Source organism: Grampus griseus, assembly GCF_964374135.1.
Source record: "Grampus griseus genome assembly, chromosome: 10".
NCBI classification, from domain to species: Eukaryota; Metazoa; Chordata; class Mammalia; order Artiodactyla; family Delphinidae; genus Grampus; species Grampus griseus.
In genome coordinates this window covers 30,789,702-30,859,406 of record NC_139004.1, presented here as the reverse complement: position 1 = coordinate 30,859,406, position 69,705 = coordinate 30,789,702, and the positions used below count along the sequence as shown (strand labels likewise).

Genomic DNA, 69,705 nt, shown 5'->3' with positions numbered 1-69,705 from the left:
ACATCCCAGTCATTGGCTAAGGGTCACCTTGGGGGGATGAGCTTCCAGGCACTTCTGCTGCTCCAGAAGCTGAGGGCAGTCTTCAGAGAGCTCGCAAAGAAGGGAAAACTCACGGAGGGCAGGGGGTGCTCGGAAATGGAAAAGGGGTCCCATACACTACAAAAGGGGTCCCATGCTACACTCCATAACTGTCTTCTGGGTTGAATGGAAATGAGCCCCGACCCAGCCTCGAAGGGTCACGGTTCCCTGTAGAGTCCTGGGTGGTCGAGGCAGAGGGGAGCAGCTCTAACTTATTCCAGAGTCCCAGCTGGTCAGAGCCAGGAGGGCCCCCCGAGCAGCCAGCGACTCCCCTCACAGAGCAAGGGCGGGCCTGGGGCTGCCTGAGGTGGTCTAGGAGCCCCTACTATATGCCTGACATGGATGCTAAGTTCTTTGCCTGGTTCACTCATTTCAACCTCACATCCTCCTTAGGTGTATCCTGATTTGGACATGAGAAAACAGGCATGGAGAGAGTGAGGGACCCCCAAGGAGTTAACAGCAAAGGTGATTAATGTCATTAGTCATTAGGAAAATGCAAACAAAACCCACAATGAGATACCATTTCACACCCACTAGGACAGCTATAAAAAGGAAAATGACAAGTGTTGGCAAGGAGGTGGAGAAATTGGAACCCTCATACGCTGCTGGTAAGAATGTATAATGTGGCAGCTGCTGTGGAAAACACTTTGGCTGCTCCTCAGGAAGTTAAACATAGAATTACCATATGACCCAACAATTCCACTCCTAGTAGGGACCAAAAAATATTGAGAACAGGTGTTCAGACAAAAACTTGGACACGAATATTCATAGCAGCCCTATTCACAATAGCTAAAAGGTAGGAACAACCTAAGTGTCCATCAGCTGATAAACAGATAAACAAAATGTGGTCTATCCATGCAGTGGAATATTATTCAGCCATAAAAAGGAATGACGTTCTGATTCCTGCTACAACGTGGATGAACCTTGAAAACATCATGCTGAGTCACCTGCTATGCCAGTCACAAAAGGCCACGTATTGGGGACTTCCCTGGTGGCTCAGTGGTTAAGAATCTGCCGGCCAATGCAGGGGACATGGGTTCAAGCCCTGGTCCAGGAAGATCCCACATGCCATGGAGCAACTAAGCCCGTGCACCACAACTACTGAGCCTGCGCTCTAGAGCCCGTGAGCCGCAACTACTGAGCCCTCGTGCTACAACTACTGAAGCCTGTGCGCCTAGAGCCCGTGCTCCGCAACAAGAGAAGCCACAGCAATGAGAAGCCCACGCACTGCAATGAAGACCCAATGCAGCCAAAAATAAATAGGTTAAATAAATAATTTTTTTAAAAAGGCCACATACTGTGTGATTCTGTTTATATGAAATGTCCAGAACAGGCAAATTCATAGAGACAGAAAGAAGATCAGTGGTTGCCAGGGGCTGGGGGAAGAACAATAGGGGGTGACCACCCAGTGGGTGCAGAACTACATAGTGGGGAGGGTTGCACAACCCTGGAACGTACTAAATGCTACTGAATTCAGTACATTTCAGTGAATCAAGCTGTACACTTTTAGGTGGTTAAAATGGTAAATTTTATGTTATATGCATTTTACCACAGTTTTTTTTAAGTTAAAAAAGAAGTGACTGAAAGACAGAACCTGGACCAGACCAGTTCTTGTCCCTTCCCTTCATAGGCCTCGGAGCGGCCAACACGCTCAGCCGTGGTGTTTCGGTATGGACAGAACAAATAAAAGTCTGCTGGACACTGTGCTGACACAGATATGGGACCCAAGTGTTTTTGTTTTTTTGTTTTTTGTTTGTTTGGCCACGCCGCGCAGCATGCGGGATCTTAGTTCCCCAACCACAGATCAAATGCGTGCCCCCAGCAGTGGAAGCGCAGAGTCCTAACCACTGGACCACCAGGGAATTCCCCTCAAGTGGCTTTTAAACATTTCTGGGCCTTGGCCTGCTAGAAAAATGACAGCTCCAGGCTTGAGTTCAGATAGACGTGGACATAAACGCTGGCTCCAGCACAGTCTGTGTGACCTTGGACACACCCTGTGTCCTTTCTGGGCTTCAGTTTTCTCATCCAGAAAATGGACAGAAGAAGAAGACGCTCTCCATGTTGTTAGGAGAATTCAGTGAGTTGACACACGTGGAAAAGCCCAGGGGATAGTGCCTGACACACAGTGAGGGCTCAGCAAACCTGCCCCTTTCCTCCGTCTCCTGTCCCTACATGTGCCCATGACATTTATCCCAACCAGATGTCACCTGGACAAACACAGTCCTGGAGGTCGTCCACACACCCAGCACTTGTCCAGCTACCCCGAGGGACCCTGCCCATGGGATATTTGCACTTTCAAAGAGAAAACTAGTTAATCCACAGAAATTCTAAGTGATATAGAGAAGTGGAGACTTTCTGGATTCATCCAACAAATATTTGGGTTGCGGGAGGCACTCCCTTTTCCCTCTAATCACACCACTTAGGTAGCTACCTGCTTTCATACCTCTATCCTACACACACACACACACACACACACACACACACACACACACACACACACACGCTTACACACATACACACACACACACATACCCCCAAATCCCTAAGCCGAGAATTCATTTTTTTTAATTAATTAATTTATTTTTATTTATTTACTTTTGGCCACGTTGGGTCTTCGCTGCTGTGCATGGGCACGGGCTTTCTCTAGTTGCGGCGAGTGGGGGCTACTCTTCGTTGCGGTGCGTGGGCTTCTCACTGTGGTGGATTTTCTTGTTGCAGAGCATAGGCTCTAGGCGCACGGGCTTCAGTAGTTGTGGAGCGTGGGCTCAGTAGCTGTGGCTCGCAGGCTCTAAAGTGCAGGCTCAGTAGTTGCGGTGCACGGGCTTAGTTGCTCCGTGGCATGTGGGATCTTCCCGGACCAGGGCTCGAACCCGTGTCCCCTGCACTGGCAGGCGGAGTCTTAACCACTGTGCCACCAGGGAAGTCCCCTAAGCCAACAATTCTTAAGAGCTGATCCCTGACCAGGTTCTTACCTGTCCACAGCTCAAAATGTCAGCATAAGAATGCCTATCGATCTTTCTGGGGAAAGACTATTCTTATCTCTCTTTTTTGGTATTAAAATGTTCATTTTTTTTAGGCTGTAATAATAAGAAAATAATTTTTTAAATTATTCTTATGTCTTTACTTAACAAAATAAGATGCCAGCAGCCCTTACATCAGTTCCCAAAATGACTTTTTGAAATTTTATTGTAAATCCTCAAATCCAAGGAGCATGGCTTCCTCTACCCACCCACACTCCCCCGCAAGTCTCCCTCATCCAGCAGGGGGTGAATTCCACCTCACTAGCTCAGTGGGTGGGTAGAGGGCAGGGCCCTGAGGTCTGTCCCTGCCTGGGTGGCTCTCTCCAGCCCCTCCCCCGCATCCCCACAGCAGCACACTGATTTCAGGCTGGGTGCCACAGCCCCGAGGGCCAGCCTCTGGATACCAACAGACTGGTTCCTGCTTCCTGGTGCCAGAGGCCATCCTCCAGCAGTGTAGTGGGTGACACAGAGCCATGGCACTGTACCCTTTACCAGGCCTCTGGTTCAGCTTAATAAAGGACAAGCCATGTTCAGGGACCAATTTGCCTGTGAGCCAAATGAGGCTTCATTAGACTGCGTGGACTCCACTCAGCCTGGGCAACTCACAACCCAAGCTCCCCGACCCGTGAGGGGCTGGTGGGCATCACTGGGACCTCCTGCCCTCTCCAAGTCCCTCAGGTTAGACCAGACCATTCTAGGTCACTGTCCTACCACCCAAGGCCTCTAAAACTCCAGTCAGAAATGAGACCCAAACTCCCCATTTAAAATCCTGTGTTTGGGGGGCTTCCCTGGTGGCGCAGTGGTTGAGAGTCCGCCTGCCGATGCAGAGGACACGGGTTCGTGCCCCGGTCCGGGAGGATCCCACATGCTGTGGAGCGGCTGGGCCCGTGAGCCATGGCCGCTGAGCCTGCGCGTCCGGAGCCTGTGCTCCGCAACGGGAGAGGCCACAGCAGTGAGAGGCCCGCGTACGGCTTAAAAAAAAAAACAACAAATACTGTAAAATCCTGTGTTTGGGGACTTCCCTGGTGGCACAGTGGTTAAGAATCCGCCTGCCAATGCAGGGGACACAGGTTTGAGCCCTGGTCCAGGAAGATCCCACATGCCGCGGAGCAACTAAACCCGTGCACCACAACTACTGAGCCTGCGCTCTAGAGCCCGTGAGCCGCAACTACTGAAGCCCATGTGCCAGATCTACTGAAGCCCGCGTGCCTAGAGCCCATGCTCTGCAACGAGAGAAGCTACCACAAAGAGAAGCCCGAGCACCGCAACCAAGAGTAGCCCCCGCTCGCCGCAATTAGAGAAAGCCACAACAAAGACCCAATGCAGCCAAAAATAAATAAATAAATTTATAAAAATAAAAAATAGGGGGCTTCCCTGGTGGCGCAGTGGTTGAGAGTCCGCCTGCCGATGCAGGGAACACGGGTTCGTGCCCCGGTCCGGGAAGATCCCACATGCCGCCGCGGAGCAGCTGGGCCCATGAGCCATGGCCGCTGAGCCTGCGCGTCCGGAGCCTGTGCTCCGCAAAGGGAGAGGCCACAACAGTGAGAGGCCCGCGTACCACAAAAAATAAATAAATAAATAAAATAAAAAATAAAATCCTATGTTTGACTTGGAAGCAAAGTAAATGGCAGAGACCTGGGGCCTGCCCGGGACATTCTCATTCTGGGAGATGCCCGGCTCAACCTGACACACATTAGAAACCATCAGGGGCCATGAGGAGCTGTGAAGGGAAAACAGGGGCCAAAAACAAGGATGGGCAGGCAGCAAACACAGACTAAGTGTCCGCTCTGGGCCGGGCACTGTGCTGGGTGCTAAGAAGGCAAACATGAGTGAGACACACACCTGCCCTGAGGGGCTCCCCGTGAGCAACCGGGGGAAGAGGCGAGGCCGGTATATTTGCACTTTCAAAGAGAAAACTAGTTAAGTGACACTTAGCAAGTCTGTTCATTTCCCATAATCCCAGAGACAAGAGCCCCAGCCTAACAAAGCTGACAACCAAGTCAGAAAGCCGGAAAATTACAGATTGTGGTAAACCCTAGAAGAAAATAAACAGCGTGAGACAAAGCAGAACGGGGGGGCGGCGATTTCAAGGGTGGTTGCACAGGGCTTCTCTGAGGAGGTGACACTGGAGATGAAGTGGAGGAGGATGAGAAGGGAGAATGTTCTAGGTAGAGAGCAGCAGGTGCAAAGGCCGGGGGGCAGGAAAGGACTTGGTGAGTTCAAGGAAGAGCAGGGGGGCCGGTGTGGTTGGAGCGTGGGAAGCCACGGGGAGAGAGGAAGGAGACAGGACAGGCAAGGCCTTCCAGGCTGTGGTGAGGAATTTGGGTTGTGTGATAAGAGCTTTATCCCCGTTTAGCAGATACAAAACCCAAGACTCAGAGAGGTTAACTCCCTTGCCCAAAGTCACACAGCTGGTGAGTGGCCAAGCTGAGATTCCCAACCTGACATCAAAGCCCCTATGTTTTCTTTCCTCTACCCACTAGCAGCACTAGGCTGGCTGCTCCATGACGGGTATATGATTAATGACAACAGATTTAAGGAGTGGCCGGTTCGCCAGGGATGTCTTTGTGGAGGAACTGACCACTGAACCAGGCCTTTGAGAGTGAGGAGGACTTTGGGGAGTTCCCTGGTGGTCTAGCGGTTGCGATTCGGTGCTTTAACTGCTGCGGCCCCAGGTTCAATCCCTGGCTGGGGAACTGAGATCCTGCAAGCCACGCAGTGCCGCCGAAATAAAATTTTTTTTAAAAAGTGAAGAGGACTGTACCAGGTGGAGAAGTAGGAGGAAGAGTGTTCAAAGAAAAGAGCACACGGCATGTTTGAGGGCAATTGGGTTGGGGAGCGTAGCAGTTGCGGTGTGAGAAGGCGTTGGGAGCTGGATGATAAGGGACCACAAAAGCCACCGAGGATGCCCGAATTGACTCACAGGCAATGAGAGGCCAAGGAAGGATCTTGAACAGGCTAAGCTGTTCTGTCTTTAGGAAGATGATTCTGGTACAGGAGCCAGGAGAGGGATGGGGGGAAGGGACAGCTGAAATTAATGAGGGGACAGAGGCTGGTAGACAGGAGAGAGGGAAAAAGGAGGGAAGTGTGAACTGCAGAGGGAGGTGGGGGGCAGGGCAGGGCCCCTCTCACCCCAGAGACAACAGCACTGCTGGTCCCCGCTCCCCCGCCACGGGGGCATATTGACGCTGACCACACATAACCTCCACAACCTGACTGGGGGGTATGTGGAGAAAGGGGAGCTCAGGCAGTACACAGAGAGGCATTTCTGCAGACCTCAAGAATGGGGTAGCACAGCCTGGGTGCCCACCCTGCTTCACTCCAGGCCTGGCCTAGGTCCATGGTCCATTCCTAGCCAAGAGCCCCAGGCCCTGCTGTCAGTGACCCCCATCGGCCCAGGGCTTTCTGTTCTTTTTTTTTTTTTTTTTGGCCATGCGGCTTGCAGGATCCCAATTCCCTGACCAAGATTCGAACCCGGGCCCCAGCACTGAAAATGCCAAGTCCTAGCCACTGGACCGCCAGGGAATTCCCCAGGGCTTTCTGTTCATGCCCCTATGGCCCCCAGGCCCATCACCTTCCCTCAGAGCCCCCAGCATGAAGGATGGGGGGCCAGCTTCACAGGGTTGGGTGACCCTCAGATACAGATAAAAGCTCAACACTTAACAGCCCTCACTCTGAGAGGGGCCTGTTGTTTAATTTTTACTCATTTCATCCACACAACATCCCTACAAGGTAGATACAACTGTGCTCCAAAGAAGGGAAACTGAGGCACAAGGGGCCTACCCAAGGAATTCTCTGTGCTTATCGATTCTCCCCTGCGCTGGGTCTTCAGCCCGGCTACACTCTCTCTCCTCTCTCCTCGTTGCTTTCATGATGATCCTGCCAGATGCTCCCATTCCTGCCAGGAGCAAGGGCTGTGTGTGGCGAGGTGGCATGGGCCTTAGGAACCATCTGCCTGTAGCTCACCTGATGTGGGAAGGCCCCCCTGGGAGCAGGGCAAGCCTGTCTGAACCCTCCCCACCCTGGACCTGGGAGCCAGGCCCACAACCAACCCCAGCCAGCCTTCCCTGTCCCCTCTGCTCCAGTGCCCAGCCAGGCAGCACCCACACCCCAAACCCCCCAGGATGTCCTGTGTCCAGGGTGCTGGCAGCCCTGTGCCCACTAGGTGGCGCGATGCACACAGAAATGCGGGTTTGGCTGCTGGGCCGCTCTTCTCACCTGCAGAGGGGCTGTATTTTTCACTACGCACACCCTCTGTATTTCTCTCACTTTTATCCCCATTCCCCACCCCCAACCCACAGCCAACCATTTGTGTGTGTGTGTTCTTGTGAAAACCTGAGCCTGTATTTTCTAGTTTCATACTTAATACATTGTATATATTCTCACTTTGTTCACTCAGCACCGTAGTTTTTAAACCCATCCATATTGCAATGGCGGGTGTCCTCCACATCTATTTACCCACTCTGAGGGTGACGGGCACCCACGTCCCCTCCAACACCCCTCAACAATCCTGCATGAGCGTCCTTGTGCATGACACTCCCTGTGGCCCTGCATAGGGAGCAGAATTGTCAGGTCACAGGGTATGTGTTGACTTAATTTAATGCAGCACCGCCAGCCAGCTTTCAACTCGCCCAGTTCTTGGAAGGTTCCTGGGAAAAGTCTCTTGGCCTCCCAGGACCACGCAGCCTGGCATCCTCCCTGTGGGTTGCCCCAAATCCTTTCTGCTTGGGCCTTAGGGCAGTTGGAAGGCTGCTGGTGGGTGGCCTCTGTCAAGAGCACCTTGTGGAATTCCCTGGCAGTCCAGTGGTTAGGACTCTGTGCTTTCACTGCTGAGGGCCCGGGTTCGATTCCTGGTCAGGGAACTAAGATCCCACAAGCCTCGTGGCATGGCCACACACACACACAAAAAAACGAAAAACAAAAATAAAAGAGTGCCTTGTGATTGTAAGACCTGAGGTCCCACTGTCCCCCTAGGCCTGCTCTGCCTGCCTCTACCGAGCCCTCACCAAGATCATGCTAGCACATGACACGGCCCCATCCCTGTCTTCAGGAGTCTTTCTTGTGCCGAGGCCCATTCTTTCCCACTTTCCTGTCCCACAGAACTACCCCAGTTTTCTGCATTTTCCTGAGTTCTCTGCATCAGCCCATCCCTTCCGTGTGATCAGTTCTACACTTCCTAGCTATGTGTCTATAGGCAACTTATTGAGACTCTCCAAGTATCCTTGTCTATAATATGGATATAGTAATATCATTACTGATAACGGGCACACAGATATGATCCTTCCTGGCCGCTGCACACAGCCCTCTCTCTGACTCACTGATGCCCTGCTTCCCACACACTCAAGTAGCTGTAACTCCTCCTCCTCCAGGAAGTCACCTCTGATTGAACCAGTTATGGTCCCGAAGCCCTTAACCCAACTGGTCACCTAGTCAGAGCTTGAATATTTGGGGGTCTGAAATTTAAAAAACAATAATGGCTATGATTCATTGAGCACCTACTATGTGCTAAGAGTTCTTTATCCTACTTCATCTTCATAAGAGCCCTGGAAGGCAGACATTATCATCTCCATTTCACAGAAGTTGGAGAGTTAAAGTGACTTGCCCAAGGTCACTGGCAGGTAATTGCCAAGGTCAAGACTGGAATACAGGGATGTCTGACACAAACATATTTCCCCTACCCCACCCCACCTCCTTCAGAATCCCTCCCTCCTGCCCTCCTTCCCCCATATACCCAGTGTGTGTGCTGCATTTGATAACTAGTTTTAAGTATACACATAAAACGGGTATATTGTCCTTATAAAAACATTAAAGCAGTATAGATAGGGCTGTGTCACCTGGGCCCAGGACCTTCTACTCTCCCCAAAGAACCCCGCTATTAGCAGCATCCTGGATATCATTCAAGTCCATTTTCCATGCATTTTTCTACATGTGTAGGAAATAAGGAATATCGTTGAGTGCTTTCGTTTGATTTTACATAAATGATGTATGTGTACGTATCACTCGTGAACATGCTTTTTCCCACTCAACAGTATGTCTTGGGGAGCTGCACCTGTTTAGAGCTATGCCATCCTTCCTGGGAACTGTCGTGTGCTATTCCATGGCCAGGATGGGCTTTGCTTCTGGAACCACCCACTACTGATGTGCATTCAGGCTGCTCACAGCTCTCACGACGAAAAATGAGGCTGAGGGAATTCCTTGGCGGTCCGGTGGTTAGGACTCGCACTGCAGGGGGCACGGGTTCAATCCCTGGTCGGGGAACTAGGATCCCACGAGCCGAGTGGCGCGGCCACAACAAAGAAAAATGAAACTGCAATGCCCGTCCGCGTACAAACGTCCTTGTGCACTGTGACGTGCCCCGTGAAGGGTGTGGAGAGCCACCGCTTCTCATCTGTCACACGTGCCATGGGAATTCCCATGGCACGTGTGACAGGGTGGAGGGTGGGAGCCCCACCCTCCACCAGGCAGTTTTGTTCCACTCTCCTGTGAGGGGTGGAGGTCGGTTTCCACTGGTCTGGGCGTCACTGGAGGCCTTCAGAGTGAAACACAGACCAAGCTCGTGGGTCTTCTCATGCTGCTAACGTCAACCTCTTGATACTCACCTTGCTAATATCTTCTTATCAAAGACCCCTCAGAGCCAGGGGAGAACCCATGTGTCTACAAAGAGTTGCTCAGGTCTCTCCATCCTGAAAAGCTCCTTCAGTCGCCCTCTAGCTATAGCCCCCCTCTCCTCTTGAAGAAGTCCCCTGCCCCATCCCCTCCTCATCCCACTGTGGGCTGCCTCTGACCCAGCTCTCCACCAGTGACAGCTGTGCAATCATTTCCCCGTCCCTCTGCAGACCCCACTGCTAAGGGGCCGGTGACAGCTGACCAGATCGACCACTTCCTCCTCAAACCTCGCCTCCCTGGCCTCCTGGCCTCCACTCCCCAGGCGGCGTCCTCCCTCCCTGGCCGTTTCTTCCAGATCTCCTGCCCAGCCGCCTCCTCCTCCACCCGCCGCCCAAGCATCAGTGTGGCCCCAAGTTCTGCCCCTGGCCCACTGCTCCTCCCTCCCTCTCTCCTTGTGACCTCATGGTTTGAAGTGCCATGTACATCCTGATGCCTCTGAAATCTCCCACCCTGTTCTCTCCCCTGACCTTGTGTTGAGTGTAGCCCACTGTCACCCAACACTTGCAGCTCGACAACCAGAAGATATCTCCCTTGCTCCTCTCCTCTCCTCTGCCAGGACCCCGGACACCCTGAGGAGCCCTGCAGTGCCCCCCACCCCAGCTGGGAGACCTAGAAGGCTCCCTCGTCTCCTCCCACCTCCAGACATTCATGGGACGCTGCCCATCCCCCCTTGGGGCAGCTTGACAGTCGGGTAGCCCAGCAGCCGTAGGACTCAAGGCGCAGGACGCTTGGATGCCTTTATTTCAAGGATGTGGCTCAGAGGAGGGGCGGCTCCGAATGTAAGGGCAAGGCCGAGAAGGGGCACAGTGCAGTGGAGGATAGCAAGCCCCACGGCTGGGGTCACACGGCAGTGTGACCAGGCCACGACGTGGACCCCAGGGTGGTCTGCCCTGGCTGGACCAGGGATGTCGCAGCCATCTCCCCCCACCCACCCAGCTCAGGCCACCACAAGTCACCCCTGAGCTGGCTGAGCATCTCACCCCCAAGTGGCTCCTCCCTCCCCACCCACCCTCTTTCACTGCTTCCCACCCCCCCACACAGTTCCTCTGAATACACACCTATCCCAAATAGCTTGGTTGTGCTAACTTGAATTTCTGGACCCCTGTCCTGTCTCCCAACATGACTCCTCTATGCCATGCTCCCCCAGCCTGCTAAACGCCTATTCCCGCCCCCCAAATAGTTCTTGACTGCCATCCTCCATCCCTGCCCTGGCCTGGTGTTCTTATCATCTCTTGAACTTATGGATTTCCTGCTGCCCGGCGGCCGCTTGCACCCTCCCTGTCCTCTGCACAGCACTGGGCCATCTTTTTTTTGTGTGTGTGTGGTACACGGGCCTCTCACTGTTGTGACCTATCCTGTTGCGGAGCACAGGCTCTGGACGCGCAGGCTCAGCGGCCACGGCTCACGGGCCCAGCCACTCCATGGCATGTGGGATCTTCCCGGACCGGGGCACGAACCCGTGTCCCCTGCATTGGCAGGTGGACTCTCAACCACTGTGCCACCAGGGAAGCCCCGGGCCATCTTGATAAGGCACATCTGGGGCGAGGAGGCGCTGGCCATGTAAAGTAGGGCAGTGACAGGTCTAAGTCTGGGCTCCTGGCCGGGCCTGCCCCCCTCCACACTCATTGCTGCCCTCTAGGGCCCCCAAACTGCTGGCAGGTCCCTGTACACCCTACTGGGTATCACACTTCCGGCTCCGGGTGGGATGAAAGGTGCTCAGAGGAAAGACTGTCGCTTGGCTAACTCTGACCAACCATCCAGCATCTAGAGAGCCCCCCAGGAAGCCTCTCTGAACCTCCCAGGCTAATGGCTGCGTGCCACTTACCGTACAATGAACACATCTTGCCACCTCTCGGGAGCTTCTCCAGGGCAGGAACCATACTTTGCCCCTCTGGGGACACACAGTAAGTGTTTGCATGGGGCAGGGTCCAAGCAGACAGAGGTGCACATTCTATTAAGATCATTTGAGGGACTTCCCTGGTGGCGCAGTGGTTGGGAGTCCCTCTGCCAATGCAGGGGACACGGGTTTGATCTCTGGTCCGGGAGGATTCCACGTGCCATGGAGCAACTAGGTCCGTGCACCCCAACTGCTGAGCCTGTGCTCTGGAGCCCGCGAGCCACAACTGCTGAGCCCACGTGCTGCTACTACTAAAGCCCACGCGCCTGGGGCCCGTGCTCCGCAACGGGAGAGGCCACCACGGTGAGAGGTCCGCGCACCGCAGTGAAGAGTGGCCCCTGCTCGCCGCAACTAGAGAAAGCCCGTGCGCAGCAACAAGGACCCAATGCAGCCAAAAATAAATAAATAAATATATTAAAAAGAAAAAAGATCATTTGAGGAGGGTTTGACAAAGTGATGATTTACAAAGGTGAGGACCAGGGCAATGGGTACCATTGGTACCATTGGCAATGGGTACAATGGGTACCACTGTGGCCAGCGCCCCCGGAAGGAGAACTGCCATAAGAAGCTGTGACACATGCCTGAGGGCTGTGGCCAGCCCTGCAGGGGGAAAGCAGGGCTGACGGTGCCAAAGACCCCAAACTCTCTCTTTCCTCTGGTCCTTTGAGTTCCTGCTGGTGCCCCCACTGGCCAAACCCAGCTGGAAATCAGAGGGCCAGGGAGCCCCTGGTCCATCATGCAGGTCAGCTGCGTGGGCACGGAGCAGGGTGGACAGGAGCAAGAGGGACCCTGAGGGGCAAGTGAAGATGTAAGCCCCGGGCAACAAATGTGAGATCAGAATTTCACCGATGAGACTCTGAGCAGGGCTCCATAGGCTGACTGGCCTCCACTCCAGGAGAAAAGGACATTCTGAGTGAAAGACGTGCACAGCCAGAGCTGTGGGCTCAGCGGGGCGTGTGCTGATGGAAAGTCCCCGTCCAGGGGACGGGGCTGGAGAGACAAAGTGAGGTGCGGTCTCTGGGAGGGACAAACTGTACTTCACGCTGAAGGGATGGGCGAGCCGAGCCTGGCCTCTGCAGGGCTGCCTTGGCCTGGGTTTTCCAGCTGAGGGATGGGTTTGGAGAAGCAGAGACAGCCTTTCCTGGGGGTGCGGAAGGACACATGCTCTCCATCTGGGAACCCACTAAGGACTGGGTGCCGAGAGCTGCACAGTGAGACAGGGCAACATACCCCAGGCACAATGACCGCAGTGTCACCATAGAGACTACTTGGAACAGAATGTGTAAAGCGCCTGGTACAACAGTGGCACAAAGTAAGCCCCCAATACATTGTTTTCTCAATACATTAGTGTTTCTCTTCTGCTCCTACTACCATGCGCCACAGACCCCAGGCCTCTAGATGATGGATGAAGAGATGAGATTCCTACACTGAGAGCTGCCTCTGGTGGGTGGCTGGATTGTGACAGTGACTAGGCAGCAGCATGCCCAGACTCGTTTGGGGCCCTGGGATGGATGAGGAGGACCACCGTGCCGTAAGAGAATGAGTAGCACTTTGGGAAAACTAAAAATGGACAGGGAACAGCAGGACAAAGCCAAAAGTGACTCCAAAGTTGTGAGATTTGTAAGGTAGGGGGCTGCTGGTGCCACTGCCAGGACAGTCACGGAGGATGCGCAGGGGCAGAAGCCAAAGTTTTGGGAAAAGTGACTCACCAAAGGCAACCCCACAAGCTGCTGAGCTCGAGCCCCAGCCCAGAGCCTCTCGTGTGGACCACGTCCCGCCATCTGCACTCTGTGAGCCAGACAGCCCAGCGCTCTGATGGCCTTGACTCTACTTTTCAACCCTTTGGCGAGCCACAGCCTTCCAGATTCTCCATCACCTGCTCTACCTCTAAGGCTCAAGTCAGGACAATGGGCAGATAAATAGCAGTCAAGTGCAGAGCTGCGTGGGTCCCAGTGTGGGTTCCCTTCCTATAATTCTACACGGTTCACAATGACTCCCAGGTGTCCTCTGTCCCCTTACACACAAGAGGTCCCACCTAGTCTCACACCAGGGTTTCTCCCCCTTGGCACCATCTCCACTTGGGGCCGGTGGTTCTTTGTCGTGGCGGCTGTCCTGTACACTGTAACATGTCTAGCCGCGTCCCTGGTCTCTAGGAACTAGATGCCACCCCCAGTTGTGAAAACCAAGTCTCCAGACACTGCCAAGTGTCCCCCGTGGAGAACCACTGCCTTATCCTTTGAACAGCTTTCTTTTTCCCCTAAACATGGTGAAGAGTAAAAAATTCGGGCTTCCCTGGTGGCGCAGTGGTTGAGAGTCCGCCTGCTGATGCAGGGGACGCGGGTTCGTGCCCCGGTCCGGGAAGATCCCACATGCCGCGGAGCGGCTGGGCCCGTGAGCCATGGCCGCCGAGCCTGCGCGTCCGGAGCCTGTGCTCCGCAACGGGAGAGGCCACAGTAGTGAGAGGCCTGCGTACCGCCAAAAAAAAAAAAAAGAGTAAAAAATTCATTAGTAAACTTGTTTATTCTACATCCCTCTGGGTGTGGAGAGTGGAGGAAACAAGACAGAGGAAGGTGGAAAAGCTTTGTCAAAAAGAAGCAGCCGGCAGCCTGGGCACTGATGAAGACTGAGGCCGATTTATGGTGACACACTGTCATTTTCCATCACGCGCACCGCTTTCTTTTCTCCTCCTACTCCCTTTCTTTCTGTCCCCTGCCTAAGCCTGAGGACTGCTGACTGCTTCCAAGGACATCATTTAACCCAATGAACTTGAGCCAAGGATTGAGCTGTTCATCTTCCCCCTCCCATCCATCCCACAGACATCCACCCGCCTGAAGGGACTGCTGCCCTCTGCACCCCGTAGAAACTAAGGCCTTATAAGGTGCTTCATAACTATCTTTTTTATTGTTGCCTGAACATTTGAAGGTATTAAAATTTTTTGTGTGACTGAAAGCAAGTTTAGGAATAAAGTAGTTTATGTTCGGAAAAGTTAGAAACCAAATTGCAGTTAAAGGCTCTTTGTTCATGCCTGGCTAGTCCTGGTAAGAGATACCCAAGGTACGGCCAAAAGCCACACCTCATCATGGGTTTTCTCCAAGGAAGCACACACTGATTCTTTGGACACAACGTGAACTCCAGTTTAACAGGGTTATCAATACAGACTTGGCATGGGAAGACAGCTTACGAAGAGGAAACGCTGGGCATCTGGCCAGTGTGGGTGAAGTCCACAGGGTAAGGATCTACATGCAGATCTGCAACGCTACCCAGCACCGGTCCTTGGAGATATACCATAAATGTCCATTTCTGCTGACTCCTATACTAGACATCTGTACAAACTCCTAAATTGAGAATCCAAATTTTAACCTTTGAGCTCTCAATATTTTTTTGATAGATAAGAAGTGATTTATTAGAACAGGATGCTGGTGAGGCTTTCAAGCAGGCAGGCAAGTGTTGCGCTGCCCCGACTACTTTAGTGGGTTACATTTTCATAATCAGAGGAAGACAGGGGAGGGGGAGAAGACCTTCTGTATCTTTCTTGAACAGACATCATCGGCTCCTCCTCCAGGTTGGGCACAGGAGTTTTCTTGTCCCTACGTGGTCAGGCCAGGACTGTCATGGAACTTTGGAAAAATTATTTCAGGTCTCAGTACAATGAGGGTCTTTCACTTTGAAATGTCACCTTTCCATAAATGATTGTTTGTGTGTGCGCAGAGCATGGGCTGGCGGTCATTAACTTGACGACACCACTGGGCAGGCTGTAGGTCTTCTTCTCCAATATGTTTTATTGTTTTTAGGGCATTGTGCAAAGAGCAGGTCCTAGGGGTCAAAGAGCACGTTTTGGGGGAGGTCATTAACTTACTGGAGCTCTCAATATTTTCTGTGCATTTACTGAGCATGGGGGAGACAGCCATGAACAAGACGGACACTGTTCCGGAGCCCATGGGGATTATCAATTACAAAGAGGTGTGAAAAGCACTATGCCTGGCGGGGGGCTGGGTACCAGGCACAGCACGCATAGAGTAATAAGAACGCTGGGCTCAATTCCACTGCACACTTACTCAGTTTTCTGTGTATAAAACGGGGACCTCAGCCCTACCTACCACCCAGCTGGGGGAAGCCTTAGCAGTAGGCACGAGGTGAGATCACAAAGATGGGGGCATCTGTACAGCGAAAGGGCTCTGCGGAGGTAGAGGTGTTCAGAGACCACAAGGACCCCAGTGAGGAAGCACCTTGCTACTCAGGAGGAGTAAGAGAGGGCTGTGAGGTGCTCTGAAGTCCTCGGACCCAGTGGGGGACCTAAAGGGTCAGAGGGGAGGTTTCAGACACAGCATCACAAATCTGCTTCCTCCCAATCCCATCACCGCTGCACACCCAACAGCCTGGTCACCACACCTTGGGAAATATGCTCACCAGGGAGCCCCGATCCTGCCAGCTGCTCACAAGCAATGCTGCTTCCTACCCCTACCGGCTGGGTACATATGGTCCCATCCAAATGTATTTTTCAGAAAGTTCCTCATGTTTTTATTTATTTTTTATTCTTTTTTTTCATCATGTTTTTAAACTCAGTGGTGAAAGAAAGTGCTCAGTGATGCTGTGGAAAAGAACAGGACTAGCCACCAGAGAACCCAAGGTCTGACTGAATCTGCTACTTTCCCCTGTGGAATTCGGGGGCTCCTCAACCCCGAAGTCTACACAGTCATAGTGAAAGGTTCGAACCACGTGGGTGAGACAAAACCCCCAGTTTTGTTTTGAAATGAACTCAAGCCACAGGTGGGTTAGCTATGACATGCCCTTGGCGAGAGAGGTACCCTATGCCTTCCCCAAAACAGAGTACACATCGACTAACAGTGTTACTTAGGAAGCGCAAAGTTCTCCTCACCTTGAAAAGCGCACCACAGACTTGAACAGAGGAAATCTATTAGTTTGACATTTACCGCACACCTACTATGTGCCAGGTGCTGGGAACACAGAGTTAAACGAAAAAATATAGCTACGTTCCTATAGAATACAACCCAAGCCCTGGCCCGGAAGTGGGGAGGATGGTGAGAACGGCCAGGTCAGAAGCTGGTGCGTGGGCAGCAGTGAGTGGACTTGGCAGCCCTGGCTCCTGCTGCCTGAACTGTCCCGTCCCCATCGGCCAGCGCACAGCCACAGCTCTGGGGGCCAGCCAGGGCCCCAGCCAACGCAAACACGTTTCACACACAGGTTTGGTTTTATCATCAGAATTTTTTTTGTGGGAGGAGGTGAGAGCCACATCCTTCTATTCTGCCATCTTGATTCCTCCTCCCAGAATTTATTTTTTAAAAAGCAGTCATTCGTTTTTATTACTTTTATTACTAACATGTTGAAAATGTCAGACCTTTGAAAAGCTGAAAAAATAGTATAATCTCCATATACTCCTCATTTAGATGCATCAGTTGGTAATTTCTTGCAGATATCATGACTCTTCACTCCCTAAGTGCTTCAGCACCAGACTTTTTAAAACCATAAATACATCTTATAAATAAAGGGAATGGGTAAGACTAAAATTAATTTTTTTTATTTTACAAAAGAAAAAATATATATAGGTGGACTGTCTCTCTGCAAGCAGTTACCTACTAGAAAGCAATTTAATTAATTACAAAGGTAAGCCTATGGGACAGCATATCTGCAGCAAACACTGTTCAAATAAATGGAGAACCATGTAAGTCATTCTTAATCGTCTGTCTATTGTAGGGACCCAGCCTGGAGAAACGAAATCCACAGACAACTCTAAAATCTCTTTTGAAGCAAGGGTTTCATTCTTCTTCGCTAGCGAACCTTTAACCAGAGCTAGCAGCAAACCGATGAGCTAACGTAACTGGGTAAGGACAGTGCCAGTGAGGAATATGAACAAACGAAAGCTCTGCTCTGTGCCAGCCAGGAAGGGCACTGGGTTAGCCCACGGGGATGGGTCAGTACTGCCCACTCCCAGCCCGGGAAACCATGGGAGGCCAGGCATGGCATCCCTTGAAAAGGCCAGCACTGGGAGAGAAGGTCTCTCTTTCTCTCCTCTTCCAGCCCTAGGAGGTGGTACAAATCACCAGGAAGCCCAGAGCAGGGAGAGGGCAGGATGGCTCTGATCCCACACCAGATCATCAGTCTCGATTGACCGAGAGCTGCATCTATTTGTCATATAAATATTTGGCCTAAAATCAACTGCCAAGCAGTTTCATAATATCCAGGGGTATCCCAATTATTCAAGGGTTCTTATGAAATTCTCAAAATAAGTTTAAATTCATTTTCATTTAAAAAAAGAAAAAGCACGGACTTCCCTGGTGGTCCAGTGGTTAAAAATCCTCCTGCCAGTGCAGGGGACACGGTTCGATCCCTGGTCCGGGAAGATCCCACATGCCGTGGGGCAACTAAGCCCACGTGCCACAACTACTGAGCCCACGCTCCAGAGCCCACACACCGCAACTACTGAGCCCACGTGCCACAACTACTGAGCCCACGCTCCAGAGCCCACACACCGCAACTACTGAGCCCACGCGCCACAACTACTGAGCCTATGCTCCAGAGCCCACACACCGCAACTACTGAGCCCACACGCCACACTACTGAAGCCCGCGCCCTCTGGGGCCCGCATGCTGCAACTACTGAAGCCCGCATGCCCAGAGCCCGTGCTCCACAACAAGAGAAGCCACCGCAATAAGAAGCCTGTGCACCGCAACGAGGAGTAGCCCCTGCTCACCGCAACTAGCGAAAGTCCACGCGCAGCAAGGAAGACCCAGCGCAGCCAAAAAAAAGAAAGAAAAAGCTTGTGGTATGTCTTACAAGACAGCCTGTCATGATATCAAGCAAGTGACAACAGGTTATCACCGAATCTGGCTGGAAACCACTGGCTTTAAAAAATCATAATGAAACTGGCTTGATGCTGAAAACTGAGAAGCAAACTCATTTTCACTTTGAGCCTAGGAAGTCCACATAATTTGGAAAATTACCTAATATTTGGCAAAACAATTCAGCAAGTGTCCAAAATACTGAGGGGAACTGAACTGTGATCCATCCTCCAGGTGGGAAAGAATAAAATGAAATCCTGAAATTTTTTGTTAAAAGATTGAATCACAAGACTAGGGGAAGGAAAGAAATGCAGCTGCTGGGACAGATTTGAATTTCAGGTAAGTATTTGATTCCAATATCATGCAATTTTCGTCAAAAACAAGAATTCTCAGCAACTGAGAAAGAACAAGAGAGAACAAGCGGCCAAGAAAGGCAATGGGAAGATGGAGCAGGGAAGCTAAGGAGGCTGTGCCCACGTGAGGCCCAGCATGCCCCACGGGGGCCTCCTCCTCACTCTGATTCCGGAGGAGCCAGGCCTCTGGGGCTTCCTGCCCACCAGGGGGCACCCCCTCCCTTCTGCCCCCACCTGGCACCTCAGTAAAGCAGGGCTGGCCTTGAGGGTTTCCGGAGGGAACCGCCTGCTATGCCTGCAGTGCTGTAGCCTCGCCACCGACGGGAGGTGGTTGGCTTCTGGCTATTTTTCCAGGAGTATTGCTGGTGACAGGGTGAGCCCTGCATTCTTTGGCCAGGTCCCCATCTGCAGCCAGGGGCACACCCTCCAAGGTCGCTGGGGCAAGGGTGCAGTCAGAGCCATGCCTGGTGACCCTGGAGGCATGACCACCAGTGGAGGCACCAAGCCCCCAAGGGGTGAGCTCCCCAGCTCCCCAGGCGGCGATTCGCCCAGGGTCACATGGCTAGTTAGCACAGGCCCAACTGGAACCCAGGTCTCCCAACCACAACCCCCAATGTACAGCTTTCCACGTTTCTTCAGCAGTGGGGCGGCAGAGGGAGTCAACCTGTGGGTGGAGCCGGCCGCTGCAGCAGACACTTGGATGAGGTCTATGAACCCAGAGAGATGAGGCTCTTTGTCTTAAGGGCATAGAAGGGAAAAAAACAAAAGCAAGTTTATACTCATAGGGAAACATAATCTGTGATTATAAATATTTCATGAGCAAAGAAAGCGGTACTGACTGAGACTGGGGCGGGGAGGGTGGACAGCAAATTAGATTCCAGTTTGCAAAGTGATAGGGCAGCTGGGAAAGCAGCAGAGCTGAGGCTATTCTGGGCTGTGTGCTGCCAGGGCCTGCGTCACGGTCGGGGAGCGGTCTCTGGCCCCCAGCCCCTGGAAACCACAGCCTTCCAGCGGTCAGCACAGAACACCTTGGGAAGAGTGTTTAAGCCCATGGCAGACCTGAGCTGAGGGGGGATGGCAGGACAGTCATTTGAAAGACTCCCGCAAACCTCAACAGGAGGGAGGCGGGAGCGGAGCTGGAGCAGGGCAGCTGGTGCCCTGTAGACCCGTGAAAGGATGGACGCACGTTCTGCTGACTAAGGGCAGGGGAAGAAGTGAGCCCGACCCTAGACAGCGAGTGCCCTTCAAAGCTAGAGGGCAGCTTTGGTCAAGCTGCCCTGGTCAGAGCAAAGGCCATGCCCTGAGCAGGTGCTGCCAGGCTGAGAATGGCAATCCCGCCCTTCCCTTCCCTATGGACAGGGGTCTCTTCCTCCCCCAGCCTTCGGGAAGCAGCCCAGAAAGCAGAGGAATTAAGAACTTGCTGAGTAGCAGCGGCTGCAGCTGGGGAGACACTCGTCCCTGGCAAAGCAGACCCCGGTGCAGGCGCTTCCTCCTCCGTGGCCAGCGTCAGCTGCTGCAGCAGAGCAGGTCAGCCAGAGTCTGCCGGCCCTTCCAGAGGGCCCGGTGAGGAGGGCTGCTAGCTCCTAAAATACCCAGAGGGACCTTGAATCAGCCTTTAATCAGAGCAGCCCTGGGGAGCGGCGCACGCCCCGACCAGGAAGACGGAAAAAGAAGAGTCTTCGCTTCCCAGCAGTCAAGGCTGAGCTGGTGAGGCTCCAAGTGAACCCACTGAATTCGGGAAAACCAGATTATTATCCTCTAGACTCACAGCTAGTGAGAATCAGCTCAAGATGGCAAGGGCTCGTCAACCACAAAAGTAAGACCCCCGGACATTGTGGGAAGACCCCTGCGGTGAAGTCACAGGCTCTGGCTTTGAGACCAGCTTGATCATCTGTTAGTTGCAGAAAAATCACGTTACCTCTGAAACTCGGTGTCCTCACGTAAAACACGGGACCAGTGGCCGCCAAACCGTGAGGAACACCAAGAGCGCACGTACACACAAATGCTTTCAAAATAGACACTGAGTGCTATTCCAATTTAAGAGATTACTTACATCCAGCTGCCTACTTGACACCTCTCGGACATCTCAGAGGTGCCTCCACTCAGACGCCATTCAGCTACTCACCCTCCCCCACCCTCGGGCCTCCCCCAGAGCACCCAGCTCGGTGTTCTGCAAGACCAACCATCCAGGCGCGGAAGCTGGACACCTGAGACACATTCTTGGCCCTTCCCCACCACCCTAACGCATTGCCAAGCCCAGTCAACTGCACCCGCTAAAGGCTTCTGCTCCCCTCCTTCACCACCGCCCTAGGCCAGCAGGTCATCATCATGCAAAGCCTACACTCGTCCACTCTGGACTCCCTCAGCCCCACTCCACAGTCAATCCAACCGTAGCTCCCCTCCCACCACCCTGACCCTCCTTGCTGAATACCCTCCAACAGCGTCCCAACGCCCTCAGGATAAGGAAGCCTTCCCAGGCTTGGCTGGCCCTGCCTCTCCAGCCCCATCGCACACCACAATCCCTCCTGCTCGCCCTGCTCTAGCCACATCGGCTTTTCCTTTGAGCCCCTGGGACTCACCCCATTCCCTTCTGCCACAGCGTTTTTGCATATGCTCTTCCCTCTGCCTGGAACACTTTCCCCTCCTCTGTCACCTAGCTAATGCCTGTCCATTGATTTTTACTAAGGTGTAAAGTACAGTGCACTGAAGTACACAGCTCAATAATTATTTAGATGCACACGCTCACGTGACTCCCACCCAGATCTAGATTTAGAACATTTCCAACACCCGTAAGTTTCCCTTGTGACCTCTGTGGTCTATGCTCTTCCCCACCCCCGCAGGTAGCCACTATTCTGACTTCTATCACAATGCCTATTCATTCTTCAAAAGGCAGACCATGCAACCTTTTCTCAGGGAAGCCGCCTCCTGTCCCATGGCAAAAGTCTGACCTCTCCATCGGAGGCACTTGTTACACTTGGGGATCTGCATGTGTTGGAGTCATTAGGTGATCTGTGTCAATCTGCCCAGGAGAGCACGGACATGTACTTATCCTCACCTCTCTTTCCCAGCGCTGGCAGCTGCAGAGCAATGATGACAGAGAACAGCTGATGCCTATCAAGTGCTTATTATCACCAGGTACTCATAGGCACGAACTCATTTCTTACATCCACCGTATCAAGCAGGTACCATTATCATGTACCCATTTTACAGGTGAGGAAACAGAAGGTGTAAGAAGCAAAATAACCTGCCCAAAGGCATTACGTGTAAGTGGTGGAGTCAGGATTGGAACCCAGGCGGTCTGGCTACAGAGCATGTGCTTAATCATCATGCAACTCTGCCTCTCAGAGGCCACTGGAATGTTTAATGAGAAGTGCCCAGGACAGTTTGAATGAATAAAGGAGTGACTTTAGAAATGAGCTGATGAGATTCCATTTAAAGAAACTAAGGGAGCGCCCCAGAACCTCCCCAAGGAGACCAACAAACAAATGGGAGGTAAACTGTCACTGAATCCCCTGCACAGGCCCACGATTTGGTGCTCTGCAAACACCGGAGCTAGTGCATTTCCCCAGGAGTCAAGGCAGGAAGCTGTCTGCTCTGGGCACAGAGAAGCAGCCGGTGCCTAGCAGAGGGCACCCCATGGTGGAGGAAGGATCACGGTGCAGGTTCTCTCGGAGGCTGGAGGCCACGCTGTGCTGGAGGAAACGGTCCCCCGGCTCCATTCACGCTAACCCAGCAACCCAGTCACCTTCATACCCATTTAGCACCTCCGGCCCTCTGACACAGGAAGATGACACTGTGGAAGGCAAATAAACAGTTTGCCTGGCTAGAAAGTGATATTCCATTGCATATCTACAAACTGGCATTTGGCGTGTACCCCAGTTTTCCAGAGCCTGATAATCCTGGGTGAGTTCACAGGCTATTGCAGGCAAAGACCACCACGTCACGTGGCACCTTTTAACTGTTTCAGTACCGTTGACCCCATGGCCACACCCAGAAAGCTCAGGAAGAAACGTACAGGAAAACATTTATTTTCTCACAGCACACTGCGCCCCGGGCTCCCTCTCAGCAGAGGCACCGCTCTCAGAACGGCTCCATCCATGAGCCCCCAGGCAGCCGGTGCCTGGGCTCTGTTCACACAAAGTTCTGGGCAATGGCCAGCACCTTGGAAAACTCGCCTTCCCTCTGGCGTAGGCTGCTGGGGATGGGTGTCTTGATTCGGGTCCCCACAGGGTTCCCGTTGTCCTCGATGAGGACCACGTTGTTAGAGTCGAACCTGGGGGTCATCCTGGGACCAGGCATACGATGCCCCACGATAAGTGCCTTTTTCTTCTGCCCCTTGATGGCCAGCAGGATCTGGTCGCCCACTTTGCCCACCCCGTTCTTGTTATAGACGTGGATGCAGCGAGGAGGGCGATGGTACGGGGTGTTTCCCAGGGCACTGTTGTCCACCACACGCACCCGCGTCATCTTCTGAATTGCACCAAGGCTCCCAGTGGTGCTGGCGGAAGAGGAAAAGAGTCTGAGGTCTGCATCTCTGCTGGTCAGGGCGCAGAGGCCTCTGCCAGACCAGGCTTGGCAGCGTGCACATCAGCAGGGCCCTGACAGAGGTGGTGCCTGGGAAGGCTTCTCTGTGCCCAAGGCAGTGCCCTCACAGTTCTTCACGGCTTCCGCTGCCGGGTCAGGACCTCGATCTGGATGGGTTTTAAAGAGGACCTGATATTCTGTTACAACAAACTGCATGGCAGACTTAATTTAAAGCCTTCGGTTTCCAAAAGGCCTCTGAGGATTAAGGGAATACCTTATGGGCCAGGCCTCGCCCACTGCCTAGCCTGCAAAACCTGCTCCCCCAGAATACGCTGATTACCAAATGTCCCATCTACATGTTGCTGAGAACCAGAAGGTACAAGTGAGTGTGTCTGCTAAGGGAGTCCTTTGACACAACATAGCAGAAATGGAAAATAAGTCAAGGTAACAATCTTTTGTTTTAATGTATTTTTCCCCACTATAAAGCGTACCTATTAAAGGCAAATAAGCTATTATTAAGCCATCTGATGACAGTGGGAATTCTAGTTTGCTGCCACTAGGACCCTAGTGCTGGTGTTCTCCCGGGTGACCCGGCGTCCTCTTCTCTCATTCCACATGCCTACCCTGGGCAAGGTTCTCTATCCCCATTGTTTCCAGCTAGTAAATTCCATCTCCAGCCCCACTTCTCTCCTATCCTTCGGTCCTATATTTCCACTCCAACTCCTCACGTGTCCTACAGATGCTGCAACTCAGTAGGTCCTACAGTGACTTCATCGCCTCCCCCTGCAAACCTCCTCCCACTGCTGTGTTTCCTGCCTAGATGATGGCTTCTCCAGAAAATTCAGCTCCTGAGCCATAAACCTCTCTCCATCACCATCCACTGGCTACCCCGTTCTACTGACACCACTCCTAAACACCTCTGTCCTCTCCCTCCACCCCCGTTGACACCTCCTTCATCCAGCAGCTCACTCTCTTACACCAAGACTATTCCGTTAGTGTCCTAACCAGCTCCCTGCGCACCTCACTCTGCCAACCAGGAGCTCTTTTTAAAATATAAAATGCAGGTCACTCCCCTGCTCAGGACTGGTCAGTGGTTCCCCCACTGTATACACTGTCAACAACCTGGCCTCTATGTACCTGCCTTCTGAGGTCCTCTATCCTGCCACTCACACATTCACTCTGAGCCCCGATGGCCGGGAATCCCTGGAGCTCTCCAAGTGTGCCTGGCCTCTTGGCCCTCCCTGGGGGCCTGGACAGGACCTGCCCCCATGTGCCTTCTGGGAAGGCAGCTGCTATCCTCCTATTTTCCTCCTCCTCCTCCGTTAGCAGCCCCTGCCTCGGGCCTTCCAAAGAACTGTACAAGCCTCTATTATTATACTGGTCACATTTTCTTAGAGTTATTTGTTTCCAACTTTGCTCCCATGGCCAACTGTGAGAACTCTTCCAGGGCAGGAAGCAATTCTTATTCATCTCTCTATGACCAACCCTGGGCACAGGGCTCAGTAAACACTTGCGGAACGAGTGCATGAACAGGGCCAAAAGGCATGTTTGCCAACAGGAATGAAACCTGTGCTCTCCGCCCTGACTTAGCATCTAAATGGGGAGGGGAGAGGTTGTCAAACTTCCATCATGCTTGAGTTTATGGTAATAAGTATGTGATTTAAAAAATATATATATATATATATATTCCATTTTTAAGAGAGAAGGGTTTTTCCCCTCTTTTATTTATATGTTTTTTTAAAAATGAAATATTATAGTTGATTTACAATGTTCTGTTAGTTTCAGGTGTATAGCAATGTGACTGAGTATATATACTCATATATATCTAAAGTATATATCCACTTTAGATATATACAAAATGTATATATATGCATATATATGCATGTAGAGTATATATATGTATACATACATATATATGTATATAGAGTATATATTTATATATACACATATGTGTATATATAGAGAATATATATGTGTATATATGTGTGTGTGTATATACAAAGTGTATATAAAATGTACATATATACATTTTCTTAAAAGAGAAGGTTTTAATGCACTGGAGGAATGACAGGGTTGAGAGACATCAGATTCACTACAAGAGTCTGGCAAGGATGGAGGTTTCATCATTCTCTATATCCATTCCCAATCCCGTCCTCAACAGCAATATCGCCTCCTTACCTATCCCCCTCACCTGGCCTGACCAAACCCCAGTTCCACCTATGCCTTTGGATTTCCCTGACCCCAAGCCCACCTCCCTGAGTTTCCACTCCCACTCTAGTCACCAATACCCCACCCTGACAGGAGGCTTACTCAAAGACACAGCTTTAAGAACTTAATAGGAAAAGTTACCTGAAACAGCGTTGGCTCAGTGCTCTGCTCACGTGGGCGAAGGGGCCCCAGAGCCCAGTAAAGAAAGCCATGGGATCCCAAGATGGCAAATCCTGCAGGGAAAAAGGGGGGAAAAGGATTTATTTCTAAGTCAATGTCCACACTCAGAGCCAGTAGTTTTTGGTGTTTGGTGTTTGTTTTGTTTTTTTAAGACTTTTGGGGACTTGTGTGGGAGATGGCACTTTGAGCAAAAGATCATTAGTCACTAAATATAAATCTTAGTGGTTAAAAGATACGCAGATGATTAGATGGAACTCCAGCTGCAATTTTGCTGATTCATATTCTAACTGGGGTCAGAGAGCTGGAATGGCCCACCACAGTTCTCGCTGTAGGTTACACAACAGCACAGAGAATGCCTTCATAATTATATCACCTCCACAGCACGAGTCCTCTGGGACACACCCAGGCAGGAAGCACTTCCCACATCCTCCACAGAGGAAAACCTGCACACTGGCCCCTTGTTGACACTCATGTGCCTCCTGAAACCAGAACTTTTACTCCCTGGAGGAAAGTAGATTACCTGAGCAGCTGCCCACGTTGTCTGTCACCACATCACCTTTCCCCCAAATGTAAAAGCCAGAACACCTGGACAGCTCAAGGTTAGCAAAGGAGTGCCAAAGGATGCCCTTGCCAAGTCACTGACCAAGGCCTCTATTTGGGTCGGTCTCCCAACTGACAACGTAACACAGAACAACTACCTACTCGCTGTACAGCAGAAACTAACACAATATTATAAAGCAACTATACCCCAATTAAAAAAAAAAAAGAAAGAAAAACTACCTACCCTACACTGCAGCTGAAAGTGGGCTTTGGGAGAGCAAGCTGGAGACAAAAGAGCAAACGCCAACCCAACACTGGTGACTGTAGCTCGCAGAACCTCAACCCTGTGCTCCCTAGCACCAACCTATATGGCCATCCCCAGGTTCCTGAAACACCTGGGCACCAGTGAGGGGAATACTTAAGAACAACCTACAGCCAGCTGGGAATTCCAGCTGCAAGACATGCCTGTTTTCCACCCACATGTTTGGCTACAGAGGGCCTCATTCAAGAGCTCTGCTGAGAAAGCCTCTACCACTGTAGTATTTACACACAGCTTTGCCTTGCATAAGTTCAAAGCACCTTAGATAAGAGTTTATTTAATAATGGTGGGGGAAAACTCACTATTTACTTTCACAGAAATACCTAAACACTCCAGAAATGCTTATTAACTACAATTTAGCCTCAAACCTCAAACTTATTCGCCAGTGTTTTCCTTAAGACAACCCAGGAAGCGTTGGCCAAAATGTAAATATGATCAGAAACGTATGCAAAAGAAGGCGGCCTACTTACAGAACTACTAACATCTGACACACAGAATCAAAGACTATCAGATGAGGCCAGCTTTACCCTCACAGCCTGGTAGCCCTGGAGAAGGAGCTATGAGCTTCGGTTTCCCCATCTGTAACATGGGGTTTCCCCACCTGTAACACCTATTCACAAGACGGTCCTGAGGTAAGCCACGCAAAGCACAGAGCATGACGCCCGCACTCAGTACACCCTCAATACCTATTAGCCCTCTCCATCATCATCGTCATCACATCACGTCCCGTTTCGAAGATCAGGAAACTGAGATACAGAGAGAGGAAGGGACTTGCATAAAGCCCCGTAACCAGCCCAGGGCAGAAGCAGAACCAGAAGTGGACTCAGCTTACGTCTCTGCGTAAAAAGCCCACTTCACACAGGAACTCAGGGTGAGAAGCAGCTTTGAGGGTCACCTGGTCTTTTTCTGCTTTCTTTCTTTATGAAAATGTATCGACTAGTTATAATGTGTCTAAGTGCTTTACATTATCGTCTCATTTAAGCCTCACAAAAACTACGAAATGGACACTATTATTAGCCCCATTTTATACAGGAGGAAATGAGGCCCAGAGAGGTTAGATAATCTGCCCAAGTCGCACAGCTAGGAGTGACAAAGCTGAAATCTGAACCCCAGAAGTCGGCTTCCTGAACCCACCCTCTGAATCAGCACAGTTAACATGGTAACTTTAACTTAAATATTAATATTTTTCCAACTGTTAGATCATCCTTGTTCCATCAAGAATACTGATGTCACATGAACATTTTACTCAGACCTAACTCAGTGCTTGCTGAATCAACTGAAATGTAGACAAACACCAGGTGAAAGTCATTCACTTTCATCCAATTTAGGTTTTGAATACAATTTGAAGTGTAGGTGGCAAGAAGAGCTCCACACTCTGAGCAATAATGGAAAATTGGCTTTAAAAAAACGGAATAAAAAAAGTAGCTCTGAAAAGCAGTCCTTCTGGTCCAGGCTGCAGTTACGTCCAATCGCAGCCAAGCCTTCCCATCTGATGCTGGCGGGCCCCTACTCTCACTCCCTGGGAGAAAAGAGGCTCCTCCAAAGAACCCTCAAGGTTAGTCCAGCGCCACCCACATTCCTTCTCCTGAGAATTGCAACATCCAGCCTCTCCACGCTGCATCGCTTCCTCCAGAGCCTTTATGTGAGTCCAAGAAATGCAGAAGTGCCTGGAGGCTTCCCAGCACTTTCCCAACTTGGGCATAACAAACCCCACCATTCAAGGCACCTCCCTAAAATCTACAGGCCAGCCTGTGCACAGACCACACCCAGGCCCCCTCTCTCTGCCTTGCTGAGAAGCCACCACCACAACCTGGGTCCATCTCTGCCCAACCAAACTGCCCTGGCCCCAAACACACCTCCTGCGAGCAGCTCTGTGTAAGGCTACAGCATCTGCTGTCACCCCTCCTGCACACCAAGGACATCTGGGCGTCCTGTGCCAAAGGAACTCTCACTGTGCCAATGTTCACTATCCAAACTCAGACACGGAATAACTCTGGATTTCTATTTTATTTTCTTATTTCTGGAGATGAGGCTGATAGTCCTTAACATTCTAGTTCTTGCTACTCAATATCCACAGAAACCACAGAGATCTTGACAACGTGGCATCTGAACTCACTATAGGAACTCAGGAATCACAGACTCCGGATTACCTGTACTACCCTCAAACGCAAACGTAATACATTCATGGCTGCAGGGAGCACCTCCATTTTCACAAGAAAAGACCAAATTCAAAGACTTTTCACTAGCTCTTTGGTGGATCTGATAGTGACCTCCAGACCCAAAGGACTTAAAGACATCAAATGGACAGCAGTAAGCATTCCTATGAACTTGAACGCATAAAAGAAGCAAATATACTTGTATATTTGTATACAAAAAGAATCTGTGGTCCCCTCCACTGTCACCCCTGCAAAAGATCCCAGCAGGTCCTGACAGAGTGGGAGTACAATAAATACTTGTTGAATAAAATAAATGAGGTAGCCAACAGAAAGACAGATTCCCCCACCCACGGCTCGACACAGGGAAATCCAGACACTGTAGAGATCTCATCCGTATATCGGGAACCAGCACATCACATGCAAACATGCTTTAGGAGAACCATGGTGCTGGTCATGAGAGGATTAGCTCATGCTATGTCTACAGGCCCCTGGAATCATCTCCTCGGTCTGGTGCTTACACTGCCCACTGTGAAAAAACACCATTGCACCACTAAACAACTGGCTCAGATCAGGTAAGAGTAATGAGGGCTACAATTTATTTCAAAGCAACTGACTGACCTTGATGTTATTTCCTAGGATAAATCCATCCTGTAGACATAGGCCCTGATTCACTTCAAATCAGTCTGTATAGAGTGCTTTGTCTCACAAACAATGTTATTCGGAGTCCTGTGTTTGCACAGGAAGCTAACTCCAATGATATTTCCTCCTCGCCTCTCACTCAGAGGAGGCCAGGTATTCGGAAGACTCCAGCGCCAGAGATGGCTGTTCATGCCACTTCCTGGTCAGCACTAGTACTGCCATCCAGGTTTAGAGTGTGAATAATAACCTCTGGGGGTGGGGGGATGGGGAGGGCAAGAGAAGGAAGGCAAGAGACAATGAGAGAGGGAGAGGGAGAGAAATTACTTAATACAATCCAAGAGCCGTGCTTACTTCAAATCTTAGTTTAACTTTAAGATCTCCCTTCAGTTCTGGAGGCCAGGGAGGACTGTAGATTTTAGGGACACACAGGTGAGTTCTTCACTTGGCATCACCTTATAGGTGATGGAAGAACATTGCTCCGTGAGAGCAGGGACCGTGCGTGTCCCGTCCAGCGCTACATGCTCAGGACCTAGAACAGTGCCTGGCACACAAATGGAGCTCAGTGAGTATCTGTTAAATGTATAAAATTTATCTGCAATTGCAATTCATCCTCCAGCTCCAGAGAGGCTCCATATTGGTGGGTTGGTGGTCTTTCTTGTGCCCTTCACCCAGGCTCCCAGTAACTTGGGGGAGCTTCCTAGACACTGAGAGCTCATTTTTAGCTAATTGTAATACATAGAGACTGAACTAGAAAAGCAGACAGAAAGAGCCTGATGCTTTGTGAAAACTTAGAAAGTACCATTACTTGAACTTTAGGAATCAGCAAAATGTTGTACTTAGTACCACAGATCCACATATATTTATACATTGTCTCTACCTGAACAGTTTCCATTTTTAGGTGCCTGGCACGTTTCATAAATTTTAAAAGCCTTTCAAGAGAAACAGGCTCTAAAGAAAAGAGACAAAACAAAAAGTTCAGCCCAACTGCAAAAGAGTGTTTAAAGGAGATTCTGTTAGTAAGTGACAGAAGTGAAAAGAAACACTAGGAGAAATCAAGTGCAAAGCCCAGCCACAAAACGGACAAACTCTGCCTAGTGTAAGGATATAAATGTCCCTAATTAAAGCAGGAAAAAGCAGAGGCCTGGCAGCTTCGAGGAAACAAAAAACAAAAGGGAACTCCCTGGACCCTCTGCCCTGTCATGCTGACAGCCCTTCCCATCTCCTGCAGGTTTCGCCCCAATCATTCTGGACCAAAAAGTACTCGTGTTTGTTGCTTAAATACTCATTACTGATTTGTCCCAGAAGGATTCTCTTTCAGGAAGTTTTGTGAATTGTTTTTTGGTTTTTTTTTTTAAAAAAACACATCTTTTGGGAGTTTTTTTTAACCTCACATAAGTATACATGTTACACTTCTCAAAGTACTTTCACACAGATCACTTTCTTGGTTGATTTCATTCTTGAGCACCCAGTGGAAACAGAAAGATAAATAACAAGGAGCAACAGTTTGGGGAGGGTTGATTCCTAAGGATTTTGAACAGTTCTGAAGGTTCAATAGAGTAAGTGCCATTTCGCAGGTGGAGAAATTAAGTCAGAATTGCTAAGCGACTTGTCGGCTTGTCCTAGGAAGGGAAGAAGGGTAGAAGGCTGTTTCTACTACACCCTGCACAATACTTGCCCAGCTAAGGTGCTTCTTTAACCACTAATAGACTTCACAGAAACAAAAACACCCCACACAGTGCAAGTATTCTTTCTCCTCTCTTAAAGCTGCCACATAATCTTTTAAAACTCAGGAATTAAAAAGCTGTCTTTTCAATAGACACCTGCACCACAAACAGCACAGCCTGGGACCAACGCTGAAGTTGATTCTGATACATTTGCAAAGGTGTGAGTTTTCACAGCGTTACTATCAAGAAGCAATAGCAATCCCTCATTAGCACCATGGGCTGTTTCTACCATGGCGACCAGTGAGGACCCCAGTTCTCAATCTGGTTCACAAAGAAAAAAACGTTTCCAGGGTTCTTGTCTCTATCTGTTGGTTAACTATACGTGTTTATTTACCTGTATATTTGTTTGCTCCACCTTGTTACAGATTTAAAATCGTGGTTCTTAAAAATATCTGACAGTTCTCCATTATTCCAGTTGGTTTTCAATGTGTAGATCTTACCTATTTCTAGCTTTGCTCCCCTGCCATCCCCACCTCACAGGTGTGCAAACACCTATAGTTCCAGAAATAAGTTTATAACATTCTTGGTATGGTCTAACTCAGAAAAACTGCACAAGGCAAAGGTAAATTCTACTTAATCACGTACATATTTCTTTCCTATTAGTACCTCTACCAAGCCAGTGGCAAGGAGCCAGGTTTATAGAGATGTCAGGTGGGCAGGCAGGGGGATGGGGGTGGGATGAAAGGCCCAAAGAAAGGGTGTCTCCTCCACCCCCCCTCCCCTCCTCTCCTGCCAAGTCTGTTTCCTTGGAATCCACTACTCCAGGCCTCAGTGACTCTGTCAAGCAAGGGTCATTGGTAAGAGCAAAGAGGCAAAGAAATGAACGTGTTTTAGCTTCACTCACGTAAGGGATGGTTTTTCAAGTGGGAGAACCCCTCTCTGAATTAACCAGTAGGACCCAGGTCTGCAGCATAAACAGTTTGTTTCCCAGATTCCGACCAGGGAGAACAGTCTCACTCCCTGATTCTCAGGGCAGCACTATGGGTGTCTCTTTAAGATCACTCAGTCCTGAAAGTGTTTTTCAGCTTAAAGTAGACTAGGAAAAGCACTCCCTCTTTTCTAAAGACATAGATGATTTTTTTTTTTTTTTAAGTTTTCGACAAGGAGACTTTCTCACTCTGAGTTGTGTTTCCCTGGTGAATAATAAGCTACCTGGCACTTTTCTTAATAAGAGAGCGTATTACCTGACCCAGAACAACATTTCTGGGATCTGAATCATAGCCCTCTCCTGCAAGCTGGCTGTCATTGTTAATACACATGTAAAATCACCCCAGGGTGAACCAGAACAACCCACTGGCCTCTGAAAAAGGATCAATTGTAACCTGATTTTTGAGACCCTCCCAAGTTCCCACATGGCCATAAAAACTATCCAAGTAACGAAAACAACAGGAAAAGCCATCTTACGTGGGTCCAGGTGTCATAATCCCCCAAGACGGGAGTGGGGTAAGACAGGCTTCAAAGGACTCTTGCATCATGGAAGATTCTAGATGATGAGGAGAGTCTAAATAATTATGTTCAGTGCTCAACAGAGCACCTAAAAAAACGGACTCCAGGGAAGGTTTTTACCCTTCATATTCAGGGGCACTAATAAAACATTCTGGCCATTGTTCCTTCATGGATTCCACGGTGTACTTCATTCAGGTCTCATTTCGGTCTTTTTGAAATGTTTCCTCTTCTCTCTGTCTGTTAGTATGTGGGGACCCTAATTAGGCCCAGGCAGAAATAGATCTGGAACCCACCACATGTTAACACACCTAACTGCATTATTACAAAGATCCTCAGGGGTCCCAAACCCAGGTAACTCCGGACTCCCGTTTCCATTTTCCACGTGTCCATTACAAGGGCTACTTGGCAATAGATCACACCAGATTTTCAACCAGAAAATCAATACAACGTGTAAAAAGTTCCATAGAAAATACACATCCAAGAAGCTCTAAGGGCAAAACGGACAATTCCATAAAAGGGAAAAACAACAACAACACAAATAGGACAGATTCCTTTTCATCTAAATGTCTTGCTGCTACCCAAAACAGCTCCCAGAATTCAAACCTACAAAGACTCCTCTCACCAGGCAGTCTACCATACACAGCTTAACCCCACCTCCCTTTCTGGCCTTCTTAGGAAGGCAACCTACTTCCTACCCCAACAAAATCCTTGCTCTTCCATTGTACGTATTTCCATGAGTGACGGGTAAACTGTCTTCTAGCATAATAACCTCCCTGAAAAAAGAGACCCACTCTGTTGTTTATTCTATATCCCTGGTGTGCTAACTGCATCCTCGTGGACAATTTTAAATGACTCTAAACACAGGCTGATGAAGCAAGAGCATAAACAGGAGAACACAGGAAACCAATGTGTTTCAAACTTTTCTGTGACACACAGAAACGCATTGCCTAACACCTCCTAATACACTCACACACTCACACGTGTGTATACCTGAAGCAAGTGTCCAGAAACAATACTTACCCTTACCAAGTACAATGCTCTCTGATATTTTCTATTCTACTTCATTTTTTCTTAAATGATGGCCATGATCCACTGAAGTGATTTCCAACTAACCGATGGGACTCAGTTTGAATGGGAATTCAGTTTGAACTGCATCAAAACCTTACAGCTGCATTACACAAGCTACTAATGAACCCTTGAAAAAGCCAGCAGACAGCAGAGACACTGGTCAGCCACAAGAACCAGACACACCCAGGTAGGCAGTGTCCTTCCTCTGTCCAGCAGCCCAAGTTCAAGTATCTCCCAACTTCCCAGCTTTTCCCTAGTAACCCGAGGTGACTCTGTCATATGCTCTTTTGTACGGGAGTTACACACACACACACACACACACACACACACACGCACACACCCTCTCTCTCCTTCCTCTCTCTCTTCCTTCCAGCCTTAATCCCTGGCAGGTGCAGCCTCTGATGAAATGAGAAACCAGGGAAACCCCTGAAGCCAGGGTAGCCACTCATAGGCATGACAGTGAAAGCGGTGGACTCATTCTCCACACCACAGAAGCGCCTGACAAACGAGTCACAAAGTCATCTCAAGACCCAGATTGGGAAAGGAAAGGGAGAAACAGAGTAGACAAACCCGAGCAGCCGCGCCAGAGTGACCGGCCGAGGCCACCTCGTGAGACCTAGCGGCAGCCCGCCCAGTCCCCAGGAAGACAGGTGAGCGCAGGCCGGGGGCACGGGGTCGCAGTGTCCACCGGAGCCCTCGCCGCCCTTGGGGGATGGGAGGGAGGAGGGTCCGGGTTAGAGGACTCCTTCCCCGTCGGGACCCTCCCACTGCTCCTCCACCCCCAGAAGGCCCACGATCCTCGCACTCCGGCCCTTCCTCACCCATCCCGGAGCGTGCACCACCCCTCCTGCGGGGAAGCAAGGGAGAGAGGAAGCAGAGAGTTAGGAGAGTGACGTCCCCTCCCCCCTCCACTCCATACCGCCTTCGCCGCCCTGGAATATCCTGCCGCGGGCCCCCACAGGCCCAGGGCCGCCTTCCCCCTACGCGGCCTCTCGCCTTGCGCCTGCGCGTCGGACCCAGCTACGTGGACGGCGATCTGAGAGTGCGCCCGCTCCTTGCGTGTGCCGGCGTGGGGGGAGGGACCTGCGCGGCCCCGCCCCCTCATCCTCCCCCTCCCTCCTCCCGCTCCCCCTCCCCCAGACACTGCCGCGGCCGCCGCAGGAGCCCGGAGCTCCAGCCGCCCAGCGACTCCCCTCCCCCTCCCCCAGCCCCGCCCCGCCCCAACCCGGGGCTCCAAGCCGGAGCTGAGTCTGCGCCTGGGGGTGAGTACGAGACCCTTCCCCAGCCCCCTCTCTTTTCTTTGAGGATCCCACCACCACCCAAAGAAAAACCCCGGTCTCAGCTGCGCGTCCCCTCCCTTCAACCTCCTGCGGGACCCAGAGGTGCCCGGGCCCGCGGGACCAGGGGTGCCGCGCGCTGCCTCCAACCCCGCACCGTCCTGAGCCTATCATGTGAGTGCTCCGACCCCTGCCGGGGGTCCAGAGGTACACCTACCTCTGTCCCCACCCCTCGAGAGATCTGAGGGGTGGGACCCCCGCCCCCGGCCCCCTAGCGCCACTCTTCTCCCACCTGCCCTGTCCAGGTGCGCGTCCCCTCCGTGGTTCCAGCAGCGCCCCATCAGCCGCCGCCGCTGTGGGGAATCTGCCGCCCCCGCCCCCGAGTTTTGAATTCCAGGGTCTCCAAGTCCAATGTCCTCGGTGTCTTTTATCTTTTCTCCTGCTCCAGGGGCCGAGTACCCCAGAAGCCGACCCGGGGCAGGGATTCGGGCTTCGGCAAGGGCAGGGTTTGCGAGGCCGGCCGCTGCCCCCGGTCCGTCTGGGGACTGGTCGGAGGACTGGGGAGGCGACTGGCCCCGGGAGTGTGTCCTCTCCTTGCGCCCCATACAGTACAGTTCATTCATGAGCCGCCCGGGCCTGCGTTGGAGGGTGCGGTGGGGAAAGGATTCGGACTCGGAACCGGAGTGGGGCAAAGGCCCTGTTGGGGGGAGGGGGCGCGGTGTGCTTTGTCCCTCCTGGCCTGCTGGACCACCTAGGGAGGACAGTCCCAAAGCTTTGGCGCCTTCTTCCCCAGAAACGAAGGATGCTTGGGAAGTGGAGAGGAGAGGTCAGAGGGGCCGGCTGCCCTTGGGGCTCTGTGCTGCCTCCTGCCTGGGTCCCCTGGGTGGAGGTCTGGCCGCTCAGCACTCCACTTTCCTGGAGCGGGGGAGGGGGGCGCACAGGCGGGAGGGCCAGGACTTCTGTACCCAATACTACTCTCTAGCCTCTCCCTGGGTCTGCAGCAGCCCAGGAAGAGTAAGGCCACCCTAGCCCCTCCTGAGGAGGGGCCCCCAGACCTGCCTCCAGGAACATGTGAGGAGGGGAGTGACAGTGTCTGTCAGGCTTTCAGCGGGGGGCTGGGGGGGTGGGGTGCTGGCAGCATGACTGTCCTCCAGGGTACCAGAGGGTCCAGGCCCTGGCATGCCCCAGGTGGCACATGCTGGGGCCTGCTGTTGGCTCACCCAGTTGGGTCTTGGCCTATGGGTGGGTGGGTAGGGATGTGTCAAGGCAGAAGGCAGGTGGTGAGTAGCTAACAATCCCCTTCTGGACATCCTACAAGTTCCCTCCAATTACAACAGTTTTGGAGACCTGGGTTCAAATTCCAGCTCTGCCATTCTTTAGCTGTACGACCTTGACAAGTTACTTAACTTGTCTGAACCTTAGTGTCAGTTAAAGAGTATGTTTACTACCATCTCCTTACGAGATTACTCATGGGCATCAAACTAGATAGTACAGGTAAAGAGCCTGGCACCCTGCCTGTTAGTGGATCAATAAGAGCTCTCTTCCCTGAACTTCTGACCCATCCTGGCATCGCACCACCCTCCCGTGCCCCCACCTCCCAGCCTGCTACAGATGGATCAGTTTGTTTGAAGAGTTTGGAAACATTCTCTGCCACTCGGTGGCAGAGTCCTGAAAGCAGTGTAAGCCCTTAGGTCTAGACAAGAAGCCCATCCGGACTGAGGGGTTCTAGCATATTAAATTCTGTTTTATTTTGCTTTTTACCAGTTCTCCTTCATTAAACCAACCCCTTTTATTCCACACTTTATTGATAACAGTAGCTAATTTTTTTAGAATCCATTTGTACCTTGAACTGTGTTAAGAGCTTTACCTAAATCATCTTGTTTCATCTTCAAAACAACCACATGACTGAATTATTATCCCCATTTACAGACGAAGGAACTGAGGCCCAGGGTGGTGAGGTAGTGTCGCCAGGTCAGAAGCCAGATCTGTCTCATCCTAGAGCCTGTACTCTTAACCACCAGGCTCTGTTGCTGGTCCCCTACACCAGCCTCAGAACCTGAAATCACAAAGCCAGCGTGGAAGGTCTGGGAGCTAAAAGCAAGAGGGAAGGCAAACAGGTAGAAATAGGATGTGGCATTTTCTCCAGAGCTGTAGGTGGCAACCCCCAGCCCCCAACCACCAGTATCCTGATGGAAGTGGCTCCTCTGTTGGCTGAGGCCCAAAAGTGCGGTGGTTGAAAGCATGGGCTTGAGCCAGGTTGCCTAGGTCCATACCCAGATCTATCACAGACTAGCTGTGTGCCATTGAACAGGTGATGTACACTCTCTGTACCTCAGTGTCCTCCTAGTGTTGTGATGGGGAGTAAACAAGATAACATTTGTAAAGCACTTAGAACAGTGCCTGGCACAAAATACGAGTTAAATAGGTATTTGTTAAATGCATTCTTTTCCTACCACTTTTATCCTCATTTGTGGATGCATTTTTGACCATCTCTCTGAAGTTGGTAGGGATGAAGCATTAATATTTCTTTGTTACACATTGAAAGACTGAGGCCCAGGTTACATAGTAACAGAACTAGCCTCCGTCTTCATCTCCTCCCAACAGACCACACTGCCTTCCTATGATCCCAAGCCCTAAATTAAACCTTTCCTAATAACTCTTTAAGAAAAAAACTTTTAATTTATAGCTCCCTCCCCACCCCACCCCCACCATGCAAACACTTCTTGATGATAAAGTAACCATCAGTTAGCTAGAAATAAAATCCTCCATCACTTTCCCTGCACACTTCCAGCTAAAGCCTCAGTGTCAGGCTAGAGAAATTCTGGGATACCACTGCTCAGGCAACCCTGTGGAGTGGATAAACTGCCCCTCTTTCCCCCAAACATTTTGCCTCAGTCTCTTCCCTTCTCTCATCTGCTCTCAGTGAAGGCTTTGAGAGCAGCTGCCCCGGGTGAAATTGAGCCCAGCAACCCCGCCTCCACAATTAAGAGCTTGGAGTACCCTGTCAGCAAGCTGAGCCACCAGCCCTGGCTCCACCCTTTCCTGCCCTGTGACCTCCCTGTGAGTGGCTTCTCCACTGGAGTCCCTGCTTCCTGCCCTGTCAAATGGGGAGTGTGCCCTGCCTTCCTGTTGGTGCAGGTGGGAAGAGCAGTGCAGTTGCAGAGGGGAGAGTGCTTTGTGACTGTAAAGAGGGAGGCAGCAGATGGACCTGGTGACTTCAGTTACTAAGCACGTACCTGGACCCTCACCTACTCTACTGGGTCCCCTTATGTAGGAGCTCCCAGAATGTTCCACCTTCCTTGGAGTGGAGAGGATAGAATGGAAGGGGGATGCTGCTCCAGGGGTTTGTACCCATTACATTCTGGCCTGGTGGAGCCTTGGAGTTTTGGAGAGAAACAGGCAAGGAGTGGGTATGGGCTGGATCGATTTCTGGAGTGCATTAGAGTTGGGACTTAAGGGAGGGGGGACTTGTGTAGAGGCCCCCCAGTTACCACAGCAAGATACCTATACCTACCTTTAACCTTTCCTGGTGCACCTTATGTTTACATACCCAGGCTCCCAGACACACCCACATACACACCCCCACTTAGAGACCAACGACTCTCTTCATTTCCATGGATTGCCATGTAGTCACCCAGCTCTCCACCTCCCACCCCCCACACACACACAGATACACATATCAACACAAGTTTACACACCTAAACACACACATTCTCACAGTGCTGTGGTGTTCCCTAGCCAGGGAACACGTAATGAGTGTTCATCGAAGCTTCTGTAGTCTGCAAAGTCCTGTTCTAGGCACATCAGAAAAGCATCAAGGTGCCCTGAAGAGTGCTAAAGCTCTAGAAAGAAGTTGACCTAGGTTTGATCCCCAGGTCCCTTATTTTATGAGCAGTATGACTTCGGGAAACCTACTTAACTTCTCTGAGCCCCATGCCCTCACCTTAAAATGACAATGACATCCAACTCTGGAGTGTCAATGATTAAATGAAAAATGTATATATTCTTGAAACAGTGGGCGCTCCATACATGGCACCTGCTACAATTACTAAGTTAATGGTTTTTTTTTTTTTAAGGCAACTTGGGCTGGAAAGGAAGAGGGAGGCATAACACACAGGGCAGTTATTCCCTTAGCCTTCCTAACCCAGGCTTTTCAGAGACTCCCTGGGACCAAGTGAGACACACAGACAACCCCAGCTTCCCTTCCATCTGACAGCTAGTGCGTCTTGCCCTGCAGTTGAAATGTTAGGAAGAGGCAGGGGCAAGTATGGGATTGGTGGGCAGGAGAAACCTTCCGAACCACCCCCGGGGGCTGGGGGACGCTTGCTTTCCAGAGTTGCAGTCACCAATTCTATGTTTGTTGTTCTCTCTCTTTGCCTGGTTTCCTTTCTTTCTTGCCCTGCAGTTGAAATGTTAGGAAGAGGCAGGGGAAAGTATGGGATTGGTGGGCAGGAGAAACCTTCCGAACCACCCCCGGGGGCTGGGGGACGCTTGCTTTCCAGAGTTGCAGTCACCGATTCTATGTTTGTTGTTCTCTCTCTTTGCCTGGTTTCCTTTCTTCCCTGGGGACCCCACGCACACACACCTACAAGGCAGAGCTTCAGTGTTGTCAGCAGAAGGGGCCCCCAGGGGCCCTCCAGTAGGATGGGGGTGGGGCCATGGTGCCACGGCCACACTTCTCCTCCGCCCCAGGAGCCTCCCCAGAACCGGGCTCAGCTCGGTCCCCAGGCACTTCCAGAATCCAGGCATCCAGGCTGGCTGCCCCTTTCCTCTTCCTCCCTACCCATCCACCAGACCGTAGAGGGCTGGACAACCAGACAGTGGCAGGGAACCAGGCCGGAGGACACTACCCTGGCTGCAGGGGGCTTGGGCCAGATGAGAGGCCCCCACCCACTCTCCCTTCCTTTGCCAATGGAGAAGCTCGCTGCAGGGCATGGCATTCCCAGCCTGCCCTGCTCCAGGGGCAGGAGCAGGGCACTCTGGGAGTTGTAGTCCTCACAACTCAGGTGCAAAGAAAATTGGAAAGAGGTGAGGAGGCTGGAGGGGGGGGAAGGTGTAGTTGCTGCCGTGGCCCAGGAAAAAGAATGAGGGTAAACAGGTGTAGCTGGGGCAAGTGAGGCAGGTCACACAAACCCAGAAGTCCTGCTTTTTTTTTTTTTTAATCTCTCAGAGATTACTTTTTTAAATAAATTTATTTATTTATTCTTGGCTGCATTGGGTTTTCGTTGCTGCAGCCTGCACGCAGGCTTCCTCTAGTTGTGGCGAGCGGGGGCTACTCTTCGTTGCAGTGCATGTGCTTCTCATTGCGGCGGCTTCTCTTGTTGCAGAGCACAGGCTCTAGGCATGTGGACTTCAGTAGTTGTGGTGAGGGGGCTCAGTAGTTGTGGCTCGCGGGCTCTAGAGCGCAGGCTCGGTAGTTGTGGTGCACGGGCTTAGTTGCTCACAGCATGTGGAATGTTCCCGGACCAGGGCTCAAACCCGTGTCCCCTGCATTGGCAGGAAGATTCTCAACCACTGCGCCACCCGGGAAGCCCCAGAAGTCCTGCTTTTTAATGGACTTCCCACTCTGACTCCATCCTCAGACCCCTACTCTGAGGACAGAGGGACAACTCTAAAGCTGAACATCTTATTTTGAAGCCAATTATATTGGGAAGATGATTAACAGAGTTGAAAACTGAACAAATGAAACCATGCCATTTTTCTAATAGGGGTAGAAAGAAAAGATCAGGATTAGGTAACTGGCTCCTGACCCATCCTCCTCTGGTCTAGAGACCCCTCCACTTAGACCTAAGAACCCTCCCCATCTTCCCTCAGGCTCAGCTCTGCCCCCTGCCTGAGACAGACAGAGACAGAGGCAGAGAGTTTGTGTTGGGAAAGAGAGAGAGGGAAGGGAGAGGCGATGTGTGTGTAGGGAGGTAAATGCTAGAGACTCACAGACAGCTTCCAGCTTAGAAAAACCAGTCTCCCTAGTCCAGACCTGAGCCAAGTTCTCTAGATCCAGGGTGGAGTTGCATCCCGAGAGCCAGTGAAGGTAAATCCATGTGACTCAACCCTCTCCTCCCCAGGCCCTTATCTCCAGAGGCCACAGCTTCCACCCACCCAGGCAGCCCGGGGATCTGCCCTCACTGTCCCCTGCCCACGCCCATCCTGCCGGAGCCATGAACAGAACCGTGAGGGGGACAGGGGCCGAGCCCAGCTGACTGCTCTGCCCTCTTCCCAGGAGGACCATGCGGCAGTAGCAGCCATGCTGCCCTTCCTGCTGGCCACACTGGGCACCACAGCCCTCAACAACAGCAATCCCAAGGACTACTGCTACAGTGCCCGCATCCGCAGCACCGTCCTGCAGGGCCTGCCGTTCGGGGGCGTCCCCACCGTGCTGGCTCTGGACTTCATGTGCTTCCTTGTGAGTGCCCACGTGCCACCCTCCACCCTTGGCACTCACACCCTGTACGTAGCTGGCCAACACCTGCAGCTCTAACCACTCTCCCACCTGCCCCTGGCTCCCCAGGCATGACTGCAGGAGGGAATGCCCATCACCCAGCCCAAGCCTAGCCTCTGACCATTCTCCCCAGCCAGAGTCATCCCTTTCTAAGACAAAAATTCTGCCCCTCTGCCCTGCCGTCCCGGCTAGTCCAGGGGGTGAACAGCCTCTCCTCCTGCCAACCACCCTCTCCTTCCTCAGGCACTGCTGTTCTTGTTCTCTATCCTCCGGAAGGTGGCCTGGGACTATGGGCGGCTGGCCTTGGTGACAGATGCAGACAGGTAAGGCTCCGGGACCCGCCGCTACCCCTGCACACAGGCTTGCGTGTGCACGCACATGCGCGCACAGCACACGTGCACCCACACATCTCGTCCACACTCCTCGGGGAGAGGAGGAGAGCCAGCCCGTTCTCATCCTCTTTGGTGGGGGGATGAAGAGGGACTGGTCCCAGAGTGGGCATGAGGGCCCACAGCTGGGCCTTTGTCCCTTGCCAGTCCCTGGAGACACACCCCTGCCCCCGCTAACCCTGTCTGTTCTCTGTCCCCAGGCGCCAGCGGCAGGAGAGGGACCGAGTGGAACAGGAATAGTATGTGGGGCAGCAGCCCCCTCATCCCCACTAAACCAGCTTTCCGTTTTCTTCTCTTTCATGCTTCTCTTCTCTTCCTGCCACGTTGTCGGTTTCTCTTTTCAGCTTTCTCCTCTGCAGGCTCATGTTCGGATTAACGCAGGTGGTGTGCTTTGCAGAGCAGGGGGCTCCCCAGCTTGTCTCTGCCGCACTCCCCCGTCTCTCCCTCTGGCCCCCAGCCTGGGAGAAATCCCTCCCCTTGTGCCCCATACACGCAGGCCTCAGCAGTCCTGGTTCGCTGGGGTGGGGGAGCCATCCTCCCGAGAACCCACAGTATAGTCGTCCTGTTGGTTGCAGAGACAAGATTGGGTGTCTCCGGTGGCTTCTCACCCCCTAACAGCTAGTTCTTCCTATTCCAGGGTTCCCTGCTCACCCCTTCTGGAGGCCTGGGAGGGGGGCTGCCAGAGAAGCTCTGAGTCTGGCCTTCTGTGTCCATCACCGTCTCTGTCTATAGGCCTGGCATTGGAGTTGCGGCAGCTGCTGGGGTCAGGGAACAGGGAGGGTGGAGGACACCCCCCCAGCCCCCCTCCCCCCCGGGCCTCCTGGGGCTCTCCTGGTCCAGCCTGTCCTTCACCACACCCCCTCCACTGCCCTGTGCCCGGTGTGGGATCTGCGCCCCCATCCCCCACTGGTCAGCTCCGGAACTGCAGGGCCAGCTCACATTCTTCCTTCAACCTCCACGGGGTGCTGATGAACACTACCCCCTCCCTTCACCCCCATGCCCTGCATCAGTGCCCCCCAGGTCCCCCGGGTCCCCTGAAGGGAAGGGGCGGGTTTAAGGGAGGCAGGGAGAGGGCAGTCACTCATCCCCGCTTCTGCCTCTGTGCTTTCTGTGCCTTGTCTGGACCCTGGAGCTCTGGAGTGGAAGCCCACCCACTTCACCTGGCTCCCCAGGGACTCGGACTCACCAGCTCTCTGATCTCTCATCTCCCCACCCCCAGTGTGGCCTCAGCTATGCACGGGGACAGTCATGACCGGTATGAGCGTCTCACGTCTGTCTCCAGCTCCGTCGACTTTGACCAAAGAGACAATGTGAGTGCCCTCCCCCCAACTTCTTATCACCCCTTCCTCCAGGGAAGGTGGGCTCAGCAGCCTGTAGCTTCCAGCGTTACGGAGTCAGGGGCCTATGGAGTGTGGCCTTTTCCTCAGCAAGGGTAATGCTTGTCCGAGAGCCACGGGGTAGCCCCTGAACCCAGAACTCCTGGCTCTGTCTTCTATGGCAGCCTCCAAACCAGCATAGGTTGAACATCTGTGATTTCTAAACGTCATTTGCCCCGATAGAGTTCTGTGCCTGCCTCCAGTGATCAATGCTAAGGACGACTGTTTCCTTAGATGTGGTTCTAGAAGTAACAATGAGCCTTCCAGGCCCACCTAGCAAAACACACAGTCCATTGTGCTGCTCAGAGGTGGCAGGCTGGCAGCCCCTGTCTGCCTGGGGCCAGCTGACCTGCTTGTAGGTTGGAGCTGAGGGGCAGGGGCCCCTGTAGACAAGGCATGTACTTGGTGATGCAAGGGGACCCCAGACCCCTTTCAGGTCAGACACCACACTCCTGCCTGGCCCTCTGTCATCCTGCCGGGGTCAGAACTCTAATCCTGGTCAGAACCTAATCCTCAGGCCCTAGGGTGGCACTGATCAGTCCAGCTTAGGCTGTGGGCCCTGGGGGCGGCAGCTCCTGTAGCCGCCGTAGCAGAAGCCCGTCAGCCTCCTGAGTTGGACTCACACTGGTAAGTGGCAAAGCGAAGCTATCACCCCTGCCAGCCAGCGGTGTCCAGATGATCCCCAGACTCAGTGATGTTGGCACCAGGTGGCACAGTCCTGCATTTTAGCTGGAGGGCACCTCTCCCCCTCATCCCGGTAGGAAGTTGAGGGAGGGTCTCCCTGTCCAGCCCTGCCCCGCGTATCCCCACACTGCCCTGAGTGGGGTCTCTGTCTGAAGACAAGCCTGGGGGCTTGAGAGCAGGACGTTGCAGCTCACGGTGACCCTGGGCTGGTCCCTCTGGGGTATCCTGGAAGGTAGGTGCAGGACCTTGGGCAGCGTAGCCCACCGCTCTGCTCTTGGCAGCCACGTCGCAAACTCGCCACGTTAGCTGCAGGCCTGAGGTCCCTTCCTAGAGCCCTGAACCCCACCCATCCCCACCCCGGCCCACGCAACTGCAGGACTTTCTCCGGTTCTGCCGCCCCCTTGGGTGTTTGTGGGGATCTGCACTCTGGGCACGAGCGTCCGCCGATGACCCCCTTTGGCCTTGGTCCTTTTTCTTCTCTGAGGGCTGGCACCTTTCCTGTCCCCTTCTCTGGGGCTGAGCTAGTTTCTGTGGGGACTGTGGGAGCTGTGACAGGTGAGCCACAGCCTGCAGGTGGGTACGAGGTCGGGGTTGGCTGGAGGGCAGGCTTGAGGGGGAAGGGAGGCTCGGGCTGGTGGGGTGAGGACTCTAGCCTATAGCCCTCTGTCCCCACAGGGTTTCTGTTCCTGGCTGACAGCCATCTTCAGGATAAAGTAAGTGAACGGTCTTCAGGCTCTAAAGAAAGAAAGAAACAGAGAGAAACTTCAGACCTGTCATCTCCCTACAAAGTCCAGAGACCAGCAGCTTTGAGGGCCTTAGCGCTCCTAGCCAGCCCAGCACCCTCCTGCCTGCTCCAGGGAGCCAGGCCCCCGCTGCTCCTCCAAGCCGGCCTCGCTTTACCCCCTGACAGTCTCCTGTGCACCCGCCTGCCTGGGGTCCTGCTCTGCCCTCAGCTCTCCCCACCCCTGCCACCCCATGAGAGCAGGGGCTCACGCCGCCACCTCAGAGCCTCGGGCAGCTAGCGGGTGGGGGCATCAGGCAGGCTGGGAGCAGCCAGCCCGCAGAAGGCAGGAGCCAGTACCCAGCAGGCAGAGGTCAGGAGATGGAGCCAGAGTGTGGCAGGCAGGCAGTGAGCCCTGAGAGAGGCAGGAAGCGCGGACAGGTCAGCACCACCACCGCCCTCGGCCCTGGGCCCCTGGGGCCCCTCCCCAAGTCTAAAGGGCTTCGCCGGCACCCCTAAAGCACCACTGCTTCTCAGACCTCCCTCCTCCCTCCCGCCTCTGCCTCTTCCTGCCACCATCCTCGTCCTCCCTTTCCAGATTATCCTCTTACTTCCTTTTCTCCCCATTCCTCACTGTTCTTCCTCTCTGCAGTCTTCCTTCTTCTTTTCCTTCTTTCTTTCTCCCCTTCTTTTGCTTTCTTCCCCCCTCATCCCTCTCCTCCTCTATTTTCCCTTTCCCTCCCCTTCTCTCTGCATCCTTCCTTTTTCTCCCTCCCTTTCCCTCTCTCTCTTTCCTCCCTCCCCTCCCAGAACATGGGGGACCCAGAGCCCCCCCTTTCAACTCCATCCTGCTGCCAGACTGGCAGGGGCTAGGGCGGACGTGGGCTGGGGTGGGCAAGGGCAGGCGAGCCGAGCGGCCCCTCTGTTGCCCTGGTCCTCACCGCATCCCTCTGTCTCCGGCGCCTGCAGGGATGACGAGATCCGGGATAAATGTGGTGGCGATGCTGTGCACTACCTGTCCTTCCAGCGACATATCATTGGGCTGCTGGTGGTCGTGGGCGTCCTCTCCGTAGGCATCGTGCTGCCCGTCAACTTCTCAGGGGACCTGCTGGGTCAGCGAGGGCCAGGATGGGCAGGGCGGGGAGAGGAGGGGGCAGGAGGGGATGTGCCCTGACCTCACCGTCGTCCTCGCCCTCCTCCCACCCCCCAGAGAACAATGCCTACAGCTTCGGGAGAACCACCATTGCCAACTTGAAATCAGGGTAAGGGTGGGAAGCTGGTCAGTGAGGCCTGAGTCTGCGGCCAGAGTCTGGGTGGGAACAGGGAGGAGAGGAAAAAGGGAGTGTTCAGGGGAGAGATGCTGAGGCTGCAGAGATGGCTGTGGGTCCCTGAGGGCTTAGGATGGAAACAGAAGGAGCAGATCCCAGGGATGGCCAGATAAAGAAGAGCCGTGTGCAACCCTGGGCCAAGGAGGGCTGGTTGGTGATGGTTGGAGGGCAGTATAGCCAGCAGGTAGGGCATGAAGAGATGACTTCTTGGGGACATTTCAGTTGGAATGGAACAATCTTGGGGTCTAGAGGATGTGGGGTGTGGGGCCCGCCTTGGGAGGGCGTCAGAAGTGCTCTAGGGGCCCTGTACCAGGGTTTAATTAACAGCGGGAGGTTGCGGGTGTCTGAGAGTGTTCCCAACCCCCGTGGCTCCATGCACCCCTCTGCCCTCCAGGAACAACCTGCTCTGGCTGCACACCTCCTTCGCCTTCCTGTACCTGCTGCTCACTGTCTACAGCATGCGCAGACACACCTCCAAGATGCGCTACAAGGAGGACGACCTGGTGAGTGGAGCAGAGCCCAGGTCCGTGCCCAAGCCCAGCCCCTCCCCTTCCCTCCAGGCCTCTCCTGCCCGAGTCCTAAGGGGTATCGGCTGGCTGGCTCCGGGTGAGGCCAGCTGGCTTTGAATCCTGGCTCAGCAGCTCAGGATTCCTCCGCCCCCACCATCCTGCCAGTTAAGTTACCTCTCCCAGCCTCAGTTTCCTCATCTGTGAAATGAGAGAACAGTCCCTCTCCCGAGGTAGGTGGGGGTGAGGTGAGGCCGTAAGGCACCGGGGCAGGAAATACCTGCGGTGGGTATTACGGGAGTGATTGTCCCTCTCTTTCAATATTCACTCCCCAAACCAGTACTGAATGCCCACTGCATGCCACCCACTGTGCTGGGGCCTCACAGCCTGAGGATCTGAGAGTAGAACCTCCTCTTCCCACTGTGTAACCCCTCAGGGAGCAAGGGGCCTGGGGCTCTCACTCTGTTCACTGCCTGATTTCTATTAGAAACACTCCCCCGGCTTTCCCTGGGCCTGGCTTCTCCCAAGGCCTCCTCCTACTCCTGTCTGCTCCTCTCTGCTCACCTGTTCCCCACCCCTCCCTGCATTCTCCCGGATCGGAGCCTCAGGAAGGCCAACCTGCCCCGTCTCACCCCAGGTGAAGCGGACTCTCTTCATCAACGGAATCTCCAAATATGCAGAGTCAGAGAAGATCAAGAAGCATTTTGAGTGAGCAGCTCCTCCACTCCCACCCCTAGGACCTGTGGACCCTTCTTTGCTTTCCATCTCCAAGAGCGTCCTCACACGCCTCTCTCTCGGGAGGGTCAGGGGCTGCAGTGGGGGGTGGAGGTTAGGCTAAGGAAGAATTCTCTGACTCCAGGACGGTCTAGCACTTGGGCTGGACTTCAGAGCCCTCAAAGAGCAGGAGAAATACTTGAAAAATGAGTCCCCTGGGCCTCTCCTCCTGGCTTGAACAGGGTCATGGAGTGTCGACCCCAGGTCCACGGGCCCTTGGGGTGTGTGGCCGTCTCAGAACTGTGCATGGCATTCCAGAGCTTGTGTGCAGACCAGCAGGGAGAAGCTCCCCGGCTTTCAGTGGATCCTCAAGGAGCCCAGGAGAGCCTGGACTGCATGTTCTCCGAGACGCTCTTTAGCTGGAAGTCTGTCTTAGTGAGGGGTGGATATACACCTCCAGGTGGCCAGAACAGTGTACAGGATTAGGAATCCTATCACACATCCATCTGTCCATTCAGCAAACATTCTCAGGTGCTGTTGAGGTCCCTGTGATGGCCTGGGGACTATGAAAATGAGTACGAGGCCAGCCAGCTCTCGGGGCATCCGTTGATCCGGTACACTGTCTATGGTACACTTACTGTGTGCTTCATCCCAGGAAGACAAAGAAGAGCCGGGCTTGATCGGTGGGGAGCTCACTGTCCAAGTTGTCTGTTTCAGGGGTCAGTGGGTGATTTTGTTTAGGAAACAGTCTGATTAAAATTAGCGGTCAGCCTATGAGCAGGGGTTGGGGAGACGGCGATCCTGACTGGAGTTTTTAGGGTCGGTACAGTGAGCATTACGGAACAGCCTTTTCATTGACCCGTTCATTCCACAGCACAGTGGATATTTACTGAGCACCTACTATATGCAGGCTGTTGGCCCAGGCCTGGGTCTGTGGTGCTGAGCAGGACGCAGCCCTTGTCCTCGTGGAGCCCCTGGCTAGCTGTCAGCATCAGGCAGGGTCTGGGGTCCAGGTCTGCAGTCTGTCTGGGTTGGAGGACTGACCCAGCACAATCAGGGGTTATCCTGTGTACAAAATCAGGGAACCTGTGTGGTGGGGATTAGGGGATTAGAGATTAGTCGGGTGAAAATGAGGGCTCAGCCTGCCACAGGGCTAAAGGCCCTTCCGAAGAGGAACCCTAAAATGGTTTGAGCAATAGCAGTGTCTGGGGAAAGGTCTGAAGCCTCCTGGGAAGTGCTTTTCAAGGACCCCGTCCCAGATTTAAGTTTCCAAATTCTCGTGGGTTTGGTCCATCTTGTTACTTTAGAACCATGTCTCCTGAATCTTTAATACTTGGTATTTCTTCTTTAAAAATTAAAAAAAAAGAAAGAAAAAGACAGGGACTCAGTTTAGATTAGGGATTAGGATCAAGGAGCCCTGTGTGATCAGGATGAAAAAGGAAGCGCTCCTCCACTTAGCCTGCAAGCATCACTCGAGCCCTGCCAGGTACCAGGCACTGAGAGTCTATCTGGTCAATCTTAGGTCAAGGTGGGGTCAATCTCGAGTCAGGATTTCAGGGTCAGTATTGGGTCTGGGTTATGGATCAGTTTGGGTCAGGGTAAAGGATCAGTCTCCGGCCAGGGTTAGAGGTCAATCTCGCGTCAGGTTTCAGGATCAACCTCTGGTCGGTCTTGGGCCAGAGATCATTCTGTAGCCCAGGGTTGTGGGTTGGTTGGGGTCAGCTGATGGTCAAGGTTAAGTATTGGACTGTAATCAGGTCTTCTAGGAGCAGGGTTAGGAGAACAAGCATGCTAGAAACAGTTTCTCTCAACTTAAAATTCACAGCCCCAGACCAGAATCAGGCCACAGCCGTGGTGTCCCCAGCACCCCGTAGGTATACATGCCCCCGCCTATGTGCGTACACTCCCCCCACTCGGATAAGCATGAGGAGGAATTTCGAAGTTTTATTCTCGGGAACTGTCATTTTTGCAGACTCAGAAAGAGGGAGCTTGCATTGGGGCTGTGTGTCTTGAAGGTGATGGGGTCACAGGGGAAAGTTGGGGGCGGGTGGGCAGGGTCCCTGCAGAGGATGATGGTGGACTGTGTTTCAGGGAGGCCTACCCCAACTGCACGGTTCTGGAAGCCCGCCCATGTTACAACGTGGCTCGCCTGATGTTCCTTGATGCAGAGAGGTAATGGGGCTGGGGGCGGGGGCAACACCCGAGGGCCCCCTGCCCTTTGTGGAGGGCATCTTGGCTGCCACTCAGGAACCTGGCTCCCCTTCCAGGTGTTTCCCGGGACATTTGATTTTCCACGCCTCGTGGCATGCAGGATCTTAGTTCCCCAACCAGAGATCGAACCTGTGTCCCCTGCAGTGGAAGTGCAGAGTCTTAACCACTGGATGGCCAGGGAATTCCCAAGGGGCGTTTGATTTTAATTCACCCCCTGGAGTGCCTGTCAGTTCAGCTCTGGAAAGAGCAAGGCCTGGAGGTTAGAGGAAAGGGGCCCACTGTCCCCACCCTATTTGAGGACATACCCTTCCTCAGCTACAGTGTGGGAAACTTAGGCCAGACTATAGGAAGCACTTCTGCCCCTCAAGGGATGGTGGGGAGACACTGGGCTGGGGACACGTCTGAACTGTGCATCCTAAACAAACCAAAAGAGTAAGGTGGCCCCTGTCCTTGGGGAGTGGACTGTGTGACCCCCGAGCTGGGCTACTACCCATCCTCCAGCCAGACCCAGTTGGGCAGTAGGTGACCGGGCACCTGGATCCCACAGGAAGAAGGCCGAGCGGGGAAAGCTTTACTTCACAAACCTCCAAAGCAAGGACAACGTCCCCACCATGATCAACCCGAAGCCCTGCGGCCACCTCTGCTGCTGTGTGGTGCAAGGCTGCGAGCAGGTACAGGGTATCCTGGCCTCAGCTCAGGCCTCAGGGCCCCGAGACTCCTGATGGGTGAGGGGGGAGTTGGAAGGTCCCAGGGAGACAGGTCACAGTGAAGGTGGATGCACCCCACGGTGGGGCCCGTCCCACATCCCCAGGAACACGCACACGCACACGCACGCACGCCTTGCACATAAATACCCCAAGGTGAAGAGACTCCCAGAGGAAGCAAAGCTGGGGTGTGGACCGCAAGCAGGTCCCCATCTGTTCCTGGAAGCCCTAGTCCCATTGTTGGGCTTGCCCCCTATCCCTACAGTGACCACGTTTTCAAACCCCAAATCAGAAGAGGTCAGCCAAGAGGACAGCTTGCTGTATTTACTAGCTCTGTGGCTTTAGGCAAGTTTCTGGACTGCTCCGTGCCTCAGTTTCCTCGTCTGTAGGACAGAGCTACTTGTCCCCACCTCCCAGTGTAGTTGTGAGGATACGCGAGTGGACGGAGAGCTTAAAGCAGTGCCTGGGCTGCAGTCAGCTCTGGGCAGTGCCCGCTGGGGGCTGCAGGGACCGGCGGCTCTGACCAGGGCCCTGCCTCACCCGACCTGGCAGGTGGAGGCCATTGAGTACTACACGAAGCTGGAGCAGAAGCTGAAGGAGGACTACAAGCGGGAGAAGGAGAAAGTGAACGAGAAGCCTCTCGGCATGGCTTTTGTCACCTTCCACAATGAGACCATCACCGCCATGTGAGCTCCACCCACCCGCCCCGGCCCCTAGGGACTAGCCAGGGCTCCAGGTCCCAGGTAACCGTGCCCCCCTCCCCCAGCATCCTGAAGGACTTCAACGTGTGTAAGTGCCAGGGCTGCGCCTGCCGCGGGGAGCCCCGCTCCTCCTCCTGCAGCGAGTCCCTGCACATCTCCAACTGGACCGTGTCTTACGCCCCTGACCCCCAGAACATCTACTGGTGAGCAAAGGGGGATTGCGGGGTGGCTTCCTGGGGCCGGCATGGGCTCCAGTGGGGAGAGGGAGGCCCTAGGTATCGCTGGGGAAGGATCAGGCGTCCAGCCCTGGAGTGACGCCTCCGGACCTTCCCAGGGAGCACCTCTCCATCCGTGGCTTCATCTGGTGGCTGCGCTGCCTGGTCATCAATGTCGTCCTTTTCATCCTCCTCTTCTTCCTCACCACCCCGGCCATCATCATCACCACCATGGACAAGTTCAATGTCACCAAGCCCGTGGAGTACCTCAATGTAAGGCCCACACCCCGACCCTCCACACTGTGTCCCCAAACGCAGATACCAGGCCCCAAATCCCTCCTGGCAGCGGCAGGCGGGGGGTGGACCACATGCCCTCCAGTCCAGCTCCTGTTCCGCTTTTCTAGCCCAGCCCCGCTAAGAAGGTCCCACACGACCATGGGCTGCAAACCCCTCTGTGCACTTCCCTTGGGCTCCCTGCCAGCTTCCCCCTAGGAGAGGCCTAGAGGGGCTCTGAGGGAAGAGAGAGCCTGGGTCCATTCCAAACTGATCATGTGACCTTGAACAAGGTCCTTCTCCAAATCCTTCGGTGTCTCCAACCAAAGAGTGAAGGGTCAGACCAGACCAGACCCTTGGCTTCCAAACTTGGATTCTGATGGCCTTCATCAAAAGGAATCTTACATGAAACCCAATGTAGGAAAGCGAGGTCGCTCAGATGACGATGGGTGTGGGGGCATTTCTGCTGCTCTCCCCTCGCCTCTTTTGCAAACCTCCTTGGAACCTCAAAGTTCATGAGAAGGCACTTTGAAAATCATTGAGTGATGATAGCATAATAGATAAGCCCCAGGCTGCCTGGGTTCAAATCCCCCCCACCCACTGCTTACTAGCTAATTTATTGACTCTCATTTTGCTTCAGTTTACTCATCTGTAAAATGGGGTAATACCATTCACGTAAGAATTAATACATGAAAAGTACAGGATCAGTAGGTGTTCAGAGATGCTAACTACTAATATTATTCATGCTGGGATTGTACATATGGCCCTGGCCCCCAGATGTTCTGACATGAGGTCCTGAGCGCTGGGGGGCCCAGGGCTCACTGGGGGAGGGGGCAGGTAAGCAAAGCAAGCTGGGCCCACTAGACTACCCCCACCTGACACATTCTGCCCCCCTCTGCCCTTTGCAGAACCCCATCATCACCCAGTTCTTCCCCACCCTGCTGTTGTGGTGCTTCTCGGCCCTGCTCCCCACCATCGTCTACTACTCTGCCTTCTTTGAAGCCCACTGGACACGGTGAGACACCCCCTACACACCACGCCTCACTGCGGTCCTCCTGGGCGCACACCCTCTGCCCTCAGGCTCCCTGCTCTGGGCAGTCCCAGAACTGGCAAGGGAAGGATGGTGACCAGCATCCTCACCTGGGGAAGCCCCCCTCCTTCCCTCCTGGGACATCATACGAGCTGGGGGAGCAGGCATGGGGGCTGGCTCATCTGACCTCTGCCCCCCCATGTCCCCCACCCCAGCTCCGGGGAGAACAGGACCACCATGCACAAGTGCTACACCTTCCTCATCTTCATGGTGCTGCTGCTGCCCTCGCTGGGACTGAGCAGGTGGGTTTCGGAGGAGGGGATGGGAGCTGGGGTCCGGGATTGCCCGAGGGGGAGGGGGAGCTCAGGCTCCCCCTCCTCTACAGAGCCGGGGGGGGGGCCATGTCTGGGGGGATCCCCAGAGCTTGTGGATGGGCCTCCCCCTCCCCTGGTGTTCTGGGCCATTCCAGCTGCCCCACACCTCGCCTCTCCTCTCTTCCCCCCTCCTCTCCTCCCCTTCCCTCTCCTCTCCTCTCCAGCCTGGACCTCTTCTTCCGCTGGCTCTTTGACAAGAAATTCTTAGCTGAGGCAGCTATTCGGTTTGAGTGAGTGACCGGGGTCCCCAGGGAAGGAGACCAGATGGTGGGGGTGGCTGTTCCCCCATGGGATGGTGCAACAAAGCTCCCACGCCTGCAGCGGGGAGGAGGAGGGGGCTTATATCACAGTCAGGGCCATCCCAAAGGTTGCCCCACGGGCTGTCTTGGGTGTATACATGGGACGTCCCGGGGTCAGTATTGGGAACCTCTCTGGATTCTGAGGTCACCCCCGAGGTGTATTTGGGGCTTTGGGGCCCGCACTTGGGGGGTTTCTATGGTGGGCTTTGGGGCTTGTATCCTGGGACTAACCATGGGAGTCGGGCTTCACCCGGGTGGTTTGGAGAGGTCTATGGTGGGATCTTGGTTGTACTGTGGGAGTGACATGGGGGTTCCTGGAGGTATCCCTGAAGGTCTCTGGAGGCACACCTTTGAGTATCTATGGAAGGCTCTCGGGCTCACACCTAAGAGTGCCTATGGGGGGCTCTGGGGCTCACACTTTGGGGTGTTTCTGGGGCACAAGTTCTGGGAACACCTCTGAAGTCTCAGGCTGTCATCCAGTTGTGCCTCTGCAGTTCTCTGGGAATCGCACCTTCCCCGGGGATCCCTGGGAGGGGGTCTTGGGGGACACGAACCTTGGCTGTTTTTGTGGGCACCAGCTCTAGGGGTCTTGCTCTAGGCCATCTGTGGTAACCTTGGGCTCACACTTGGGGTGTCATGGGTACTGACAAAGGCCCCTGGGCTTCCCCCTCTGAAGATCTCTGGGGTAGGTTCTCTGGAGCTTCAGTTCTGGAGGTGTCCGAGGCTCACACTCCGGAGGTGACTCTGGGTTAAGGTCTAAGGCAGGGAGCCTTCTGGGTATTGCTGGGGGTCTTTGGGGTCACGGGGGGGTGGGGGGAGCCTCCGGCATCACACCCTGGACACTGGTGGCCTTAGGGGTCTCAAGCACTCTCTCCGGGGGTCTTTATGGGGCACAAGTTCTAGGGGTGCCTCTGGGCTCACTCACGCTGAAGGGGTCTGGGGCTTCCTTTGGAGGCATCTGTGGACCCTCTGGCGTCTGCCTCTGGGGTTCACACTCGGGGCACTGGGACACAGGTGCTTTGAGGGCTGACCTGAAAGGTCCATGTGGAAGAAGGCACGTTGGGGGTGCTGGCACGCTGGCAGTGGGCAGGGGGCCACCGGGTCCCCCAAGGGTGCAGAGCTGGAGCACCCGGTGCCCGCAGGTGCGTGTTCCTGCCGGACAACGGCGCGTTCTTCGTGAACTACGTCATTGCCTCAGCCTTTATCGGCAACGCCATGGACCTGCTGCGCATCCCGGGCCTGCTCATGTATATGATCCGGCTCTGCCTGGCGCGCTCGGCCGCCGAGAGGCGCAACGTGAAGCGGGTAGGGCCACCCGGGGCAGCCGCGGTCCGCACAGCGCCCCCTAGTGGGCCCAACCAGAGACAGTGACCGCCGTGCTAGAGTGTGGGGGCGCCCGGGGTGCTGAGACTTGGACAGCGAGTTCCGTGGCCCTGGGTTACCCTCTTCCCGTCTGGGGCCTCAGTTTTCCCATGTGTACAGTGACAGGTTGACACAGCTAACCCTGTAGGCCCCCGCCAGTTCTGACAGTCTAGTGTTCTGTGATGGGGGTTGGGGGAGGTCTGGGTCTAGACCTAGGGTCCCTCTGCCCTAACCCCACACGAGGGCTCTGGGCATCCCATTCCCAAGCCCACCAACCTGCCAGCCCCTCCTGCCTCGAAGGCCCCTCCTAATGCCCCATCACTGCGCCCACCCTGACCTCCGTCTCAGCCACAGACCCTCTCTCCATCGGCTTTGCCCTGCCCTGCCCTGGACATTGGGTGCCTTTTCCCCCCCGGCTTCTTTCCTGGCCCCCTCCCACTTCCCACCTGCCCTGAGCCCCTGCAGAGCGCCCCGCCGCTCCCGAGCTACCCTCCCTCCCATCTCGCCCCCTGCCCTGAGCCCCTGCAGGCCGCTCCCGAGCTACCCTCCCGCCCGTCTCCCCCCCAGCATCAGGCCTACGAGTTCCAGTTTGGCGCAGCCTACGCTTGGATGATGTGCGTCTTCACGGTGGTCATGACCTACAGTATCACCTGCCCCATCATCGTGCCCTTCGGTAGGCACCGCCGCGCCGGGACCTGGGCCCTGCTCGGGGGGACCCAGGACCTCTCCCACTCCGCTCTAGCAAGGCAGGCCACCCGAGTGGACAGGGCCCTGGCTGGGAGACCGGCCCCTCGGGCCTCCCGCCCGGTCCCTGGCTCAGTCTGGGGCTCGGCCAGGGGGGAGGAGGGGAAAAGCCATCTCAGCTCAGGCTGGAATCAGCTGGTGTGCTGGGCCCCTGGGCCAAGTCTCCCCAACACAGCCATGTTTGCTCACACCAGTGCCTTCACTCGGGTGGATATACTTGGACACACATCGCACGCCCACTGAGGTGTACGTACACACACACACACACACACACACAGTCCTACACAGAATCCATGGGCACACTTGTACACAGCCCCGTAAACTCAGGAAAGACCTTTGGGTTTCAGCGTGGTCCTTACTACTCATGGAAATATCCTGCTGTAGCTGTGCCGTGTGGCCTGGGCAAGTCCCTCTCCTTCTGAAGAAATTTAGCAAAGTTTCTCTTCACCCCAATTATCAGCCCCACTGGTGGCCTCTCCTTTCCCCCCACGAACATCCTAACCCCTCACCACCCTCCCTGGTCACTGAAGGCTTCAGACTCCCAAACTAACTACCTTGTCCTCATTTGAAATTGCCCATCCCCTCAACCTCCAGGAAAATGGAACTCGCCACCTAATTTATACTCATCTGTTTAAGGGCAGAGATAGGAAGAACGCTATGGGTTTTAAGAGGATGCTTGCTGACCCAGACAAATGGATTTCTAATAGTAGAATTCCTAGGGAGGGGCTGCAGAGTGAAGGGGTTGAAGCAGTGGAAGCTGAGGTTCTGTGGTCCTGCGAGGGGCTTGGGGCTCTATTCTCTACTGGGCCTGGGGCAGAAGAAGGGGGACCAGCCCTTCAGTGACCTCAAAAGGCCCAGGACAACCCGTGACAGACACACAAGGGTCCGGCAGCTCGAGGTCAGGGCCCGTGTGGCTTCCCCCAGGGCTCATGTACATGCTGCTGAAGCACCTGGTGGACAGGTACAACCTCTACTACGCCTACCTGCCGGCCAAGCTGGACAAGAAGATCCACTCAGGGGCCGTGAACCAGGTGGTTGCTGCACCCATCCTGTGCCTCTTCTGGCTCCTCTTCTTCTCCACCATGCGTACGGGTGAGGGCCGCCGCCCACCCTCGGGGACCGGTGTGGGCGGCGGGCAGAGGAGACTCCCGCCAGCGTCGAGGCAGAGCAGGCCACGGGAGGCCACGAGGGCCGGGGGTCACAGGCCCGGGGCCTGGGAGAGGCCCCAGCATATGCGAGTGTGGGAGTGCGTTCAGAGGGGGCAGAAGCCCGTGGGACGGGGACCCGGAGGAGAGGTGACGGCCCTTTCTCTGCCCGCCCCGACACCAGGGTTTCTAGCCCCCACGTCCATGTTCACATTCGTGGTCCTGGTCATCACCATTGTCATCTGTCTCTGCCACGTCTGCTTCGGACACTTCAAATACCTCAGTGCCCACAACTACAAGGTGTGGGGCAAGGGGGGCAGGGAGGTGGCCGAGGGCAGAGTCTCAGCAGGGTGGGGTTGGGGGATTGGGAGCTGAGGGCAGGGATGCCAGGAGAGAGTAGGGTCGTGATTATGGCTGAGGGCCAGGGCATTCCCCCCATTGCTTGACTCGTTCTGGGCCCCTCAAGATTGAGCACACGGAGACAGATACCGTGGACCCCAGAAGCAATGGACGGCCCCCCAGTGCTGCCGCTGTCCCCAAATCTGCGGTGAGTGCCCTGCTCCGTGGCCAAGTGCGGGGAAGAGCCTCTGGTGGAGATCCAGCCCCAAAGCTGGGTGTGCCGTTAGTCATCCGGAAAGGGAAGCCTGTTCCAGACCCCGGGCCGGGAGGGATCTGGCTTCAGCAGCTGGGGGCTGCCCCACCCCGCCCTAGGAAGAGGGTGACCGCCCCTCCCCTCTCAGGCCATGAGGTCCCCCCTCACCCCTTCCCCACGAGGGGCAGCTGTCGACCCTCACCCCCACCCTTCTCCCCCTTCAGAAATACATCGCTCAGGTGCTGCAGGACCCAGAAGTTGACGGGGATGGGGATGGGGGTCCTGGGAGCTCAGGGGACGAGCCCCCGTCATCCTCATCCCAAGATGAGGACCTGCTGATGCCGCCTGACGGCCTCACGGACACAGACTTCCAGTCTTGTGAGGACAGCCTCATAGAGAATGAGATTCACCAGTAAGGGGAGGGAGGGCCCTGGAGGCCACGCCCTGCCCCCACCCACCCCGCCCCCCCCACGGACACTAAAACGCTAATAATTTATTAGATCTAAAGCCCCTTCCTTCCCCATCCCCTGCTTTCATTAAGGTATTTAAACCTGGGGATTTCACCGCTCTCCCCCACCATGGAGGGAGGGAGGGAACCCCCCAACGTCAGTGAGGAGAGCCCCGAGCCGGCCCCGGGGCAAAGAGGGGTGTGGACAGGGTTCCCCCCAGATCAGTGCCCCCCTGGGCTAGTAGTATGATCAGGAAAGGGTTAATAAGAGCCAAGGGGGATACTGGCTGGAGACCTGCTGGGGGCAGGTGGATCAGGGGCTGCCCCCCCAGTTCTTACCTCCCTCCCCCCACCAAGTCCCCCTGGAATCTTGCACTCCAGGGAAGTACAGCCTCCAGCCCCTAAGGGGTTGCATGAGAGGGGAGGGGGTGCGGAGCGGGAGGAAGAGTCAGGCCCCAAGCCAGGGGGGGTGACCTGGGGGTGGGGGGTGGGCGTGGCTGACACTGGAAAATGGGGTTTTGCACTGTTGTTGTTTTTTTTTTTCCTTTAAAATAAAAATGGAAAGAAAAACTCCAAGGCAGGTGTCTGATTTGCGCTGCTGCCCTGGACACATGGCTGGCATCCGACCACCCTTCTGTTGGTCTGGAGGACCTATGAGGTCAGCATCCCCATGTGACCTGGGCAAGAGACTTCTTGTGTGGAGCCTCAGTTTCTCCATCAGGGAGAGGAGAGAGTAGCAAGAGGGGCCTGCTATATTCACAATGCCAGCCTCTCCACCACCCTCCCCCTACGTCCCTGTCACCTCTGCCTCTACCCCCTGCCCTGAGGAAATTGTGGGACCACTCAGAATGAGGAACAGGGACATGGGCGCACACTCTGAATTGCTGAGATCCACACAAATGGAACAGAGATTCAGGGGAGAAAGGCTGTGCAGAGCCACAAGTTCCACACTGGTCCCGGAAGGCTTCCTGGAGGGGGACGATCCCAGGACAGCTGCTTCCAGAGAGGCAGCTGCTCTGGAGGGGGAGAGGCAAGAAAATAGGGCCACAGTCGTCGACCAAACACTGTCATTATTATTTGTTGTCATTGTTGATGCAATTTATTGAGTGGTTATTATGTGCCTGGAATTACACTAAGTGACTTCTATGCTTTTTAAAGCATTTACTCCTCAGAGCTGTCTGTGATGTCAGGCGTGGGTTTGTTGTGAGAGTTACATGAGATAATATATGTCTAGTGCTCACTTGGCCCAGTGCCCAGCACATGGTAAACACCCCATAAACGTCAACTGTAATTAATACTATGCTCATTAATAGTACCTACAAAGCAGGTGTGGTTTTCCTCTTTATATGAGTGAGGACACAGGCTCAGGGAGGGTATGGGGTTTGCCCAAGGATACCAGCCTGGGAGGGATCTCGGAGAGGTTCTCCTGAGGGAGACTGGAGAGGGAGGGAGACTGGAAAGGGAGGGTCTCCAGACCCTCAAGTCTGATCCATCCTCTAACATCCAACTCAAATTCACTTTCTAAGAAATTTCCTGTGACCATTGTAGCCCACCCTCCAGAGGCCCACAGAGTATACAGCGTGTATAACAGGAGCCAGACGACCTGGACTCCAGTCCTGGTTCTGCCGCCCACTTGCTGTGCATCCCCAGGGGAGACACCTCTCCTCTCTGGACCTGTTTCCGTATCAGTAAACTCAGGGAGCATGACCAGGTGACCCCCTAAGGCCCTGGAGCATCCTCCTGCCCACCTGCCACCCACCGCCCACTGCAGAAAACAAGAAAGAGAGTCAAAGAACTCCCAGAAGGGAGGGGAGACTCAGAGGAGGCGGAGAAGGAGGAAGAAGCAGGTACCCCAAAGGCCTGCAGACGGTCGGCAAGAAACGGCCAACAGTGGGGACAGCAAACAGAAAAGCCTGATAAAAATCACCCGGATGTCCTGTGTGTCAGATCCCCAGTCTTGGGAAATGTGGACCCCAGGGGGCAGGCATCCCGAAGTCCCAGGGCTGGAGTTGTCATCCAGCCAAGGGATGGAGCCAAGGGCAGGGGAGCAGAGAGCCAGCCGGTGGATGGGCAGAAATTGGCTGAGTTTCCAGCAGGGAGCACACACAGCAGTCCCCGGAGGCCACAAACAGCAGCCTCACCCTTGATCCCTCCATCAAACCATCCTGAGGACCTACTGTGCGCCGGTGACACAGTCACAGTGAGGAGCAAGGCTGCCTCCTGGGCACCCACAGCTGAGGGCACGACAAGCCAGACAGAGATGGGAGTGCTCGCCAGGGCCAGCACTGTTCTTAGCACTTTCTATGAGTGAACTACAGGCAGGCCGCAGAGATACTGGGGGTTCTGTTCCAGGCCCACCACAATAAAGCAAATATCGCAATAAAGCAAGTCAGACGAATTTTGGGGGTTCCCAGCGCACATAAAAGTTACGTTTACACTGTAGTCTATTCATGTGCAATAGCATTATGTCTCAAAAAGTGTACATACCTTAATTTAAAAATACTTTATTGCAAAATATGCTAGCCATCATCTGAGACTTCAGCAAGTTGTAATGTTTTTGCTGGTGGTAAGTTCTAAATACTAAAATGTGACCCAAAGACACAAGGTGAGCAAATGCTGTTGGAAATATGGCCCCGGTAGGCTTGCTTGATTGACACAGAGTTGCCACAAACCTTCAATTTGTAAAAAATGCAATGTCTTCGAAGCACAGTACAATGAGATGGGCCTGTAATTGAGTCCTCAGAGGTGCCCTATTGCAAATTCATAGATGAGAAGCGTGAGGCCCATGGCCGAGATGTCTCTTGCCCCAGGTAACGCAACCTGTACACAGTGGAGCTAGGACAGGGTGAAAAAAATCTTAGGATGTTATGGGAGCTTAAAGGCAGGACACCTTGCCTCATTCAAACATTTTAGTGTTCAGCTGAGAAAGTTGACATGGAGACTGATGACTCAAGGGCCCACAATTAGGCCAAAATGACTGGTGTGGTACCAGACACCTTCCCCCAGGGTCATGGAGTTAAGCCAGAAACACCCCCATCACCTGCTCTGAGGCATGCCAGTGGCCTAACCATGCCAAGAAGAATGTTGTGGGTTGAATTGCATCCCCCAAAAAGATTTGTTGCAATCCTAATCCCCAATACCTCAGCATGTGCCTTCGTTTGGAAATAGGGTCATTGCAGAACTAATAAGATAGGGTCATGCTGATCCCACCACTGGGCATATACCCAGAGAAACCATAATTCAAAAAGATACATGCACCCCAATGTTCATTGCAGCACTATTTACAATAGCCAGGTCATGGAAGCAACTGAAATGCCCCTCGACAGACGAATGGATAAAGAAGATGTACATATATACAATGAAATATTAGTCATAAAAAGGAACAAAATTGGGTCATTTGTAGAGACATGGATGGATCTAGAGACTGTCATACAGAGCGCCGTAAGTCAGAAAGAGAAAAACAAATATCGTATATTAACGCATATATGTGGAACCTAGAAAAATGGTACAGATGAACCGGTTTGCAGGGCAGAAATTGAGACACAGATATAGAGAACAAACATATGGACACCAAGCGGGGAAAGCCATTGGTGTGTGTGTGTGTGTGTGTGTGTGTGTGTGTGTGATGAATTGGGCGATTGGGATTGACATATATACACTAATATGTATAAAATGGATAACTAATAAGAACCTGCTGTATAAAAAATAAATTAAAATTTTTTAAAAAGATAGGGTCATGCTGGAAAAGGGTGGGTCCCTAATCCAATACAACTGGTGTCTTTATAAGAATAGGAGACAGACACAGAGAAGGCCATGTGAAGACACAGAGATGCACAGGAAGAATGCCATATCAGTGGCTTCTGGAAACGAGGAGGCTCTCAAGATAAAGAGGTCTGGTTGGGGTGTCAGAGACAGCCCCTTCCTGGCAACCCTGGGCGGAAGAAGAGGGTCTTAGTCTTATCCTGACGGGATGATACGGTGAGGACAGCCAGCCTCGTGGTGACCTCCAGAGTGCGGATGCTGGGTCTCCTGTCCCCACAGGGAGATGGCCCTTGGACTGGTGGGTGAGGACCAGGCAGATGGAAGGGGCCAGCTTAGCGACAGCACCAGCTTGTGGGAGGACAGGTGGGAAGGAGGCAGCTGTTAAAAACGTGCCACTGGACTTTCCTGGTGGCACAGTGGTTAAGAATCCGCCTGCCAATGCAGGGGACACAGGTTCGAGCCCTGGTCCGGGAAGATCCCATGTGTGGCGGAGCAGCGAAGCCCGTGCGCCACAACTACTGAGCCTGCGCCCTAGAGCCCGCGAGCCACAACTACTGAAGCCCGCACGCCTAGAGCCCATGCTCCGCAACAAGAGAAGCCACTGCAGTGAGAAGCCCGCGCACCACAATGAAGCGTAGCCCCTGCTCGCCACAACTAGAGAAAAGCTCACGTACAGCAACAAAGACCCAACGCAGCCAAAATAATAAATAAATTCAAAAACAAAAACGTGCCACTGGGGCTTCCCTGGTGGCGCAGCGGTTGAGAGTCCCCGGTCTGGGAAGATCCCACATGCCGCGGAGCAGCTGGGCCCGTGAGCCACGGCCGCTGAATCTGCGCGTCCGGAGCCTGTGCTTCGCAACGGGAGAGGCCACAACAGTGAGAGGCCCGGGTACCGCAAAAAAAAAACCAAAAACAAAAAAAAGGTGCCACTGACCTAGGAATCCCACTGCAGTTGGAGAGTTCTGGGTGGGGGTGGGAGTCCTCCGGCCCCTCCCCCCAGAACCTTCAACTGTCAAGCACCATGCGAGCCACCAGCATGCTGCACTCCCCAGGTAGGCGTTGATGGGCTTTGTCCCACTCCTGTCCCTGGCAGACTAGGACCTCCCCCCAGGGAAGGGGCTGTGTCCCCTTGAGGGTGACTCCTCCATCAGACTGGGTGCTCCTGAGGCGCAGGCGCTAGGCCTCTTCCTCAGCTGGTTTGGGAAAGAAAGGGCCACGGATGGTCAGACCTGCAGGAGCCCAACCTCGTCACCCCTGAGAGTTTGGAGTCGGGGAGAGGAGAGGGACCAGCCACCGCACTGTCACAGCCCCCTGGGAAACAGGCTTGTGTGAAGGAAGCCCCCGTGGCCATGGCCGTGGCTGTTAGAGAAATAAGGGGCACCCTAGGCCCAGCCTCCAGGCTTCTTGGGAAGTGCAGGCCGAAGGGGAGGCCCCAAGCCCAGTCTAGACAACATCTTTGTTCGCTCTCTGCTCTGGAAATCAAGCTGTCCCTAAATCTACAGGTCCCCAGTCTGATGGGGGAAGACAAGGCACGCCCTGTCTCGTCCAAAAATCGTCCTATACATTCGCGCCTTGTTTTCACATATTGCTCTAGCGACCTGCCTGTCCTTCCCACAGCCAGCCTTGTCTGTCTGTCTGTCTCAGCTTGCCCATGCCCCTGGCCCTGAGACATTCTGGGAGATAACTGTGGTGAAGTGTGTGTGTGTGTGTGTGTGTGTGTGTGTGTGAGTCCTCCCTGCCAGCCACTGAGTCAGAAGCGCAGACCCGGCCGACGGATGCAGGACCTTAGGCAGGTTTGGAGTCAGCACAGTGAGCAATCACTCCTCAGCTGGGTGATGGTCCGGGGACGGACGGCTCCCGGAACGTGAGGGAGGTGACATTTAACCCTCATCGCCTGCCTTGGTCTGCCCTCAGATGTTCTCCAATTTTCTTAGACACCAGCACCTTCTGTGGTCCTTCCAGAACCCCTGGAGAGCTCGGCATGTTCACTCCTGGGGGCAGCCGGGCAGAGGGCAGCCCCATGGTGGAAGGGCACGGAGGGTTCCCTCCACCATGCGGGGTCTTGGGCCATTCACTTAGTCCAGGTTTCTCACCCTCCACACTCTTGACATTTGGGGGCAGGATAATTCTTTGTTGTAAGGTCTGTCCTGTGCACTGTGGGATGTTTAGCAGCTTCCCGGCCTCTACCCACTGGATGCCAGTAGCTCCCACACCCCAGTCCCCTGTTAGGACAATGAAAAATGTCTCCAGACATCGCCAAGTGTTCCCTGGGGATGCGATCACCCCCCACCCCTTGGTGAGAACCGCTGACTTACCTTCTCTGGGCGGGCCCTGGGTCGGCTGGCAACATGGGGTGAGGACCCAGCAGTGAAACAAAACAAATTCTGGATTCTCTTCTCTCTTAGGGATGTTCTTTGTCCTTCCTCTCAGGACCCTGTCCTTATGCTCATTAAGTCCTGTGACAGAGGGGTATGCAGGGGGCTATGTGATCCTGCTAGGAGCTCAGTAAATACTAACTAGTTGACTAGCCAGATCAGCAGGGAGAAGACAACTAACATTGTCTGAGCACCTATGGAACACCTGTCTTTTTCATGTATGTTGCATTATTTAATCCTGATACATACTTCAAGATAGGATATAGCAACCTCTTCATGCAAATGAGGAAACCGAGGCTCAGAGATGTTAAGCAACTTGCCCAAGGTCACACAGCTACCCACTCTGGCTTGGTGCAGCCCAGGGCACTAGCCCTGCTAAAGAGAAATAAGCTACCTCCTGACCCCTTTTCCAACACCATCCTCAACCTCTCCTCCCAGCCCAGGGAAGGAGCTTAAGAAAGGCCACCTAGAGGCTGTAGTAAGATGGAAGAAGGGCTGGCCCCAGACCTGCTGACCATTTGTCCTTCTCTCCAGCACAGCCTCTGCCCCTCCACCGAGGCTCCCTCCCTGAAAGGCAGTAAGGGTAATGGGTGAGAGCATGGACCAGCCTGCCCAGGTGTGACCCTGACTCTGCTGCCAGCCAGGTGTGCAGCCTTGAGGAAGTTCAGCCTGTGTGCCTCAGTTTCTCCCTCTGAAGCAGGGAGACGATAATAATAAACCTAACTAACAGGGCTGTTGTGAGGATTCAATGAGTTAATGCACATAAAGTGTTTAGAGCCATGCAGGCACGCGCTGAGTCCTCAAACTCTGTTAATTACTATTACTTTTACAAATGCTGTGTAAGTGCTAGTTACTTTCATAACTGAGGGAGGATTCCTACTATCTTCTCATCACGAGCCACAGGCTTTATGGAAGAAGCAAAGGACAGGATTCCAAGTTTTTCTTCAGCAAACTCACCCTAATCCTTACAGCCAATGAAATTTTCTTAGTGGGGGCCAGAAGCCTCCAGGCCTCAGGGACCCCAAGGGACCCCAGAGAGACCTCTCTGCTGTAGCCAAGACCTTTGTCATTCCCTGCACCAACACTCTGGCTTTCCTGGGCTGAGCTGGGCCCTTTTTGGTCCCCAGCCCAAGCATGGCCTGTGGACAGTGCTGGACTGGAGTCTGCAGGTCTCACCATTTACTGGGCACCTGCTGGGGGGCTCCCCCTAATGGATGGGGGTGTCCCAGGGATGAACCACACGCCCACCCATTCCTTTCACAGATTGTTATTGGACCCTCTTCCTGTGGGAGAAACTGAGATACACCGACCTCCTCCCTACGGAAGCTGCCAAGAACATCCTTCAAAATATTTTTTTTTTTTTTTGCGGTACGCGGGCCTCTCACTGTTGTGGCCTCTCCTGTTGCGGAGCACAGGCTCTGGATGCACAGGCTCAGCGGCCATGGCTCACAGGCCCAGCCGCTCCGCGGCATGTGGGATCCTCCCGGACCGGGGCACGAACCCGTGTCCCCTGCATCAGCAGGCGGACTCTCAACCACTGCGCCACCAGGGAAGCCCCAAAATATTTATTGATCACCTACTATGTACACAATACAGCAGCAGGAATACAGCAACAAACAAAACAGACCAAAATCCCTGCCTGCGTGAGCATTCATTCTATGAGGGAGGCAACCAGTAAACAAAATACATGTGGAGCTAGAGTGGAACAGGGAGTTGGGGAGCGGGGCAGGAGAGAGAAAACATAGATTTGCAAACATAGATGAAAAATTACTACTGTCTGCAAAGCAGACAGTCACTCATTCATCCCCTGAAAGCGTTTCTGAGCCCCTGCTGGGTCAGGTGCAGTGTAAGACTGAGGGAACCCAGCAGTGGACAGGGGACCCCACCTCCACCCTTGAGATCTCATCACCTCGGTGGTGGGGGGGGACAGACAGGCCAGGCAGGGATGGGTGTCATAATAAAGGAGAGTGTTGGACACCAGGGCAGCCCCGACTCTGCACAGGCGTCAGGGGAGGCTTCGCCGAGCCGGTGGCATTGAGCCAGGACTTTCCCAGTGGACAGATGTGTGTGTGGGATGAGGAATGATTCCAAGCAGAGGCACCAAGGCAGGAACAGTCAATGCAGCTGAAGAACAAAGGCAGCCTGTGCTCCAAGGCGCTGGGCTGGTGCGTGGCAACCTGTGTGGGTTTGTCAGGCTAATAAGTGGAGGGAACGGGAGCCATTCCTGGACCCAGAGAAGTCCCAGGAGATACTGGTGAGGGACGGGAGAATGGGTTTGCTTGCTTGGGTAATGGGAAGGGTAAGGGGGTATCAGATAAGCTGAGCTACACATGGCCCGTGACCTCCTTAGTTGACTAGGATGGGGAGATGGCTCTGGGTCCCCAGGCCTTCCCATGGTGGAGAGGCACCTCCTTCCAGGGCAGCGTAGGGTGAAGGTCACAAGCCCGATCTGGGGTCTGCGGTCAGGATTAGTCCACCCCAGCCCTCACTCTGTGACCTTCGACCCACTACCGACCTCCGAGCTCAGGCTTTCTGTTCCGGTCACCGTGGGCACCGCGTGGCCCTCTCTCAGGGCCCTGCACAGAGCAGGCGCCCAGGACTGTTATCTCTGCTGTTCTAACACTTCTCGCCTGTCCGCTCGAGGGAGGAAGCGTAACTGAGACCCCCTGCTCCCCCCTGTGCAGCTGCCCCCCTTCTTTTCCTCACTCTGGATTCCTCCCACACCCCGGCCCCAACTGGGCTCTGTTTAACTTAGACCACATCCTTCCTCCCTTCCCCCAAGCACTTCCTTATTCCAGAGGCAGCTGAGAATGTGGGGAGATGGGGGGACGCAGGCCCCGGGTGCCTGGGTGGGGTAGGACTGGAGATTCAGAGTGGACCTCCGCTCTTCTCGCCCCTCCTCCACGCTCTCCTCCTGGGTCCCCTGCTGGTGGCAGTGGGGAGTCAGTCCCACAGAGGGCTGACAGGTGTGGGCAGGCATACTCAGGAAGGGTGTAAGAGGTTGCAGTCCCTCTGGGGGAGGAGGGATCCTGGGTCCCCAGCTGCCAGCTGACTCAGGACCTGTCAGCCAGCCTGACTGTTCCTCTCAGAGACCCAGCCACCCCACCCACTGGGCCATTCCCTAACTGGACCCTCCCCCGCGAGCAGCCCCTTCCCCTCTGCCCTCCTGCCCGCTGCACTCCATTATTTCCACTCTCCCCAAAAGGCAGTGTCTGTTTGCATGGTCTGGAGGTCATTTTTTTAAACAGCTTTATTGAGCTATGACTCACATACCATACAATTCACCCATTTAAAGTGCACAATCAGTGGTTTTCAGTACATTCACGGAGTTGTGCAACCATCACCACAATCGACTTTAGAACCTTTTCATTCTCCCGCAGAAGAAACCCCGTACCCTTTAGCTATCAACTTCCAATCCCCCACCCTCTAAGCGCTAGGCAACCATGATTATACTTCCTGTCTCTATATAGATTGGCCTGTTTGGGGCATTTTACATAATCGAAATCATACAATATGTGATCCTTTGTGACTGCTGTCTTCACTTAGCATAATGTTTTCAAGGTTCATCCATGTCGTAACATGTCTCAGTACTTCATTTCTTTTTATTGGTGAGTAATATTCCGCTGTACGTGTATTCCTCATTTTGCTTGTCCATTCATCAGCTGATGGGCATTTGGGGTTTTCTCCACTTTTCGGCTATTGCGAGTGTTGCTGCTGCTATAAACATTTGTGCAGAATTTTTTTTTTTTTTGCTGTACGCGGGACTCTCACTGTCGTGGCCTCTCCCGTTGAGGAGCACAGGCTCCGGACGTGCAGGCTCAGCCGCTCCACGGCACGTGGGATCTTCCTGGACCGGGGCACGAACCTGTGTCCCCTGCATCAGCAGGCAGACTCTCAACCACTGCGCCACCAGGGAAGCCCTGTGCAGAATTTTTTGTATGGACATATATTTTCACTTCTCTTGAGTATATATACCTAGAGGTGAAATTGCTGGATCACATGGCAATTCTGTGTGTAACTTAGGGACTGCCAGACTGTTTTCCAAAGTGGCTGCGCCCTTTTACATCCCCAGCAGCAGTGCCCGAGGGCTCCAATTTCTCCACACCCTCGCCAGCACTTGTTGTTACCAGTCTTTTGGATTAGAGCCGTCCTAGTGGATGTGAAGTAGTATCTCATTGTGACCTGGATTTACATTTGTCTGTTGACGAAGGATGTGGAGCCGTTTTTCATGTGATTATTGGTCACTTGTGTATCTTCAGAAAAACACCTATTCAGATCCTTTGTCCATTTTTTGATTAGGTTATTTGTCTTTTTATTATTCAGCGGAGACCGTTTTCACCAACAAGGGGATGGCGGCTCACATAAGCCAGAACCGACTCAAGGCCAAGGGCATGGGCCAGCACCACAACGCCCAGAACTACAACAACCAGAGCTTTGAGGAGCTGCGAGCACTCTGCCTACGGAAGGGGCAGCTGTTCAAGGACCCCTTTTTCCCTGCTGAACCCAGCTCACTGGGCTTCAAGGAACTGGGCCCCAACTCCAAACACGTGCAGAACATCAGCTGGCAGCGGCCCCGTGTGGGCACTGGGAAGGGAGGCATGGACTCATGGGGGGTGGGGGTAGTAGTGACGTCCCAGTCACTTGGATAATCTCCAATCCCCCACCGCCCTATCTTGGCTCTGTACTAGACTCCATTTCCATCAAGGCAGGGGACGGTTTGGGACAGGCTTAAGTAAAACCTCTCAGAAAACCCCTGGGAAGGTCACTCACTGACCTTTGCCATCCCAGCCTACAATTAGGCCAAGTTCCCCCTGCCGCGCCCCCATCCATGTTTCCCCTAGAACTCCAAGAGACAGCAGCATTCCCCAGGGAAGTGGGAGAGAGCTTGGGAAGGGGGTGTCCTGGGCTCTCTGAAACTTTTATTCCTTCATTGCAGCAAATCACAAGCAATCCTCAATTCATTGTGAATGGGGTCAGCCCGACTGACATCTGCCAGGGGGTGCTCGGTGAGTGGGGGGCAGGAAAGCTGGGGGCAGGGGGTGAATTGGGAGAGTGCCAGGGTGTCTCCTGAGGCTGGGGGACTGGGAGCCCTGGGTTCAGACAGCTCTTCTGTGTCCCTTTTCCTCCCCTAATCCGGATTCCACCCCTACCTGCTGCCATCTGGGTCTGGGAGTAAGCAGGGTGCTGTATTAGTTATCAGTTGCTCCAAGAGTCAGTGACTGAAAGCAACAACCAACATCTATCATCTCACAGTTTCTCCGGGGCAGGAATTAGGAAGCAGCATAGCCTGGTTGGTCTGGCTCAGGGTTTCTCATGAGGTGCCACAGGAGCTGAAGGATTCCCTTCCAAGATGGTGCACTCACGTGGCAGGTGGCCCCAGGTCCTTGCCACGTGAGCTTCTCCGTAGGACGCTTAAGTGTCCACACATGGTAGCTGGCCTCCCACTGAGTGAGCGGCCTGAGAGAGAGAACAAGGAGGAAGCCCGAATGCCTTCACCACCTGGTCTCAGGAGAAGCAGGCGGTAACTTCCCCATGTTCTGCTGTTAAAAGCAAGCTCGTGGGCTTCCCTGGTGGTGCAGTGGTTGAGAGTCCGCCTGCTGATGCAGGGGACACGGGTTCGTGCCCCGGTCTGGGAAGATCCCACATGCTGCGGAGCGGCTGGGCCCGTTGAGCCATGGCCGCTGAGCCTGCGCGTCCGGAGCCTGTGCTCCACAACGGGAGAGGCCACAACGGTGAGAGGCCCACATACCGCAAAAAAAAAAAAGCAAGCTCGCAATCCGGCCTAAGGTCAAGGAGAGGGGAATTAGGCTTCCGCTAACCACTGCAAGTGACACGACTTCCTCAAGTCTGGGGTATCAGGTAAAGGAGCGGCCACTCTCCCGCAGGCTCCCACGGACAGCCCCCAGAGAGAGCTTCCTCCCTAAGCCTGGTCTTATTCCCCGGTTTCCTCCAAACCCCTCATTGCATCTTAAGGAAGAAGGCCAGGGTGGGCTTCCTCTGGGCTGAATTGTGTCCCATTTGTGGCAGAGAAGAGGGCAGGGTGTGGGTAGGGCAGAGGCCAAGGAGACAGCAGGTCCCACAGCTGCCACTGGGGCTCACTGAGCTGGAGGGCCCAGGGTTACCGGAGGAAAAATTGCTTCTCCCTAGGTGTCCTTTCCACGATGGTGACGAGAGTGTCCTTAACATTCCTCTCCCCCCTTCTACCCCCCTCCAAGTGTCCCTCAGGCAGCCAGAAGGCCTTGGTAATCACAGAATCTTTGCCAGTGCCCTCAGCCGCAGCCTGGCCCATGTACCCCCTCAGGGCACCACCCTGCCCCAAGCCCCACCCATGGTCTGAGATTCCCCAGGAGAGATGGCAACAGATGACCTCAGCCCAAGAATCCTGCCCCTCTGTCCCAGTGAGGGTACAGACTGAGCCCCT

General features: G+C 53.7%; 3 protein-coding genes across 5 annotated transcripts in view; 2 read left to right on the top strand and 1 right to left on the bottom strand.

The window, feature by feature from the left end:
* Positions 1–22,823: 22,823 nt before the first annotated feature.
* MRPL14 (mitochondrial ribosomal protein L14) lies at positions 22,824–34,652 on the bottom strand. 2 transcript variants are annotated; one of them, XM_082662912.1, is made up of 3 exons: positions 34,535–34,652; positions 25,685–25,776; positions 22,824–23,309 (listed from the first exon to the last, which is right to left on the bottom strand). In XM_082662912.1, the coding sequence occupies exons 2-3, from the start codon at positions 25,753–25,755 to the stop codon at positions 22,943–22,945; spliced, it is 438 nt and encodes a 145-aa protein (XP_082519038.1). In that variant the 5' UTR covers positions 25,756–25,776; positions 34,535–34,652; the 3' UTR covers positions 22,824–22,942. The 2 variants fall into 2 exon arrangements, with proteins under 2 accessions (XP_082519038.1, XP_082519039.1); XM_082662913.1 differs by lacking the exon at positions 34,535–34,652 and adding an exon at positions 32,506–32,585.
* On the top strand, positions 34,046–57,656 carry TMEM63B (transmembrane protein 63B). 2 transcript variants are annotated; one of them, XM_082662910.1, is made up of 24 exons: positions 34,046–34,265; positions 41,113–41,295; positions 41,575–41,654; positions 41,921–41,959; positions 42,940–43,030; positions 44,456–44,493; positions 45,471–45,613; positions 45,712–45,763; positions 46,224–46,332; positions 46,973–47,043; positions 49,141–49,221; positions 49,808–49,931; positions 50,517–50,650; positions 50,731–50,868; positions 51,000–51,153; positions 52,062–52,168; positions 52,399–52,485; positions 52,722–52,787; positions 53,999–54,161; positions 54,786–54,891; positions 55,887–56,054; positions 56,292–56,407; positions 56,574–56,654; positions 56,924–57,656. In XM_082662910.1, exons 2-24 carry the CDS (start codon positions 41,137–41,139, stop codon positions 57,113–57,115), a joined length of 2,499 nt encoding a protein of 832 aa, XP_082519036.1. In that variant the 5' UTR covers positions 34,046–34,265; positions 41,113–41,136; the 3' UTR covers positions 57,116–57,656. The 2 variants fall into 2 exon arrangements, with proteins under 2 accessions (XP_082519036.1, XP_082519037.1); XM_082662911.1 differs by lacking the exon at positions 34,046–34,265 and adding an exon at positions 34,853–34,877.
* Positions 57,657–67,633: 9,977 nt separating this feature from the next.
* CAPN11 (calpain 11) overlaps positions 67,634–69,705 on the top strand; it is a gene marked incomplete at its 5' end in the record, with an annotated part of 12,540 nt that continues 10,468 nt past the window's right edge. Inside the window, 2 exons of the mRNA XM_082663573.1 lie at positions 67,634–67,861; positions 68,221–68,290. Coding sequence (XP_082519699.1) covers positions 67,634–67,861; positions 68,221–68,290 — 298 coding nt within the window. The remainder of the gene's footprint in view (positions 67,862–68,220; positions 68,291–69,705) is intronic.

Bases quoted from the DNA above. Each gene is read 5' to 3' on its own strand.
- MRPL14 (XM_082662912.1), bottom strand. From the start codon at position 25,755: ATGGCTTTCTTTACTGGGCTCTGGGGCCCCTTCGCCCACGTGAGCAGA. The intron at 23,310-25,684 runs GTAACTTTTCCT...CTCTTCCGCCAG, and splicing joins CTGAGCCAACGCTGTTTCAG to CACCACTGGGAGCCTTGGTG.
- TMEM63B (XM_082662910.1), top strand. From the start codon at position 41,137: ATGCTGCCCTTCCTGCTGGCCACACTGGGCACCACAGCCCTCAACAAC. The intron at 49,222-49,807 runs GTAATGGGGCTG...TGGATCCCACAG, and splicing joins ATGTTCCTTGATGCAGAGAG to GAAGAAGGCCGAGCGGGGAA. The intron at 52,788-53,998 runs GTGAGTGACCGG...CGGTGCCCGCAG, and splicing joins GAGGCAGCTATTCGGTTTGA to GTGCGTGTTCCTGCCGGACA.